Source organism: Rattus rattus, chromosome 4 (genome assembly GCF_011064425.1).
Source record: "Rattus rattus isolate New Zealand chromosome 4, Rrattus_CSIRO_v1, whole genome shotgun sequence".
NCBI classification, from domain to species: domain Eukaryota; kingdom Metazoa; phylum Chordata; class Mammalia; order Rodentia; family Muridae; genus Rattus; species Rattus rattus.
The window spans coordinates 37,373,467-37,445,555 of NC_046157.1; positions in this window are offsets into that span (position 1 = coordinate 37,373,467).

The following is a 72,089-nucleotide window of genomic DNA, read 5'->3' on the forward strand; positions in this document are numbered from 1 at the left end:
CTGGACTAGACTTTTGCAGGACCAGGGAACAAAATGGATAAAGGCCAGCACATGATGTAATAATTGCCAGTTGGAAGAGTTGAACATAGGTTCTAGGCTTCACATAACTGAGTCAACTGTGCCAACCTAAGTTACAATTATTATGTAGACCCCTTCCTCAAATTATTTCAGTATACACCAATTTAACGAAGCCATTAGAATGAAAATATAAAACTCCTCAATGGACCTTAGTCCCATCAGTACCATGTGCGCCTGATATGTTTGATATTAGTTAACCAGCTCACATAAAGACACAGTTTATAATCATCATTATGTAAAGTCACTTTGCTTAATTCAAGTCACCAGGATCCACTTGTCTGATTCCCAGACAGGAGCCTGCCTCTCCATATACCCATGCATAGGTTTCACTATCTACAATGCAATACTTGAAATTTCTGTTTTCAGTCACATAGGACCTTGAAATGAATTCTCATGGTAGAGATAAAATATTATTTGAGACATATTCCTAAGAAGCAACCTCATTCCTTAGAAGTACTTATTCAAAAGTACTGCTCTTGAGATAACTTCAATATCCTCCTTCCATTTTTATATATTGGTATTAACCAAATTTTTTTTATCAGTTCTTCAGATAACTGGGTAAAATATCAATGATGTCACTAAGTTTCACATTAAAGTATCATGCATGCTTTTTAAATCAGATCATGAAAATCGTATTTAGCTCTTTCACATTCTACATTAAAAGAAACTCAATAGAATAATTATTTCAAATAAATTAATTATTTTCCACTTATTTTCTTGAATTTTCATTTTCATAAGAAGCTTAACCTGGCAATTGTAAAGTGAAGTGATCATTTTAGTTTTCTCTTTCTTCTTCGATGTTTTATCTAAATCTTCCATTGGATGTATTTTAGTAATAACTTGGGAGCTTGATGGGCAATATATTAGTTTTTCTAAGTTAGATATATGGGAACATATAGAAAGAAAACACAAAGATTAGAGTTTGAAAAGAGATTAAGAATAAATACTGTTAAGAAGTTCTATTACACTCATACTTTATAAACTGTAACTCTACAATTGTTCACTAAATGTGCTCTGTACTCTAGCCAATACTCCAGCTAATTATTTATTTACTTACATGGGAAACTCTGCCCCTTTTCTACCCCCACCTCAGAGTGTCTCTCAACCCTAACCCCCTTCTTCTCCTTCAGGATTAGGTACATCCTCTCCCACTGAGACCAGGCAAGGCACCAGTCTGTTAGGGAATTATTTCTCCAGTAAGGCTATAGTTTTAGGGACAGCCTCCCATCCCCAGCTCCAGTTTTTAGGGGATCCTCATGAAGATGTAACTGCAGGTCTGCTTCATATGTGCAGTGGGCTTCAGTCCAGCCCAAGTATGTGCTTTGGTTAGTGACTCGGGTTCTAGGAACTCCCAGGAGTGCAGGTTTGTTGACCCTTGTGGTCTTCCTGAGTTCCTATCCTCTTAAGAGCCTTCATTCTATCCCCCAACTCTTCCATAAGAGTCTCATAACTCCATCCAGTTATTTGCCTATGGGTATCTACATCTGCTTCAGTCAGTTGCCGGATAAAGCCTCTCAGAGAACATGTGAGCTAGGTTCCTGTCTGCAAGCATCAATCACAGAAAGACATACATGGTATGCACTCATTGATAAGTGGCTATTAGCCCAAATGCTTGAATTACCCTAGATGCCTAGAACAAATGAAACTCAAGACGGATGATCAAAATGTGAAGGCTTCACTCCTTCTTTCAAAAAGGGGAACAAGAATACCTTGGCAGGGAAGAGAAGACTATTAAAACAGACACTGAAGGAACACCCATTCAGAGCCTGCCCAGAGTTACATATACAGCCACCCAATTAACAAAGATGGATGAAGCAAAAAAGAAATGCAGACCGACAGGACCAGGATGCAGATAGAATCATCCCTGAGAAGACACAGCCAGAATACAGCAAATACAGAGGGAATGCCAGCAGCAAACCACTGAACTGAGAATAGGACCCCGTTGAAGGAATCAGAGAAAAAACTGGAAGAGCTTGAAGGGCTTGAGACCCCATATGTACAACAATGCCAAGCAACCAGAGCTTCCAGGGACTAAGCCACTACCTAAAAGACTATAATGGACTGACCCTGGACTCTGACCTCATAGGTAAATGAATATCCTAGTAAGAGCACCAGTGGAAGGGAAGCCTGGGTTCTGCTAAACAGACTGAACCCCCAGTGAACTAGACTGTTGGGGGAGGAAATCTAGCAATGGGGGAAATCAGGTGGGAAGGGAACACTCATAAGGAAGGGGGGAGGGAAGGGGATGTTTGCCCGGAAACCGGGAAAGGGAATAACACTCGATATGTATATAAGAAATATTCAAGTTAATAATAAAAAAAAAAGTTACGGATTGATGCTTGGCCATGGAATGGGTCTCGAGTTTTAGGTTGGCCTAGACAATGTTCTAATTATTAAGAATATGAGAACAAATAAAGACTATATTTACTAGAAACTGACAATCAAAAACAAAGATTTAGTATAGTGGAGGGGTCCTTGCCTGATATGCATAAGACTCTGAAGTTAATCTAGAAAAAATAAAAATGACCAAAGGATGCTGACATAGGTATATTTCATGCTGTAGAAAAACATCAGTTTAACATTTCATTAAAGCTAATGAGTGATACCTGTACTTTTTGTGAAATTTTCATCTGTTAAAATCTTGTCTAAATGGTACATAGATAAGACTATACTCAACAAAACAGGACAATCTGGATGAAATGGACAATTTTCTAGACAGATACCAGATACCAGATACCAGAGTTAAACCAGGATCAGATAAACCATCTAAACAGTCCCATAACTCCTAAAGAAGTAGAAGCAGTCATTAAAAGTCTCCCAACCCAAACAAAGACCAGGACCAGATGGTTTTTGTATAGAATTCTATCAAACCATCATAAAAGACATAATACAAATACTGTCCAAACTAGTCCACAAAATAGAAACACAGGGAACACTACCCAATTCCTTCTATGAAGCCACAATTACACTTATACCTAAGCCACATAAAGACCCAACCAAGAAAAAGAACTTCAGATCAATTTTCCTTAAAATATCGACACAAAAGTACTCAATAAGATTCTTGCAAACCGAATCCAAGAACACATCAAAACGATCATCCATCATGATTAAGTACACTTCATCCCAGGTATTCAGGGATGATTCAATATAAGGAAATTCATTAGTATAATCCACTATATAAACAAACTCAAAGAAAAAAATCACATGACCATCTCACTAGATGCTGGTAAAGCATTTGACAAAACTCAACACCCCTTCATGTTAAAATCTTGGAAGGCTCAGGAGTTCAAGGCCCATACCTAAACAGAGTAAAGCAGTGTACAGCAAACCCGTTGCTAACATCCAACTAAATGGAAAGAAACTAGAAGCAATCCCCCCAAAATCAGGGACTAGACAAGGCTGCCAACTCTTTCCCTAACTATTAAATATAGTACTTAAAGTCATATCCAGAGCAATCAGATGACGAAAAAAGGTCAAAGGGATACATTTTGGAAAGGAAGAAATCAGAATGTCACTATTTGCACATGGTATGATAGTACATCTAAGTGACTACAAATATTCCACCAGAGAATTCCTAAACCTAATATAAAATTTCAGCAAAGTGGCTGGATATAAAATTAACTCAAACAAATCAGTAGCCTTCCTCTACTCGAGGGATAAACAGGCTGAGAATAAAATTAGGAAATCGACACCCTTCACAATAGTCACTAATAATATAAAATATCTTAGTGGGACTCTAACCAAGCAAGTAAAAGTCTGTATGACAAAAACTTCAAATCTCTGAAAAAAGAAATTGAAGAAGATCTCAGAACATAGAAAGATGTCTCATGCTTAAGCGATGGCAGGATTAATATCGGAAAAATTGCCATCTTATCAAAAGCAATCTACAGATTCAATGCAATCCCCATGAAAATTCCAACTCAATTCTTCATAGAGTTAGAAAGACCAATTTGAAAATTCATTGGAATAACAAAAAACCCATGATAGCATAAACTCTCCTCAACAATAAAAGAACTTCTTGGGGGATCACAATCCCTGTCCTCAAGATGTATTAAAGAGCAATAGTGACACAAACTTTATGGAACTGCTACAAGGATAGGGAAGTAGATCAATGGAATAGGATTGAAGATTAAGAAATGAATCCACACACCTATGGTCACTTCATCTTTTACAAAAAAGCTAAAACCATCTATTGGGAAAAAAAAAGATATCATTTTCAATAAATGGTGCTGGTTCAACTGGAAGTCAGCATGTAGGAGGAATGCAAATCAATACATTCTTATTTCCCTGTACAAAGCTCAAGTTCAAGTGGATGAAGGACTTCCACCTCAAACCAGATACACTCAAACTAATAGAAGAAAAGTGGGGAAGAACCTCAAAAATATTGGCACTCGGTAAAATTTCCTGAACAAAACACCAAAGACTTATGCTCTAAGATCAAGAGTTGACAAATGGGTCTTCATAAAATTTCAAAGCTTCTGTAAGGCAAAGGACACTGTCATTAAGACAAAACAGCAACCAACAGATCTTTACCAATCGTACATCTGATAGAGGGCTAATATCCAATAAAGACAAAGAACTCAAGAAGTTAGACTCCAGAGAATCAAATAATCATATTTTAAACAAAACAGAGCTAAACAAACAATTCTCAGCTGAGAAATATCAAATGCATGAGAAGCAAGTAAAGAAATGTTCAACATCCTTAGTCATCACAGAAATGCATGTCAAACAAACCTGAGATTACACCTCACACCAGTCAGAATGGCTAAGAGAAAATACTCAACTCACAACAGGTGCTGGAAATGATGTGGAGAAAGAGGAATGTTCTTCCTTTGTTGGTGGGATTGCAAGCTGGCACAACCACTCTGGAGATCTAGAGATTCCTCGAAAACAGGATATAATGCTGCCCTAGGATCCATAAGTAACTCTCCTGGGCATATACCCAAAAGATGTCCAACACATAACAAGGACACATACTCCATTATGTTCATAGCAGCCTTATTTATAATAGCCAGAAGCTGGAAAGAACCCAGATGCCCTTCAACAGAGAAATGGACACAGAACATGTGGTACATTTACACATTCAGTTACTATTCCGCTATTAAAAACAATGACTCCATGAATTTCAAAGGCAAATGGGAGGAACTAGAAAATATCAGCCTGAGTGAGATAACTCAAGCACAAAAAAAATCACACATAGTTTGCCCTCACTGATAAGTGGATATTAGCCTAAAAGCTCGGATTACCCAAGATACAATCCACAGACCACATGAAGCTAAAGAAGAAGGATGAACAATGTTTCAGTCCTTCTTAGAATGGGGAACAAAAATATACATAGGAGGAAATACGGAGACGAAATTTGGAGGAGAGACTGAAGAAAAGGCCATCCATAGTGTGCCCCACCTGAGGATCCAGCCTATATGCATACAGTCACCAAACCCAGTCACTATTGCTGATGCCAAGAAGTGCATACTGACAGGTGCCTGATGTAGCTGTTTCCTGAGAGGCTCTGCGCAAGCATGACAAATACAAGGGTGGATGCTAGCAATCCACCATTGAACTGAAAACGGGGTGTTCATTGGAGGAGTTAAAGGACTGAAAGAGCTAAAAGGGTTTGTAAGCCCATAAGAATAATGCCAACCAACCAGAGCTCCCAGGGACTAAACCACTACCCGAAAGAGTACGCATGGACAGACTCACGGCTCTAGCTGCGTATGTAACAGAGGATGGCCTTGTTGGACTCCAGTGGGAAATGAAGCACTTGGTCCTGGCAAGACTGGACACCTCTGCCCCCTAGTGTAGGAAATGTCAGGGCGGGGAGGCACAAAGGGGTCAGTGGATTGGTGAGGGAACACCCTCATACAAGTAGGGGGAGGGGGAGGGGGTAGGGAGTTTATGGACAGGAAATCTGGAAAGGGGATAACATTAAAATGTAAATAAATTGAAAAATCCAACAAAAAAAGAAAGAAAGAACGATTTAGCAAATTACTCTAGAGTGGAGCAAATGTGGCTTTCGATAACTACAGGTCCATAGACAAGACACACTAAGAAAGCACAAGAAGCTATAAACTTCTGGTGTAACAGATAAAGAAGAGAGTATTGTACCATGAAGCTTCAGAGATTGTAAAGGAACAGGCAAGGCTGACCAATGTCTATCATTAGATTTTGCAATGAAAAAATGGAGCAGCAATGTTATCATTTTATATACTAACAGAGTATACTGAATATTTTCATTAATGTAAACAATGGCATCCCAGATTAATTCACTAGGATCTAAGAAAATCAATCATGGCAAATCCTAAGGAATCGAACATAGTGGTGTTGTCTTAGGTTATAATGCATAGTAAGCAGTCTGGTAGACATTTAGTTTAAGAGTTAACATACAAAAAACCAAGAATGTATATCTTTGCGAAATGAAAGGGAGAAGAGAGGAGTGTTAGTTAATTTTGGTAGGAGGATTTCCCTTGAATGCTGGGAATGACAAGTTTATAAATATGTATATAATATTGGCTCTTCCAAGGAAAATTGTGTGCTTTCATTTATTTGAATAAATTCACAGTTATAGGGGTTACTGAAATGCACAGTCGGCAGTACCCTGGGGGAATTTATTTGTTATACATCAAAAAATAATCTGTACCATTTTTTATTGTATAAATGAACAAAACATCCACACATTTGCAATTTTTATAAGCATTTATGATGTGATGCATATTTAAGCTTTCTCTTAATGAAACACTGTTGCTTAGAAGAGTTTATTTCCTAGACCTCTGAAATCATTTCCCACAGAAAATCGGTACCACATAATCACATCCCTCTTTTTGTAATGGAGTTTGCTGTTATAAATAGGCAAGCAGAGACAGAGTTCCAGTCAGTGATAATAAGCTAACCAAATATGTTATACCCTCTTGTTGTTACTAAGCAAAATGAATGAGGGATTGTTTTATTCTTTCTCCAGACTGAAAGCTTTTTAGATTACATCTGTACATAAGAGAACCATTATGCCCTCCAAAATTATTACTTAGTATTTTCAAAAAGAGCCTACTACTGACTACATTTTAATAAAGGCCTGTTTTAAAATACAGATTGTGGAACACTGTTCCATTTTTAATAATGTCCGCTAGTAGTGCTGACTCAATTCTTTTAAAATGTCCAAAATTATTGGTAGTAACCTATCACTTCCTTTGCAGAAAGCAATGTGTAGCTCATAAGTGATTATTTCACATTATGACCAATCACTAAGACCACCTACTTCCATCTAATTTTCCTAATAAATTCATCAGTAAAGGACAACAACCACATTAAATAGGAGTAATTATATCTCCATCAAGTTCTCCCACATACGTAACTAGATAACCTCCTGTACAGCCTTTTGTTTCATGTGGGTTTTTTTGCATATATATATAAATATATATATGTATACATGTATATATTAATATATATATTAAAGCTATATTTAATTAAATCTAACAGATTATATAATGTTATACAATAAAACATCTTTAATTAAATATGATGGAATATATACGTGAATGCTGGCCTACATGCTTGTATGTATACCACATGGTATCCAAAGAGACCAGAAGAGTCCACCACATACCCTGATACTAATGATAACTGAAGTTGTGGGTTGTTGTCTATTAAACATGTGGATGCTCTAAATCAAACCCCTGTCCTTTGCAAGATCAGTAATTGTTCTTTACTGCTGAGTCATATCTGCAACTCCTATTTTAAATTCCATAGAATGTTATCGGCAAATCCACAAACTTTTCTTTCAGGAGCCATCTAGGAGGGCTTAAATTAGCAGGTGACTTTCCTGGAGGTGACGCACCATTTTTTCATGACCTGAAATAGATGAGTTCTGAGAGTTACAGCTCCAAGTGACTTTAGGATTTATTTTTGCAGCTGATATGCCTTCTCCTATCACTATTGCATAGTCTAATGATCCCTGAATATTAGCCCACCCTATTGAGCAGTTCAACATAAAGATGAACTTTCATGAGTTAATGCTGTTTAAATGAATTAATCATTTTACAGAATTCTTCATTTGATTCAAATAGTTTTAGGAAGAAAATTTTAAGAGATAGTTTTAATTTTTTTGTCAGGAAGATATAATAAACTTAGAATAAGAATAAAATTATTTCTCATAGAATAGTAAATAAAGGCTGCATAATAAGGGACACAATGAACTTGCACAATTATACTAAAAGGAGAAAGAGGCTTGGGACAAATTTGTGATCCAAAAAAAAAAAAAAAATTCACTGTAAGTCTTACCTAAGGATGAAGCCACAGGTGTGCACTATGATAAAGTTAAGCCATGTGCTTTGAATTTATAATGATCTTATATTGTTGTGAAATTATATCAAATGTTGTCTTTAGCCTGCACCAGGTCCAGCACTGTAGGGTCTAAAGATATCTGGTAGATATCTTCACCTCAGTCAGCAAAGCATGTCACCCACTTTGGTCTATCTCCTATCACACTGCCGATGGCTTCTCTCTGAGCCTGGCATCAATCTCTCTATCTATCCAGTTCCCAAGGCAGGCTGCCACCATGCCAGAAGCACACATCCCAATTCTGTGGTGGCCTAGTGTCCCCAGCCACCACACACTGTCTTGAACATAAATCGCCACATGAAAGAACACACAACACAATAACCTCTGATCCAATTGATAAGATATAATTGCCCACCTAGACATACAAAGCCCTGTACACATCTGTCTCTTAAAAGTATTTATAACAACCTGTAAATGTGCAGAGAGAAATCTTAACATCAGCTTCCATGTTCTCTCCACTGCTTCTCCCCCTCACTCCAGTCTCCTCCCCCCCTTCTAAAAATTTTCTCCCGCCCATCCTTGCTTCTAGTCCAATGACAGGCCTCGTTCTATCTTGTACCTGTCCACACCTGTATGACATCACCCTACAATCTTATAAATTGTTGGGGCCACCCATTCATCTCCAAATTTTAAACCATAATTGCTCCTGTCTGAAGGAAGAAAAGAGACTGTCCCACGTGGGAATCCCTCCCATATACAGACACCAAACCCAGACAATATTACTGATGTTTAGAAGTGCATGCTGACAGGAGCCTGATATAGCTGTCTCCTGAGAGACTCTGCCAGAGCCTGACAAATACAGAGGCAGATGCTCACAGCCAAGCATTGGACTGAGCATGGGCACCCCAGTGGAGTAACTAGGGAAAGGACTGAAAGAGCAAAGTGGTTTTCATCCCCATAGGAAGAGCAACAATATCAAAAACCAGACCCCCAGGGCTCTCAGGGACTAAACCACCAAACAAAGAGTACACAGAGATGAAACCATGACTACAGCTGCATACATAGCAGAAGATGGCCTTGTAGGACATTAAAGGGAGGAGAAGTCCTTGGTCCTGTGAAAGCTCCATGCCCCAGTGTAGGGAAATGACAGGGTGGTGAAGTAGTAGTGAGTGGGTGAGTGGGGGAGCATCCTCATAGAAGCAGGGGAAAGGAAATAGAATGGGAGGTTACTGAAGAGATACAGGGAAAGGGTATAACATTAGTAATGTAAATAAAGAAAATATCCAATTTAACAAAAAGGAAACACTGCTTTGAACTTAGCTATTAAGATCCTTCTGTATCTGTGTGTATAGGTATACATATATGTACGTAAGTATGCATGAACACTTTTGGAGCTGAAGAGACAGGTAGTCACGCCAGAGCAGAATGTGTGTGTGTGTGTGTGTGTGTGTGTGTGTGTGTGTGTGTGTGTGTGTGTGTATCACCTATGTAAAAGATGTTCTTTTCTTCCTGGTTCATGAAGAGTTACGTAGTTCAAGCCTCTCTCTTGGACAGCAAGAGGTCCTTAAGCAACAGAGATACAGAGCAAGAAATCTGTGCTTATTAAAGCACAAACAACTAGAGATTACAGAGTAAGAAACCAGTGCTCAGTGAAGTACAAATATTACGAGTTACAGAGTAAGAGAACAGCATCAAAATGTTGGGTTTCCTGAAGCCGTCAGCTCCTGGCTCCCAGAAGTGTAAGAGAGAATTAGAAAGATCACCAGACTTTGACCCACTTCCAACTCTGTGTCCCTCTTTAATACTTGTGATTCATGGATGGGCCCTGCTACTTTTGTACTTTAAAACCACGTGTAACAAACTGAAAATATGCCTCTATATTTAAGTTTAATTCATGCAGTAAGAGAATGTGAATTGTTTTATTTTTTTCTTTACTGTCTGATGTATAACACTCTCAGAGAATACTTATTCTTTAACTTCCAGAATTATTGGGCAATAAAATGTATTTAGATTGTAGTAGCTAACATAAGAGATCATGTGCTACTTTAAAAATAAAATTACATCTGTGTGAAATTACTTAATCCAGGTGACTTGTGCCATTATTATTAATGTGACATGCCCATTCACTGACTCACATTTTATTGTGTGAAGATGAAGCTTATATATATATTTGAAGTTGTATAATCATTAATTAGCAAATACTCCTATGAGTGATCTAGTCTTTAAGCTCATGAAATTTCTCTAATGAGAAAGAAAATCCGCTAGGTAAATAGTCTCTTGAAAATTCATTAGTCACATATTCTTGCATTGCCAGCTCTGCCAACGTTCTTCATGCACAATGAACAAATTAGACGTAAAATTACTCTGTCATGACTCCCTGACCAAGATTCCTTTCAACTGTGTTTTGACTGTTCAAATCTTCTGCTGGGCCTTCCTTTCTATTAACATGATCAGGCACGAAAACACTGTGATAGTTTAACATTTTCCTCTGAGGAAGAGCTGCAAAGGAGTTCTACAAGGTGCTCCTTTCTGCTTTCCAGGAGAATGATCTCACCAGCCATACATGTGGCAGGACTGTACCAATTACATTGCAGATTTTTTTAAACACACACACACACACACACACACACACACACACACACAAATGTGTGTGTGTGTATGTCTATATCTTTTCCTTATAGTATTTTGTGGATGTACATATCATTGTCAAAATCCATATTGCTGAATTTAAATAACTGCATAATTTGTAGAAGTACATAGATATATCTGCTTTTTATTTTTTGAGATACAGTCTCACTGTGATGCCCAGACTGGCCTCCAAAACCTGTCCTCAGCTTTCTTGAATGTATAAGTAAAATGTCTTCACTTTGCCCACTTCTATTCTTTTATACAGATTAATAAACATCATATGCATGCATATACACATACATTATACATATACATATGCATTATAAATATACCTAATACATATACATTATACATACACATACACAAAACACTTAACAACACTCCTCACTCTTTCCTTCCTCCAACCACTTCCATGACTCCTCAAATTGATGGTTTCTCTTTCTCTAATTGGTTTTAAATATTAAAGGAATTAGAAGTCATATGTAGGCCATAAGTCCACTAAATTTTAATGTTAGTGAGCTTCATAAAAGTAGTATTTTAGGGACAAATGAGGTAAGCCTGAATCATAGTTATAAATGTGGACAGTGGATTTAACAGGAAACACTTAAGAAGACAATGTTTATATTAAGCATCATGACAATAGACAAACAATAACATGAAAATTAAGCTGAGGTCATAAGGTTAAGTCAGTATTTTGTGATTTTTTTTTACAAGTTTTTCCTCCTTAATTCCTCCTCTGAATGTTAGAAGTTGTTCATCTTTAGGTAAAAGGAATACCTAGTGTTTCATTGACTTGTACTTGTCTTCATTAAGTGTTTATAAAGACAGAAGTCAGTATCCTGTTTAATCTCCCCATTTTAAAACACCTTCCCTCACTGAAACTAGATTTTAGTTTGATTGACTAACAAGCTACAGGGACCCATTTGTCGCTGCCTCCTTAGGACTGGCATTAAAAACACTATGACCAGGCCTTTAATAAGAGTCCTAGGGTCTTTAACACAAATACAATTACCCAGTCAACTCAACCCACTGAGCTATCTCTAAATTGCCTTGTCTGTTGCTCTCCCCATATTTTCTCTGTTGATATCTCATGTCTTCATTTATCTATTCAATAGTAGATTGACACAAGAATTATCTTGTCATTTTCCCTATTATGAACAAAGTTTTGTGTAAGCATACACTTCATCATTTCAGAGTGGAATTGCTGCATAATATAGTAAATCTAGATTGAAACACGAGACAAAACACAAAATTAATTTGCAAAGAACCTGAAACATTTTGATTCTAGCCAGACGCGTATGTCAGATTTGGTTTCCACTTTGCAAATGCTACTTTTGTTTTATAAACTTTGAGTGTGCACATGTGTTACTCAGGGTCAGTTCTAGAGATCTATGCAAGCTAATAATGAAATTAACCAAGTGTGAGACCTGGTCTTGTGTTGTTCTGACTTGCATTTTCTTTTTGACTCATAGGACTCGATTTCTTTTCAAGTGCTCAATGTCTGCTTGGAATCAAAGGAAAAGGTGAAGTTCTTTCCTAAATTCCTAGGATAATAGAATTTACATGCTGTACATACATCTACCAGACATATGCTCTACAAAATATTATCTCATTCTCTGGGTTATTATTTATTGTTAATGGTATTATTTATTTATGCTTTTAGACAATATCTTACAACTAAGTAATTCAGGCTCTCTACTAATTCATTTACTTCTTAAAATTCAGAGTAATGACACATTGGAATAATATAGTCATATACAACAATGCCCAACTTCTACATAGTATTCCTTTGAGGAATTATGAAAAGAAAAAATGTTTATTTAATATTTTTCTATTGTTGAACTTTAATTGTTAAATATAAGAAATATTGTCTAATACAAATGTAAGATTATTTAGGGCTGTATTTATTTTGGACATTTTACAGTTTTGCTACATATCTATATCTATCTCTTGGCATATTTATATATACATAAAGATAGATAGATATTATATTTTTGTCATTAATCTTAATTTTATATAGTATGTGATGTGGGTTTTCAATTCAAATATTTTGTATGAAAAGATCTAATTTTTGAGAACTATTTGCTGAAAGACAATTTCATATTGAGTACATATACCGGTGAATAATTTGTAAGGTTATAAGTATGGTGCTTTATTTCAAGAAGTTAATTGCTTATTATTTATATGTCTTTATTTATGTACCAGTGTACTTTATGATCTGAAGTCTTAAGAAATTTACCACATGTTTATGTGTGTGAATCAACATTTATGTTTTTATTTTAATTTTGTGAATCACAACATTGAATTAAGGTCACTTGTGTGACCATGGGTTCATCAATGGGTATACAGCTAAAGACCATGATGCCCCTAGGTTTAGAACCTTTCAGCAGTGAATAGTTCAACAGGGAGGATTAGATACCAATAGTCCTCTCCCTGAAACTACCCAAAAATTAATATTTACAGAGCCAATTTTCTGCAGGTATCTTTATAATACTGAGTCTTTTACCCATCAATGTTAGATATTTATCATCAGTTGGATCTTGTTGATATCTTTCAGTGGTGTTTACAGAATAAGCCTAGTGTGGTAATACATTCCTGTTATTGGTACTACAGATGGAAAGAAATGCTAGATGATCATGAGTTTTATGCCAGTCTGTGCTACAGAGCAAATACTGTCTTAGAAAAGCAATTTTCAATGAATAAATCTTCAGCACTGAGTTTTGCTAGATGAATTCTGTAATTGCATCATTTTGATATTATGGAATATTAAAGTTTATCTCTTAAATATTTATTTTATTTTTGGACTACCCATTGTTACTTTATGGAAATAAAGAAATATGGAAATATGGTAAATTTTGTGTTTTGATCATGTATATATCCTCAACTTTTCTGAACTAACCTAATAATTCTCAAAAAATCAATGGACTATTAAATGGACCCCTTATGATTTCCAAAGTACTATATAATGTTACACAAATACAGACAGCTTTAGAGTAAAACAAAGTAAAGGATATTTTGTGACAGTCATTAACAATGCCTGATTTAAATAAGAAAAGATGGTCTAGATATTTTTTTTGTTGAGACAATATAACACATTTTATTATTACCTAGCCAATTATATTTTCAATCAAGAGATACATGAAATTTTAGTAGCATAATATTTATGCCTACAGAATTGTACTAATTATAAAGATGCCACTGGAGTTCCAAACATCAGTATAGTGGATCTTATAGAAAATTATCTAAGCCAAAATATACATTGAGATGAAGATTTAACATCATATCTGATTTTCATGATCCTAATGTATACAGAGTTTGTGTTTAAGTCTGTGGCCCATATTGCCATCCAAGGCCATGTGAATATTTCTGACTTGAGCTACTGCTTGAAGTCATCTTGATAATTGGAGGCCTTCCTACCAATGGAGCCATACTGATCTGAATGACCTGTGCTGCTGCCTGAAGAAATGGACATGTCTAGGTACAAGCTGCCACCAAGGGTCAAATCTGTATATGAGGTCCTGTTGCAGCTAGAGTCTTTGTTGATGTCCTTGGCATGTGTTACCCAGAAGGAAATGTGGAGTTCCATGGTCTACAGGCTACTGCCTGAATATCTGTTAATGTCCGTAGGGCATGCTGATGCAGTGATGTGAGTGGCTGTAGTGATGTGAGTGGCTGGCTCTGCCACATCAGGCTATAATATCCATGGTCCTGGCTGTCTGCAAGGGCCTTATATGGGCCCATGGTACTACTGCAGTAGGGAGCTGGGTTTATGGTCTGTGTTGTTACCCGAAACTATGTGGAAGTGCATAAATCATGTTCCTGATGAGTTTACAGAGCAAGGAAGCTATTTTTGTAGTAACATAGATGACTACAGAGACACAGTTTTAAAAGAGGGACATGGGAGACTTCTGTGACAATGCCTAGCCTCACCTCAACCTCCAGCCTCTTAAAAAAGGAACAGCCTAAGCAAAGAGAATTCATGATGATGATGATGATGATGATGATGATGATGATGATGATGATGATGATGATGATGATATAATGGCGGCGGTGGTGGTGGCGGCGGTGGCGGCGGTGGTGATGATGGTGATGATTTAATCCTTTTGTCACAATCCAATCATTATCTCCCTCCCAGTCCACCCTTTGACTCTTCCCCATCCCTTCCCCTTATCTCCAAGAGGATGTACCCAACCCCCACCATGACCCTACAAGAACTCTCCACTCCCTAGGGTCTCAAGTCTCTCAAGGTTAAGTGCATCTTCTCTCACTGAGGCCAGATCAGGCGATCCTGTTGTATATATGTCAGAGGCCTCATATCAGCTGTGTATGCTGCCTGGTTGTTGTTGGCTCACTGTCTGAGAGATCTCAGGGGTCTAGGTCAGTTGAAATTGCTGGTCTTCCTATCACGTTGCCCTCCTCAGCTTCTTTCAGTTTTTCCTAATTCAAACACAGGGCTCCCCAGTTTCTGTTCATTGGTTGGGTATAAGTATCTGCATCTGACTGTTTTAGCTGCTTGTTGGGCCTCTTGCAGTACAGCCATGATAGGCTCCTATCTGTAAGCACACAATATATCTTCAGTAATAATGTCAGGCCTTGGAACCTCCCCTTGAGCTGGATGCCAATTTGGGGAGATCACTTGACCTCCTTTCCTTCAGGCTCTTCTCCATTTTTGTCCCTGTTTGTTTAGACAGAAACAATTCTGGGGCAGAGTTTTTTGACTATGGAATGGCAACCCATCCCTCCACTTGATGCTCTACAGGTTCCCTCTCCCCACTCTAGGGCATATCATCTAAGGTCCCTCCCTCTGAGTACTGGGCATCTCTCACCTCCCAGGTCTCTGGTAAGGATGCAGAAATGTATCTTGCCACAACTAATGGCTTCTTGAAGGAATGTGGAGGGAAATACTCAGGTTTATTTAAAGGGCAGGCCACTGAGAACTTGACCATGCTCCAATGAGTATAGATAACACAATAGATAACACAAGTTTGGACTATTTTAATTTTCACTTTAATTAGTATATATTTTTATCTTTTGGAGCAGGGCATCACAAGGGGATGGGAAGACATAGAATGACTGGGAAGTGAGTATGATCAGGGAATAATATGTTGGAAATTTTTTAAAAAATTATAAAAACACACAAAATGATATCTGGTTTTGATAAAAATATTCTACTTCATATGAATTTAAGAGTTGAATACTCCTATTATAAACTGTATAATTACAATTAATCTTTAAAGAGGGAAATATAAATATCAGAAAAACATGTCTCATTATTGAAAAATAAAACCGCTACTTTGGAAATACATATAGGATACAGGAATGCTTCCAAATTTCTGCATCATTAAAAAGGAAATCAAAATGATAAAAAGCATGAAACATATGTATAAAGAGTTTTGTTCAGAACATCCCAAGGGTGAATTTAAAATTGAAACAAATGTGAGGTTGGAAGAGGCTTGCCTTGGATGAGGGCTTAAGCTGACAGTGTGGCGAAAGATCTCGAGGTCTGCTCACAGGAGATAGCAAAGCCTCGTTATCAGCTGATGCAACCTCCATGAATTATTGGCTTTCCAGTAATGAGGTTCTGAGGGCAATTGGAAAATAAGAGTTTGAATATGCTGGATTCTGTTTTTAAAAGACCTTAAATAAGACCAAGTGACTGAGAGTATCACCATCACAAATTTCTAAACTTCTCTAGAAGGCAACTAATATGAAATTACATTCTACATCAGGCAACACTAACATTAATCAATGTACACCCCAGCTATTTGAAACATACTTCCATAATTAACCTACATTCATTGTTTCAGTCCAGACTGGATTCACAAATTATGGACCCTGGACACTTCCATAGATGATTAGTGCACTGGCAAGGCTAAAACCCAGATGTTCTCTCCCTGCCCTATGATTCCACAGGGCTTGTGCTATGGTCTCTGGCAGCAATCAATTTGGATTTCTGAAAAGCAAATTTTGCTGATGTAACTGCAATGCTGATTAAGATTTGACCGGCTGTTGGTGTTGTTTTGTTTCTATTTAGATTTTGGCTTACTTTTTTGCTTTTGTTTTCTTTTTCTCTTTCTTTTTCTTTATCCTAAATATTGAAAGTTGGAGTAGTGATGGAATTTTCTCTCATATTTTATGAAGTCTGGGTTTTCTAAAGTATTAAGCCATTTTAGAAGCTTATCATCCAAGTTGTACAATGACTAGAGGTTAGTTTTCCTTGTACAGGGGCAAGATCTCTAATCTGAAGAAATTTCACCTACACCAGTCTGCAGAATGATAGTATCGTGCATTAAATTACTTATGAGATTTATTTGAAAAATGAGTTACAAGAATAGAAAAGGAATTCATTGAGCAGAAGAATTCAACAATCAACACGTGGTATTTCCTCCATCTCCTTTTCCAAGTGCTGACATCCTTCATCCATGTTTGCATGCCATAGGATGTCGTTGTTCATGGTTTGTTGAAGTGACCATATTGCTGAGTTTCATGAGCTCAATATTCTGTCATACAATAAATGCACTGTGCTGATCCTCTGGTCCTTGTTTTCTCTCTACCCTGTTTCTTCGTTTTCTCTGAATCTTAGATCAAAAGCTTATGTTATAGATGGTAGAATTAGGGTTGTGAACCCCAGATCCGTTGTTCTTTGCATGTTTAGCATTGTGGCTATTTGTAATGCTCTTCATTTGTTGCAAAAGGTAAAAAAGAGGGGGGACAAAACAGAAATCTGCATCCCTGAGAAGTTAAATTTCACTACTCTGGGGTAGAGATAGGTCATGACCAAAGAAAGGTGAAAGGAAGAGTACATAACAGAAGGTGTTCTTTGTTAGTTTTATTATAAGCATCCAATGAATAATACTAGTTTATATTTACCTAATGTTGTATTCACACACACACACACACACACACACACACACACACACACACACACACACGTGCAAATATACACACACATGGAAGTTATGCCATTAAGGTTTGCCATACTCCCCATAAGTACTGTTCTTTGACAAAAGCCCCTTTCCAGTGATTGGCCATGGCAGACTAAGTGACTCTCAAAACAATGTAGGCCATTGTTGTTCACCTATGTTGCCACTCAGAGGTTGAAGGTAAGCTCCACTTGGTGAAGACACCAGGTATTTAGAATGCAAGGTTCATATAATTCTACTTGGATCTAACCTTCTTTCTTTGGCCTAGCTTCCATAATACCAGACAATATTGTGCAAGATACTAGGGAAGAAAGTTATTAATAGTCCTACTCACTCAAGATACATATGAGCCACCGCAATAATACTGTATTTTAAAGCTTAAACTTAAAATAACTTACTTATTCAAGTAATAAGACCTTGGTATGTTAGGATTATATGTTAATTTCAAGTGACTTTTTTTTAAAGAATCTTGATCCCTCTTCTTTTTTAACGGCTGGCAATCTACTAGAAAATTCAGTGTCTTATTGTGTTAGAGTTTGAGACTGTAATGCTGAAATATCAATTATCTTGACCTACTGAGATACATTATAGCAATTATCAGGGCAATTATGTTTAATAATGATTTATGAAATGGAAGAAAAACAGTAGTACATCTTTAAAATTGAAGCAAATATAACACACGGAAGTGTCATGATTCATTCCTTATTTTATTTTCTGTTATTGTTGAAAGCAAATAAAATTTTTTGATGTTACATACACTAGGAACATTATGATGAAAGCATTGGTGTGCCCTGTAAGAGTCTATCTGTGTTTCTAGATCGTCTCTTCACTCTTCATCCTGGGATGGTAGAGTAGAGTGAGTGGGCTAAGAATCTAAATAATTCTCATTATGAGTTACTATAAGGCATTATTCCAACTACTAAGACACATTTTCCAAAACAATCTGTTGATACTATTACTATAGAGGTTACATTTCACCTTGAATTTTGAAGTTAGGAGCTGTCAAACTATATTTCCCTATTCTTCCTCAGTATGCTTGTCCTGGCTTAGTTCCTTGATTTTAGTTTTCACTGTTCGATAAATTATTATACTGGGATAACACTATTCTCCAAGTTAATGACCCTTACCACAGTGTCTAGGAACAAGATTTAAAGCCAAAGATTTAGTTTTGATATTTATTTTACAATCATATTTTATATAATTTTGCATGTTTGCATGCTGATGTCTCAGTGGCACTTTCAGCATCCTCTTCCTTGGCATTTGTTTTCCATATGTGTAATTATTCTCTCCACACTTGCATTGTATCATAACAGTGAACTGCACTAAAATTCAGCTTACTTTATTTGTCTGCACTGTGTCACTATTCAATCCTGGCTATTGTCACTGCTATACTAAATTGGCGTGACTTTAGAAAGATAATGTAAAATGTCTGGATTACATAAGACATGAAGCATACAGAATAGATCTGACTGGTGCCTGGCATCCCTGAGACTCAGCACTGAGACTTTTAACATTGTGTTTATTTGTCATCAAATAATATATGGATGCTCATCACAATGTTCCCCTTGACATTTAAAATGTTTTATAGAGAAAAAAGGTGCTTTATCAGATTTTTAAATACTTATTTAAAATGTCTAAAAATTGTTACTGCAATGAAACTTCTACCATATACTTGGAATTAAATAAACTGCCACATCTTTATGATTTCAAGTTTTCTCTTGTTAGAAAGAATGTGAAAAATTGTTGCAAAAAGCTTGGGGAGATTTTCTTACTATTCTCCTTTCCCTTCCTCTCATTGCCTAAGGTAAAGAGAACAAGCAGAACCTTCAGATGAGCTTTACATGGGCTGGGATTTAGAGCAGTTTCAATTTGATACCATATAAGAAATACAGAGGAACAAAGATACACAATAAACTCATAAAATGGTCAAATATATTACCGAGAAAAAAATTAAAGCTGGAAACCTAGATCTGGACTCGTTTCCTTATAGTGTTTACCCATATAAATAACACAGATAAAATTAAGCACATATGATATGATGAAAAAGAATGAGTTTTGGACATAGTGTGATTGTGTGACCAAGGACACTAATTCAAAAGTATAAAGGGCATAAGAAATGATGAAGGATGCTATCAATGAAGACTAGATTTAAAAAACCTCTTGTTCATTGGCTTATATATGCCTTTGTCAAAGCATGCAAATAAAGTTGGACCTCACTGAGATAGTTGAATGATAAAATAATATTAAGATACACAAGATGAAGATGTTCCTTAGGAAGTGCTGGTTTATTATAAACATAGCTGGGATTAAAAGTCCAATAAGAATTGGTGAGGGCTTTCTCACTAGAGCAAGGAAAGTTATATTTGGTAAATCAAGAGTAAGAAAGTTGTGGATCCCCAGGGGAGAAGATTCAGTCCCTTCAGTTGGCAGGATTACAAAGATTATTTGATGTAAAAGGACAAGTTGTAAGCTAGCTAAGGAGCATGTGATGACTTCATGGCCCATAAATCCTCAGGAAGCAGAGACTATAGCCGATCACGGTATGAGCACTAGGCCAGTAGTCCGGTGTCACTGGAGAGATAGACACTCTTTTGGAATGTGATAGAGGGGCGATTTCATCCCATTTCTAAGATCCATTGCCTGCTGTGTGGGCAGAAAAAGAAGAAGAGTGCTCACAAGTGAAAAATTGCCTGGGCTCAGCCTCAGAGAAGTTCAGGTACAGTTCAGATATTGGAATACTAGACAGAGGTTTATTATTGAATCTGAACCAGGGGTCACTGAGCTGAAAGGTACCGAAGGTGAGAATGAAGAATTGATACTGTATACCTGAATGGCTAAGGAACCATGGCTTCTCCAGTCCATGAAGAGTCACTGCCTATACTTGGAGGGAAAATGATGTTATGCAACTCGATAATTTTCTCATTACAGTATCTTTTCTCCCTTGGACTTTTGTTTGTTTTTTGATTTCTGCTTGTTTGTTTTGTTTTGTTTTGTTTGGGGAAAAGAAAATAACTCTCTATACTACAAAATCTCAAGAATTTAATTTCCTGTTGTAATATTAAAGAGAAATTAAATATCTTCTACCAAGAAATGTCTTTCTACTAAGTATAGTTTGAACTGTCATTGGTAAGCTGAGGCTAAGAATTATTCCACACACTTCTGCTATCTATCATGTTATGAAAATCTGTTGTTTTCTGTTCAGGACTATCTATGAGAAAAAAGAATGTGTTTTACCTGAGGCAATGCAATCTGAAGGAAAATGTCCTCTTTGCTATTGATCGCATAGTGTGGGAGGACAGATGAATGGCCATGTAGAACAGTTTGCCATGCATGAATGACCAGCTGTGTTCAATCCTGGGACACACAGAAAATTGAAGTGGTGTATCATTATTAGAACAGTAGTGGAAGGTGGAGACAGGAACATCTCATGTGCCACATATACCCTAGAGTATACAGAAGAAAAGAAACAAGATTTACTCTAATTCAGAGACATAAAGGAGAGAATCCGCTTTACAGAATATTATTCCCTGCTACATATGTGGCTAGAGTAATGGCTCCCTCCATGTATTAAGGGGGAGTGTGTAGGTGGGAGTGGGACCACCTTCATAGAAGCCAGGGGAGGGGAGCGGAGAATGGGAGAAGGGCAAAGGGGATAACATTTGAAATGTAAATACATAAAATTCCCAATAAAAAGAAAATGTTCTTCTGATTTTTTAAATTACACCATACATGCACAGCCTACCCCATATTTACCATGTCCTCTACAAACAAAATAAATAAATAACAAATATTTAAGGTGTAATATTACAATGTGTAACAAAAAATAAATGGTTGACAGACTGACATGTATAGAAAACTAGAAGACAAGAATTAACTGTAAGGTTGGGAACTGGAAAGATGACTCAGTGAGTAAGAACACTGGATGTTCTTTCAGAGGATCTGGATTCACACTGTGATTCAAAATTCCTATAAAATTCTATAACTCCAATCCCTGGTACACAGACATATATACATATTGGCAAATCATCCAATCACATGAAAGTACTTGGTGTGAGAAACAAAAACATTGTCAAATATGTTGTATAGAAGGAAAAAAAATTAAGTAAAAAGATTTTTTTAAAGGTAATAATGACTAAAATGAAGGACTTGGTTTTGAGAAACTCATGGGGACTGAAATTGAAGTTTCTCAAAAGGTTTAGTCCTAGAGAAGGTGCTCCATATCCCAGTTTAAAGTAACAAACCACATAGACTTAGTAATGGGTTTTCTTGACGTCAGTATTATTGAAACTTTATGTATCTCAGGAGTAGTCATTGCAAGTCAGCAGTAGATGCTTTCCCTTTTCTTACAGATATGTTTATGAAAGTCAAAATACATGGTGATTAGAATAAACTCTGAGAATAGCAGATTGATCAATGTGTGCAGAGATGCGTTGTTGCCCAAATTAAAAGTTGAAAAAGGGGTACAATTTCTAATGAATATAGGATAAGGTAAACTAACCATCTGTAGTGTTTATTTCTGATTGTCAACTTGACTATATATGGAGTTAACTACAGTCCAGAGTTGGAAGGCTCACCTTGGATCCTGATCTTGTGACTGGGAGATACAAGTCTCTGACTTGGACCTTGGTATGGAGATCTTGAGGCAAAGTGGCTATGAATTCTAGGAGCCTAAGGCAAGGGGATCTCTGAGTTCAAGGTCATCTGGGACAAAGCAAGCCCTAGATCCAGGTCTGGTGATATACATCTTTAATCTGGGACCCATCTTCCACTGGAGACCTAAATATAGACATTGGAAAAAGGAAGAGTTTCTCCTTTTCTCCCGCCTGCCTATGTGACTGAGCCACCACTAGATCCTTAGACTTCCATTCAAAGCTGCTGCTGATCATTGCTGTGGAGTTGGACACAGACTGTAAGTCATTAACAGATTCTCTTACTATATAGAGACTACCCATAGTTCTGTGACTCTAGAAAACCCTGACTAAGACACCATCCTAAACTTCATGAAAGCCATCCACCTTTAATAAAAATATCTGTAATAATTTATAGAGCTAAAGGTATTGATCTTGACTTTAGAAAAATAAAGTTAAAAGCTTTAAGAGCAACATTTTAAATATAAAAAATACTGAAGAATCAAAACTGTATCCTACTATTATAATCAAGCACACACACACAGAGAGAGAGAGAGAGAGAGAGAGAGAGAGAGAGAGAGAGCGAGAGCGAGAGAGAGAGCACTTGAGAGTATAAAGAATAAATGAAGAGATTAAAAACATTAGAAGTAACAAAATATTTTTGAGGTTTCATCTTAATTAAATGGAAAATATTTTTTCAGTTTGATATATACACCAGTTAATATGATGAGATTCCTCAACAATTATCAAGCTTTCAAAGTTAACAAACTTGTACCCCCTTAGCAAACAACTATTGGGTGTATAGAAACCAAAAGTTTGAAAGTGAAATTACATTTAAATTATTAAAACAAAGGAGCCTTAGATATCTTTGTGGCTCTCAGGGCATCATCCTTGATCCACTGTTAATGTTGTGTATGTGCACAATAGAGGATGTTCTTCCTTTATCTGAAAATTCTAGGAAACAATAACTTGTCACATCTTTTATAATTCAAGATATTATGTGAAATCTTCTCCTCCCATGCATGTTACCTTAACATCCTGATTCTCCTCAACACTATTGCCCGGTGCCACAGGTTTCATAATGATGTTTTATAATGACCAGTTTACCAATACTCAAATTTATTATTTATAATTTTAGATACATTTGTTATATTTTACATGTGAAAGTATTTTGATTCCACCCAGGTTTTTGCACTACAAGTATGCCTCATGCCGGCAGAGATCAGAAAAGAGCATCAGATGCCCTGTAACTGGGATAATAAATGATTCTAAGCCATGTGGGTTTTAGCAATCAAATGCTGGTCCCTTGAAGAAAGAATAAGTTCTCTTAACTACTGAAAGCTCTTTCTAGTTCCACATATTTATTACTACAGAAAAGTAGTCATATATATATGCATAACAGTATGGGAGTGGTTTTGTTCATAAACTAGGCGAGTGCCAAAGCAACCTGGAGTGTATTGAGATCACAAGCCATCACCATAGTTTTTCTATCCCTTAGAGATCAAAATCAGCCATTGTTGCCTTTGAGAAAGTTTATTCTTCAGCAGGATCAGTAGCCACGGCAGTTTTAAGAGAGGATCACCATGACTGTTTCTACATTTCAAAACCATCAATAGTTACTTAGTCTTAAATTATGATGTGCAACATAATTAAATTATGAGGGAGCAACAAGTTGATTCTCTTGGGTCTGGTATGAGACAGATATATGGACTCTGTGGAAATCACATGATGTAAATACCTGTTTATCCATTTTGTGTCCTGAAATTTTGCTGACTTTGATGATTGCCAACTTTTTTTGGTAAAGAACCTCTTCAAGAACAACAAGAATTCTTCCTCACTCTGCCATCTGTTCAATTCTGAGACGAGTATTTTCTACACAAATTATCATTTACGTGCAAATAGAAAAGGATCTTAATTCTCTTCTTGATTCAGATCGTTTTATTCCTTATCTTTCCCTAGTGGGTTTGTCTTCAACAGTTTATGATAGTAGGTATCTGAGGTAAAAATATGTAATTATAATTTTGACTCATGATTTCAAAGTTTCTATTTCATGATTAACTGAAAACAGTGCTTTTGAGTGTGTTGTGAAGCAACACACTGCTGCAGGGGTTCATAATGGTAAAAAACTGCTCATCAGAAAAGAGGAAAATAAAAAAGGGGCCAGGGAGACACTGGTAATTCACAATTCCTTCAAGGCCGTCCTTGCAGAGATGAAAAATCTCCTCCCTTGCACACCTCTTATAGTTTCCAATAGTGACACTTTGGAGGGAGTGGATCACGGTATTCAGATGTAGGTCTTTGAGAGGCCATTTAATCACCAGACAACAGGTGATTATTTATAGAAAATAATGAGTTTGTTAGGCAATGGTCACACACTGTCCACCTGAAGTCACGTGATATAAGATGTCCATAAAGATACAGGAGCTGCTGAGAAACTGCTTAGAATGCTGCATGATTTCTCTGGGAGCATCTGTAGCAGGAATGAAATCTCTCTACATCGGTATAATTCCTTTTCTCTTTAGCTTAGTATCTTCTATTCCTTATTCACTTTCTCAATTTCTCCTGTAACTTATTGGCCAACCTACAGCTTATCATACCTACCTTTGCTCTTATCTGGCATGGTAATTGTCAATATTATTTGTGTGGACATTTAACACTGTTTATTATATAAGAGAAGTTGGAATATTGGCTTTTTCTGTTAAAGTATCACACCCTTGGCCCTGAACAAGAAAGTGGATTCTACTTCATCTTGTAGAGAAAGAATTTGTTTGTTGTTCCTAAGATCCGAGGTCAGAACTCCACTTCTATTACAAACTTGCAAATTCAAAGGAATGTAAGAGTTTAACAGAGTTTTATAGAAGAACACAGATGGTTCCTCTCAGAGACTTTGGTTACATTCCTTCCCAGTAAGATTCCTGACCTTGACCAGGAAAAACTACCCCCACTGGGATTGGAACATTCTTTGAAGTTCTGCCATGCAGAAGCTTAATTCTGAACCTGATCACCATCTTTCTCTGCCCTCTAGCTACAGGAGACCAGATCTTTATGAGTTTCAAAGAAGGAAAGCTTTCTAGCTTTCACATCTAGTCTTTAATTATTTGTTAATTACCCTTAACCTTTCATTGTATTTTTCCACAACGTGCCCAGTGCTCATGAAAGTGCTCGAAGGAAAAGCCATCCAATTCAGAAATCATCAATCTATTATTATTATGAAGTTTGTGGAATGAAAATGTCACACTTGCCTCTTTTTATCTTTCTACAGTTTTTGTTTTCCATCCAAGTTCTCCAGGAGTTGGAAAATATAACAATCACAATGTCATACCAGGATATCTGTGTTCAACAGGTAAAAATGCTCTCACCATCTGGACAACTTATGATTTAACTTCAGGATATCAGCATGATCCCTACTTTCCCTGAATTTAACATTATCAACGATTGCACATTGGTTACCTGGAAAACAGACATTTGGATAACACTGTCTTATTGAGTCCTTGCCAGTGAAGGAAAAGAGTTAGGTTTAGTGTTAAGGAAAATATACCTTGGATGCAGTAAACAACAAAGTTTTCTGAAATTGGAATGTCTCCTCTTCTATCACAAAACAGTCTTACACTGCCTGTCCATTGAGCTTAGTGTTACTGTAGAAGGAATATATGATCGTGCAGGCTATATAGGAAAAATTCTACTTGCTAAGGGATCCTAATTGATAATTTTCAGAATATATGATAAAATTTGCATGGTAAACTGCAGTATTCATTTCTACAACATTACCATTATTTTTGTCTCAATTTTGATGAATTCACAGCGACATTTGACACAGTCAATTATAATTTCTAGAAAATGATAAAATCTGGGCTTCATCCTCATTCTAATCACCGTATGATATGATTTTTCTTCTGCATTTTTTTCAAAATGTTCTTTTGAGAGTAGCTCTGCTCTTTTGGCTTTTGTTTGCTTTTTGTCTTATACATCAGCTTTATGTTGAGAATTCCATAAATAATGTTTTCACAGGACATACATTCTCTGGCCTCCTTGGTCACATACTGATTTTATATCAGTCAGTTCCACTTTATCACATAGAAGATAATTCATAATTATAGCTCAAGAATAATGAGAAGAAATTTAGGAACTTATTAGTTATCAGAATCCACACCTCTTTGTCTATTATTTCACTAATATTCAGCAAATATATTAATTACCCAAGCTAGTGACAAACTACTTCCAAACATAATGAAAGACTGTAAGCTGTCGTCAGTGCCCATGACTTATTTTAGCTGTCTCCAACCAACAGTGGAAACCATTATGGGCAATTTCAATTATATTCTTTTTTTAATAAAAAACTGTATGCATTTTTTCATTCAAAAGTAATTATGTTTCACTGTCTCCCTTCCCTTTGCTCCCCCAAGCTCAGCCTGAGTACCCTCCCCTACATCGTCCCTCACACTCTAAAATGAATAGTCCCTTTACCTTTGTTTATTATTACATACATGTGCAAGCATTTAAATATGATCTCCCGAGTCCATTTTTGTTGTTTGGTTTAAGGACTGACTGCTTTTTATTAGATAACCAATGAGGGCTTGTATCCTGGGAGAAGCTAATTCTCCCTCTCCCAGCAATAATTACATGTCTATAATTTGTTGACTACGGGTGGAACATGAGGTTTTTGTTGGATTTTGGTTTTCTTTCATTTTTAGTATTAGCATGTCTATTGAGCTTTCTACTTTAGTGTTTTTTTTTTTTTAATGCAGTCGTGTTTAAAAGGCAGTGTCTTCACTGGAGATGTTTTGGTCTACTGGCTCGTACAGACTTTCTGCCTACTCATCCTTGGTATTCACAGATTCGAGAGCTATGATGTCCATGTATTCAATGAGGTTGAACTTCCCAAGGTCCATTGATTTCTGTAAAGCGTCCAGATGTGTTTTGCTGTGATGGTCCCATTTGCTACAAATAGGAACTTCCTTGATGTTTGGTGGTATCTTTCATTTCCTCTCACGTGAGGATTTACTGTAGACATCAGAACACTGAGCATGACACTGCTGGGAATCAAATCTTAGAAATTCTCTTTTTAGTTCGAAGTGTAAACAATCAATTTTAATGCAGTTATTGATACACTAGGCTTAGAATCCATCATTTGCATGTTTCCTTCTATTTCAAATTTAAGATGAATAAATATATTTTGTCAACTATCTGCATTAGTCATTAGATACACATAGTATTTTATCTAAATTTATTTAGATTGAGGCACATCATCTGTGCCTTATGCAGACCAACTTCAGTGAAATCATGCTACTGACAAGTTATTTATAATGTTTATAACAATATATAATTCTCATATATTGTACTATATTGCTACATATTTTTGTATTCTCTCTAAAATACATATCTTATTATTTATATTTAGCCAATCTATTTCTTTTAAAAAGTTAGAAATAAAAAAGTTAAGTTTATATTCAAATTTAAATTTTCTTGATCTTTATTTGCTCTATAAATGCATATTACATTACTTATTCTATTACTTTTTTATAGTTTTCACATTATTTGGTTTATTGCAAAAATAGAAGTAATTTATAATATTTTCTTTAATTATAATTAGAGAGATATTTATAATATATTTTTGTTTCTGAATTTCTGATCTTTGTGTTTCCTTTGGCAACAGATTTAAACCCTTTGTTAAAAATATCACTCTAGTCTGTGCAATATTTATTTTTCTTTAAATTGATGATTTTTCCTCTTTTGAAAATTATATTTGTTTTCCATATTTACAGAACCAAGGTGCTTTAATTTTTGCAATGTTGTTAATTTGATTTTTTATATCTATTTCTTCCCAACTCAGAAATTTTTAAAAATGAGTTCTTAATTTGCAGTTTTCAATCAAAATTGGGCAACTAAGCACTTAACAAATTCTTAATTTGTACTTCAAAGATACCACTTAGAGGGGTTGGATCCCTCATCAGTAATGAGTACTGCTTACTTTTTCAGGGAATTAGAGTTTAATTCCCTGTATCCACATGGCTGTGCCTTGCTCACAGGAGCCCCAGTCCTAGGGGATCAGACATCTTCTGAACTATACAACAGCAATTATGAAAAAGATAGAATGATATACATACAGGAAAAACACATAAACGTGAAAATATTTTTTAAATCTAAATCAATTTTAAAAGAATAGAAATGATAGGCATATTGGCTGTTATATGGATGGCTCATTCTTTTTATATTTTTCTGTTGCTTTGAGTTATTTCTAAGAGTGGTCTTTACACAAGATAACATTTCACTGAGAATATAAGTTGTAGAAACAATGCTATTGAAATTATATTTCCATTATCAAATTTTTCCCTTACAGAGATATGTCTTATTATCAGTTCATATTGTTAGCTTTCTATTAAATTCTTTACCATATTAACTGTAGATATTTTAAAACCTCTTATAGATAAATTATAATCTGACCCATCTCTAAATTTTACTCAAATTGTTCTTGCCTTTGGCCACAGATAATTTTCCTGTCTTTTCCGGCAATTATTCAGTAAAAAATAACATTAATGAACATTGTTTGGAAGTAGCATAGGTAAACAATATTTATGTTCAGAAATGGAACTTTCTCATTTGGGTTGAGGTCTTTGGGGCAGGGTTAATCTACTCTAGGAGAAGTAATTTTGTTTCTGCTATTGATAGCTTAAATGATGTCTAAGTCTGGAAACGTTTCCAGTATTACATTATTGATAGTTTTTCAAGTTCATAGTTTATATAACCTAAAATGGTGGACAGGTTTTCACACATCTCAAAACTATAGAAGTCATTTTATTAAGCTCTTTCTTAATCTCTAGTGATTATAGGCCTTTCATCTTATTCATAGATTCCAAGTGGTAGTCAGGAAGACATTGTTCAATTCAGTTAAACCCTCAGAATTAGCCAAAACTTGTGCACCTGTGATCAGTGGATGGTGAGCTGGAATGCTTTTGTACACTCTCAGTGTCATGTAAGTCTTCTTGTTATTTAGAGGAGACTAGATTCCAGTCAGTATCTTGGCTGTCCGTACTATCAAGATATTGCCGATGTATATTGCTGTAGAATACTTAGTATTAATGTAGTTTTCCTGTAAGCATAAAGATGCAGATATTTTTTTTCTGTGTCAATGAAAAAGGATGTGGACAATGGTTTAATCATAGATGGTAGTTCATTGGTAATTTGAGCAGAGATGATAGTCAGAGATGAATTTTCCCTCACTCAATAAAGACACATTGATCTTCCTAGGAGAGGTTGAATTCTTTTCTTTCTCTATGTCTCCCATATGACCCTAACAAAGGGCTTGGCTCACTGTTTACTGAACAGAATATAAAATTCTGGCATGGGGAAGGAATGAAGGATTCTTCACAGGAATATGTACTAGAATATTACAAGGAAGGAAGTTATCTTACTGACTCCACCTGACCCACAAGAGCACTCAAGTCTACAAGCAGATGCTACCAACCTGTGTTGTTTCCAACATTTATGGGATATCTACTTTGTTTAAGGTTACCTTCAACTACCTGTATAATCACAGTAAGTGATTGTCAGAGAACACACATACAAACATATATTATTCTGGGTAAGGGGAATGGGTGGGTGCCTACTTTAAGATTAAAGCAAAGCATTTTTCTTAGGTTGTAAAACTTGATTGCATTAGAAATCAAAGGAAGACTAAAGTCAGCTACAATGTTCCCTTTAATGAGATTAAATTTATACATTCTGGGTATGGGTATACAATAAGGCAATTAGCAAATTAATTAATCATAATTAGTCATATACACTTTTAAATGATCTCAAAATAGCTTTTAGCTGAGTTTCAGTGTCTGAGGAAAAGTTCAGTCTATCTATGATCAAGAGTTGTTTTTTTTTTTTTTAATGTATCAACACAAACGTTCACAAGTTTTGTTATTGCTTCTCATGCCATGTCCACCATTCATTATCTTGAACTCAAGCAAGTTCCAGTATACCAACTGCAGGAAGTGATTTTCAGACACTATACTGAACCCCAACCACTGGTATAAGCCTAGTGGCCACTCTCAGTGAACCTACAGGATACAGATGTACTGGGTTTCTAACGTGTATAAATCAGAGGCTATAGAAAAGTGATTCGCTGTAGATCAATGTTTCCATTTTCCTCTGCATCTCCTAAGGTATTTAAATTGTGTTCACCTTTGGGTTTTACATTTTTCTTAACATTCCAGACTAAAAATTAATCTAACTGTCTTATGATTCACATTTTATTTCTACAAGTCCTTAACAAAACTGGAAATTAAAACTGCCACCATCTTTCTGAATGGGTAGTTTTTCCTATCTGGATTTTACTTGGCCAGGACCCATTACCACATTAGATCTCATCTACAAAAATCTGTTTTGGTAGTAGATTTGTTTTTCTGCTGGTTTACAATATGGCTTCCTGTGAAGATTTTTTCATTTTAGGTATAATGGAAAGTTCTTGGTTAGTCTTTCTTTCCATGCTTGTTTTTATTTCGCTGCATGAAAGAATGATGAAATAAACCATACATTATACTGCATTGGAATAATAATCCAGTTAAGAGAATCTAGAAGAATTCTGAATCCTTACTGTTTTAAACGTAACTTTTATTTCCTAAGATGCATGGATGAGATAAGAGACCCGGCTATATAAATACAAGGTTTGAACTGAGGCCAGAGTATTTTTTTTCTTCTTTGTCCTAACTATCCCTAGGCGTAAGTCTGCAAGCTTCAAATCTTCCAATCTGGCTGATTCAAACTAGCTTCTTTGGTTCTTACTAAATTTTTCTGCTTGGGCTCAATCTAACTCAGAAAAAAATTATTCTAATCTTCTTGTTCCTCATATTCTGGCTAGTTGTGTCATTAACTACACCCTGACTTCGCAAACCCATCCCAGTCTCCCTCACTCTCTCCCTTTCCCTCTCCCCCTCTCCCTCTCTCCCTCTCTCTATAACCCTCTCTGCCTCTCCCTATAGCCCTCTCCCTCTCCCTATGACCCTCCTTCCCTCCCTCCCTGCCTCCTCCTCATCATCATCCTCCTCCTTCTTCTCTACCCCCCCTCTCTCTGCTATTGCTTTCTCATATTGTTTCTCTTTCCAGTTCTTTCTGGTGAGAGTTAGGCATATCCTATCTCTGACTTGCCCTGTTAAGTCTTTCTTTGCTTCATCATTTTGTCTGCCCCTTAATTAGAATTCACTTTCAAACATGGTTAATTTCATCTACAAACCAATTTTACCTTCATTATTTGGGATTAAAGGGGTGTACTTAGGATGTGTCTGTATTCCACCCAGATTAAAGGTGTAACATCCCAGCCAAATCACACATTTAAAAAGTATATGGATGTGATCCCTTGCCAGAGCATCCATGTTGTTGCATTAAAATTCCTCTCCACTATCAGGTTAAAGGTTTTTGGTGGTGGTGTTCGTTTTGTTTTTGTAGGTTTTTTAAATCAAGTAACAGTTGTACTGTATGTATTGGTGGGCACCATTAAGACCTATAAATTGTTAAGTTTTAAATGAATTTATCTTATTTAATAGACGGACTAAATCTTTGAAGAAGATACATTACAATCCTTATATTTACAAGGACATCATGAATTGCACAAGCATGCATAAGGATTGTGTGGGAGACAAAGGATTCATGTTATTTCATTCAGGATGAGCAGCATCACTCATCCAATACTAAGCAGCCCTTCTCTACAACTTTTGCTTTTTTTTTTTTTATAACTATGGAGAACCTCATATTCAGGTTTGTGAAATATGCAATTGTACCGATACTTCCAACCAAATTCTTATAAATATGTGAATATAGACTCTAGTTTCAGTTACAATAATAAACTTTTTGCATGTTTTTATATTCATCCTTTCAATGACACTTCTGCCACAAGTTTCAGGTTTGTGCCAGATGGTTGTAAATTGAAACACAAATAACGGAGGTAATGAAATATCTTTATCCTCTGCTCTCTGACCATATGTATCCAATAAAAACAATAGATTAGTTCTGATTGTCAATAAGCTATTCTTCAAGTTTCTTCTTAGCTAAATAAATTTTGACAAAAATAGCTTTTCTTGTCAATAATGAGTGAGTGTGATTTTTAATACCACAAAAGGTGTAATTTTTAAAAACTATTTTGTGTAAAGATTTTAAAGCAGCGAAGCCCTCTGCTTCTGGAGGTTGGCCAGAAATAATGACAGCAAAAGAGGAACCTGATGAACCAAAAAATATGTCAAATAGTTCAACTCTCTTTTTAAACTCCTCTTCAGATTTTTCAGCCTTTTTTCTGGCCATTCCATTTAAGAATTTAACAAGGAAGAAGAGTCAGAAATTCTAGAGGAAAATGGATGTATCTTTATTCCTTTCGCAAATACTCTCCCTTGTGTTGGGAAAGAATGTAGCTGTCTCAGGAAGAGTGAAGAATGTGCTCACAGACTGTATTTCCTTTGATAAGGCTCATCTCTTGGCACCTGTCTGACTTATCATATTCCCTAGCCATTCCATTACCTTGCCTCATCGAGGTTTTTTTTAACCCTTTTTTGATCCTCACCATTCGTCTGGAAGGTACCTATTCTTCATCTCCTTTCACAAAACACACCATATTTTGTATGCACACAGAATATGATTTCCTTTTCCTTCATTCTGACAGTAATTCCTTACTTCTGAATGAGATAATAGGAAATTGAATCACATCCCATTTCTTTCCAGTCTAAGTGAAATTGGTAAAAATCAATAATTGGAGACAGCTGAATCAAAGGCTTGTGGTAAGCCATAGATCAAAGGAATATCTGCTCCGTGTATGCCTGTTCATTTATATGGTGTTATCAATTATTTGTGTTGGTGTGCACATATGCCTGTATGTATATATGTGACATTGCTATACTATATGTTTTTCCATATGTCTCTTCTAGGTGTGGATGTATGATTGAAGATGTATCCGATAATTTAACTATCCATATAGAACTTTACGAAACATGGAAAGTGACCTAGTTCTTACACATATGTAAGTGAGGTTGTGATCAATTTATAAAGACATATTTAGCTTAATTTTTTTGACCTGTATAAAAATAAACCTTCAAAATAGTACATTATAAGACGATAGGAATAAATTTTATGGGTCATTTGTAATATTAAATTAATATTGTGATTTGACTTATAAGGTAAATTCCTATATATTGAAATAGGCATATTTTATTCAAAAAGGTAAATTATTTCATATATATATATATATATATATATATATATATATATAGTACTTTGGAATTAATGTGAAAAAATGAAAAATTCCACGACCAATCAAATTAAGATCTTATATGTACTATTCATTCCATATGCATCCACCAAACCCAGTCACAATTGCTGATGCCAAGAAGTGCTTGCTAACAGAAGCCTGATAGAGCTGTCTCCTGAGAAGCTGGGCCAGAGACTTACTGGATGCTTGCAGTGAACCACTGGACTGAACACCGGGACCTCAATGGAGGAGTTAGGGAAAGGACTGAAGGAGCTGAAGTGGTTTGCAATCCCACAGGAAGAATTACACTATTAACCAACTAGACACGCCAGATCACCCAGGGACTAAATCATCAACCAGAGAACAAATGGAGGGACCCATGGCTATAGCCGCATATGTAGCAGAGGACGGGACTTGTAGGGCATCAATGAGAAGAAAGGCCTTTGGTCCCAAGAAGGCTGGGTGCCCCAGTGTAGGGGAAAGCCAGGGCAGGGAGGCAGGGAGGCAGGAGGCAGTGGGTGGGTGGGTGTGTGAGAACCCTCATAGAAGCAGGGGAAGGGGCGCTAGGATAGGGGGTTTGCAGAGGGGAAACTGGGGAAGGGAATAACATTTGAAATGGAAATAAATAAAATAAGCAATAAAAATTTTATAAACATTAAAATTTCAATAATAATGCAATTTCATTAGTTTAATGACAGTGAAGTTTTTGAGGATAGTCTGATGTTTCTCTGCAGTCATTGTTTCATGTTAATTCTTTAATATGCTTTAGCAATCTCTCATAAAATATATCCATTGTATCCAACATATTAGTTCTATGTTGTAAACTAATGGTGAAAAAAAATCAAATCCTCAAATATGGAAATATCATGCTTAAAGTTAATAACACGTTTGTCAATTGAACCTAATGTTAAAAATATTGTTTCTTTTAATAGAGTATTTATAATTTGTGTTTGACTTTTTTAAAAATATTATATTGGAATTATGCCTTTTAGACAGTTTCGTAAATTGGTATTTCTCAAGAAAAGAAATTGAACAAATTAAAATAAATTTGTGGTGGTGCTCACTGATATTTTTCCTGTTGAAATCATAATGTATAATAAGGTGAGTTTATGCTATTAGTAATATCATAAACATTAATCAATATTTAAATATTAATAATCAATGAGTTAATAAATGAGCTAGTTTCACAAATAAGGTTATACATTTTATATTCATTTATATCTAAGTTAGATATCTTTATATAGCATTAAATATTCTTCTCTATCACTATAAACCTCATGCATTATTCAAACAGTTAGATGAATAATTAGTAATTTAAAGCACTTATGGTTTTAGAAATGTTTGTCCTTACAAATCTGCACTATTTTGAACAAAGTTACTATAAATGTTAGTGATTGTTTAGGATGAATTTCTAGAAATGAAATTGAAGACTGTGTGTTTATATACATTAAGAAATATTTCTAAACTCTGTACTCCTTAAAATAAATTGCCAATAGAATTACAAATTTCTTTTAACATATTATTCCAGAAATTTGGACACGGCTTTTTCATGTACTGCTGATTCTCTGTATTAATAATTATATATATATATTCATATATATACATATATATATACACACATACATATACACACATATTCAATATTGAATGTAACATTAAGCAATAAGCTTATTTTCAATTTTGTACTCGAGTTTTTGTTCCAATATTCCCGTTAATGAGCAGTATTTATAACAGCGTACATTATTGCATACTCTCTCCTTGCCATTTCATTTTCCTTAGTGGCATGCCCTTGTCACATATTTCCTTGGACTGAGAGCACCCACTCTTAGTCCTTTTCTATTGTTTTTGGGAAAATGACATTTTTTTAATCTCAGATAAATACATTGGTGAGTTGCTGATGTCCTTTTATTTTTTTCATTGTTTACCCTCCTATGGGCATTCTTTTTTATACTACCAATTCCTAGATATTTTTACTTCTACATTGAACATTTTTGTAATAGTTAGTTATATAAATAATGTTCAAGTGCCTTTGGGCAATGAAAAGTGAAATTAAACTCTGTAGAGTTGCTTTTTTATAATAATATGAACAGATATTTCTGATTTATTATTTATTTGCATAAATAATTGTTATACAAATATGAATTTTTAAATTTAATTCTTTTCTTTTACTAGGGCAATGCTTACATCTCATTTTTCCATTTTAATTTTTTGTTTATTTAGTTTCTCTTTTTATCCTCCAATCTTTCCTACTGTTTTGATTCATAGATAAAATATCAGAAAATAGGCATATCGTGTAACACTTCAGTTAAACCCAATCATATCCCACCTCCTCTCTATTTCTCTATCTCTATTCTCTTTCTATCACTTTATCTCCCTTATTTAATAGATACAGTATCACTTCTCCTTGTTTTAGTAGTTTTAATTTTAAAAGGATGTAATAGAACCAAAACATTAAATAAATGTTGAATACGTCAATGCTCTATTTAATCAATTTCAGTACAGCAACAAATGAGATATGGGTAACATAAATATTTTTCTCTATAAACCCAACTGAGCATTCTTTTCCCTGTCGAAATTCCTGGTTGACTGTATATAATGCTTTTCCCCCTGATATTTGAAAAGTTTTTCTTGACTAAATGTTTACTTCCTGAAAACAACTTTGTGAAAGAATTTTCTACATAGAGGAAAAAATATGTGAATAAAACAACACAATTTTCTCATTCTCAAGGAAACTGTAGTTTGGTAGAAGGAAAGGGCCATAGACCATTGATGTCTATACTCTGCTGTGTGACGATAAAAATTATGGGAAAACATTAATCAGGGAAGTCGGTTAACATACACAGTTTGGGAACAAGGCCTTTGCAATGCATGAAAAGCTCTGAAGGAGAGATAAAGAAATGAGATGTGAAATAATTCAGCAATGGATGTTTGAACTTCAAAAAAGATACATTGCTGAGTATAGTCTATGGATCCTTTCTTAATCTAACAGCCAGCATGGTATAGGGCAATTTGTTAAGTGTGTGCACAGAAAAATCAGACAGACAGAATGCAAATTACTATAGGTAACTTACTGAAAATTGTTTGACTTTGTCTCTCACCAAAGTGGAAAACTGTGATGAGTTTGAGAATAATAGGATTGAATTCATATTTTTTTAAAAAAATCATCCAGATAGTATTCTACTGAAGAGAGTTTACTAAGGTCAGATTGCAAGGGTCACACATTTTGTTAAATTCCTGCAAAATCTCTATGCTTGGCCACTAAACATCTTATTAATTACTGCCTATATTTCTACTTTCTCTAAGTAATACATCTCTTTGTTAGTGAATTAATGTCTTTGATGCAAATAGTTATTGCTCGAGAACTCTATACATGTATAGTATGTATCAAACCTGTCGCTTGTTGCTTATTTCCTAATTCTGTCCCCCAGATCAATTATTGATTCCCAATATTATGTGAGTATCTTTCTTATACACTCTCAAATCCATGTAGCTCCTCCATTTTGTGTCTGACTAAGACCAACAACTGATGAATGGGATCTCATAAAACTTAAAAGCAGCAAAATATATCATCTATAGAGTTGTAAGACAATCTACAGAATGTGAAATATTTACCAGCCCTATAACTGACAGATTTATTCAGAATTAGTCATCTTGACTTAGTTATTGAATAAACAAACAACTGCAAATACTAAACACCAAGAATACAAACAACTCAATTAAAACTGGGGCATAGAACTAAACTGATGGTTTTAAGTAGGAAATACAAATTATTGAAAAAAAATGTAAAAATGTTCAGTATTATTAGCAACCAAAGAAATGCAAGATAAACCTCCTTCCACAGTTTATCTTAGCTCCAGTCAAATACTCAAGATCAAAACAAAGCAAAGCAAAGCAAAACAAAACAAAACAAAACATAAAAGGAAAAACAAAAGACAAAAAATGCTGACATGGAAATAGGGTGATGGAACACCTCATTCCTTGCTGATGGAAATGCAAGCTGCTTTGGTCTCTCTGGACATCGGTGTGAGGGTTTCTCAATAAGCTAAAAATGGATGCATAATATGTAACTAATGAGAATTTTTTAAAGGACCGTGTATCCTACTATAGAAACAATGCATGTTCAGATATGTCAATTGTTTCTCTTCATGATATGTCAGGGAAAATAGAGTCTAGAAGCCCATCAACTAATATATCAATAATGAAAATATGGTACATAAACCAAATGCAGTATTATTCAGCTGTTAAAAGTGAAATAATGGAATTATTAAAACCATGGTTAACATATGGTGCTAAAATTAATAGTTCTGACTGAGGTAATCCAATCTCAGAAAGATGGGACCTATGTGTCTTCAGTCATATGGAGAGACTGGTTTTGAATTTTTAGATAAATGTTTAAATTCGATATCCACAAAGGCCTAAAAACTAAGAAGGGGCCATGAGGATATTTCAAGGAAGGGAGCACAGAATTCGGATGGCATAAATGAGAGTAATGAATAGAAAAGCAAAGGGATGAATTGGGGTTGGCATGTGGTAGGGGAGAAAATGGAACAGGAAATATGCAGAGGACGACTTATTCTAAGATCTTACAAAACTAAATAGAAAACAATTGCAGAAGTTGGCAAAATTTATAGATATAAATATATACAAGCCATGGGTGGTTGAATAAAAATTCACTGCCAGATATGAATCATCTCTTCCCTGCTCATGAGACAGTGAGGTACCGTAAGTCCCGCAGTGTTACATTGTTTTTCTTATCCTCCAAAATTTCTTATCCTCCAATAGGGTAGCATGACCCTATTGCTGAAGAAAGCACATATTTGAATCATAAAATATCGGGATAGGAAGTTAGTAAAGATCTGGAAGCTTTAAGCTACTGGTCAGCAATTGTAGTTCTGGAAAGTGCTATGGACACTGCCATGGAAGTAACATAGCCAATAGTCTTAGAGAATGGTTAATCCAAGAGTTACAATCATACTTGATTGTACACAATATGTACAAGAGTAGCGTAGATGACATGGAAGAAAGCAAACTCTATCTCACTGGATCTAAAGCCTACTGCGCAAAGCAGAGCTCTGACTCTAGATTGTAGATTCTGTTAGTGAGCTTCGAACCGGTGTCAGGATAGGCCAGAGTTGCTAGAATAGATGCTATTACTAATAATCTGGTTAAATGATTATAATAATATATTGGTGTTTCTCTCAATCATCATCAGAGGGGCTCCTTCTTACAGTAGACTGGGGATCACGACAGAGACCCAGAACTGGTCAACGGGCAATGTATAAAAGCCTGTGGAGTGCTCATTTGTAAACGCTCTCCTCTAGGACTCAAGGACCACCATAGAAAATGTAATGGAACATTGGTATGGGCTAAGGATACGGGGTGAAAATGAAATTGTTTTCAGACCTGAACAGCACAGCTGCACACATGAATTCAGTTGCTATGACTGCATACAAAACTCCTACCTGCATGGAAAACAATTCCACCACAGACGGACAAGGGGATCTTTAAGTTTCTTCCCTAGCCAAGCAGCTGTACGGTAACTGAGAACTGCTGTGGGAGAGATTATTATATTGAGAGATTGGACCCTAAAAAGCAACCCATGATTCAGCACGTATACATTATTGGTTTATAAACACACTTATGTTTTACTTATTTAAGTATGCATAAAAGTCCCATCCACGATGGTGACACACGCTGTTTAGGACTTTTAGCTCATACTATGACTGATAAAAGCTTGGACCCCCAAGGAATATTAAATGACAAAGGTGAATGGCAAAGCAATTATCAGAAAGGCTTCCTTTGTGTTTTATAAACTTTAATTAAGTTCTATAATGTCCTTCTTCAAAAGACAAATACTATTAACCCTATTCAGCGGCGGGTGATAGTAAGATTATCATAAAACTAACCAATCAAGAAGTTTCAACATCAAAACCATTTTTTTCTTTATAAAACTATACTAAAAACAATCCTGTTTTTTTATATGCATCATTTATTTCATACTGTTCTTCTGATGTTCTGTTTTTAGCTTATAGACTTTCTCCTCCAGTGAGAATTAGGACATAGAGTCATATGAGGTGCCGAATGGAGCTCTGAAGTTCATACGTGGTAGGTGAACTGTTGGAGATTAATTGCTTACTGAAACTGTCACTGCTGAGCACGCGGGGTGCTACAGCTTTGCTGGTTTTCATTAGCAAAGGGATTGGGCTACTGGAAAATTATTCATGCAGCAGACAGGAAAAGTAAGCATATAAAGAAAATAAATGTTGCAAATCTCAGTAACAATAAGATGTTTAATTATGAAGGACTATTATATTAAAGCTATATAAAATAATTAAGTTTTTTAAATGTTGGTTATTCTAACATTTATTCCCTACATGAAAAAAAATATCTTGAGTATGTTCTTCATATAGATGTGTTTATTCTGAATCTCAGAAGTGAGGGGCTGTGGCATAAACTCATGGTTAAGAATATATACATATGAACATGTATGTATGTATATGAAATAAAATATAAATATATATTGATATTAATTTTAGGATTTTTCAAAACAAATTAGCTTCAAAGGTTATAGATAATTGCTTCTCTTAAAAATCATAATCAGGAGACCAGTTGTGTGTATGTACTCCTGAAACACAGGCTGGTTTTGCATTGGGACACAAGGTAAAGCATTTAAAATTAACAAACACTTTGAAAATAAACTCTACCTTAAATTTGCTTTTCTTCTATTTTTAATTAGGTTAAATTACCTGTTTATTTGCTTGTTTGATGATTTGTTTACTTCTTTATTTTAGGGAGTGAGAAAAACATGGTACACATGAGAAAGGCAGATGACAACGTATTACAATTGTCTCTTTCTACTAAGTCTCGAGGCTGAAACTCCAAAAGCCTTTACACAGTCAGCCATCTTTCCTTTCTTGGCTGTATGACCTAAGTCATTACAGAAAGTAATTATCTATATTTTATACCAGCCTACTGAGCTAAGTATCCAGGTTATGATGCTCTACCTCCAACCACTCAGACTCAGGACTTAATCAAACCTGTCTTATGGGCATCATCTTGATTCTAGTTTGAAGGTCTATGTACAGTGAATGAGGACAAATAGCATGGCTGAAAATTAGACATAGTGGCCTCATTAGATAGTTCTGTCCCTCATCTCAGTTCCAACTCTTCAGCAAGTCAGAACAATAATTTCCTAAAGACAGATCCATTTTTGCTGCTACTTTTCATAATTTTTAGTTGTTTGACCAACCCTTGTTCGCAGCCCAATACCCCTCCATGTAGCTTAGCATGTGTGGAAAGTGAACGGTACTACAGCAGTCTCTTGTCCCACCTCCCTTGCTGTAATTTCTGGATACATCATCTGTCTTAAGCACTAGTAACTAAAAATCACAAATGCAACTCTATTTCCATTTTATTTGTTAAACATTTCCACAAACTGATCTTATAATCCAACAGACATTAATTCTTCAATCATATATACATATACATATATGTATATATGAAAAATTAAATTAAATAAAATGACCAAATGGATGAAAATAAACAAATAATAAAAGCAAACCAGCTGGGAAATACTGGAAACCTTAATGTGTAGAACGTTTAAAGTTTTAATGCATTCTTTTAGAAAGACACTTGAATCAAGAAAGAATATGTAAGAAATCATGTACTTATGGATACATCATATAATATTTTGGAGTTAGTACTTTTTTCATCTCTAAAATAGACACATTGTTTTAGGTAATTGGAATATAAATATAAATTTCATGACTATCACACTGCTGTTTCATCCCAATTGTTTTATTAAAATTTCTTTTCATATCTGCACAGAGGACGGAAGTAATTGAACTCATTATGTTTTGTGTTAAGTACTTCTACCCTGTAGAGTTTCAAGCCAGAGCTGCCTGTGAATATAGCAGTGATGGGTGTTATCCACCTGAATAGATTCTACCTGTTCTGTGATTCAAGATGAGTGGGTTATTTCCAGTTTCCGTATAATGCTTATATCTGTTCTGGGAAGGAAACCCTAATAAGCAAGCTTATTAGATATGTACACAATTAAAGTTAACTGTCCTTAAGTGGAACATGGAGGGCCCTTTTGAGGGGAAAGGACTGAAGATTTTCACACAGAGACTTTAGTAAATTATTTCCATTGCTTGGATCTGTCTTGCATTTCTTTTCCGCTCAGTGAGAAGAAGATACAGTTATGAGAGATCTAGTGTAAGAACACCTGTCAAAAACCAGACTTTACTAATATCTGCTTTCATATTCCCAATTACTTCCAAGTGTAAATATTAAGATTTTTCATATTAAAATAGATGCATAATTCATTGAAGCGCATCAATTTCAACATTGAATCTGTTCATGAATTTAAACAACAAAATAATAAATTTTAGCAATATCACGAGACTTTCAATTTTTTTACTGAAATTTGTTTTTATTTCATTAAAATTAATTTCTGTTTAATGCGATATAATACTCACATATATTTGTATCTTTACTTCACAGGTCCATTTGTAAAACCTTCCATATTTTCCGTGTCACCTTTCCCCCTCCAAGTCCACCTACATACTCTTCCTTGCTTTCTGTCAGTTCCGTAGCTGCTGCTGCTGCTGCCTCTCCTCCTCTTCCTCCTCTCACAGGCCCTCCCTTTCCTCCCCCAACTCCTCCTCCTCCTTCTTCTTCTTCCATTTTTTTCCTGGTAATTGTTATTGCATGCATATATGTGTGTGCATAAATAAATAAATTTGTAAATAAAATGCTATTTTTTAAAATTTTTATTAGATATATTTCTTTAGTTACATTTCAAACATTCTCCTTCCCGGTTTCCTGTCCATAAGCCCCCATTCCCTCCCCTCCCCCTCCCCCTCTCCCTCCCCCTCCCCGATATGGGTATTCCCCCTATACATCCCCCTAATTGCTCCCCCACCTTTCCCCTGCACTGGGGTTATTTAAATGTGTGTTTTCAGGTCAGAACTCTTGGTATGGGGCAAACAATTGGTCCTCATTTCTCTGGGGAAGGCGACTGAGCTGCTCAGCATTAATCAGTTGCCTGTAGTTTTGTGCTGTTTTAGTTTTTTGTGACTGTTGTGTCTTGTTTTGATTTTGTTTGTTTTGTATTGTTGAGGCCTCGTAGCCATTTCCTGGTCCACTTTGCTCTGTTCATTATTTTCCTTGTTTAATGCAGGTAAGACCCAGTGTATGAGGGAATTTACTGTGAGACTTTGTCTTCTAATGTCAGATGCTATATCCACATGTGTAAATTGTAAGCTAAATGATGTTGCAAAAAATAATAGTGTTGGACATTTCAGTCACTTCTTATACATCTCTCTCCAACAAAACAATACAATCATATATATATATATATATATATATATATATGCATGTGTGTGTGCTAAAGGAAAAGATTAGACGACTTAAGGTAATTAATGCTTTTCAAAGCAGGGCATCAAAAATAACTGTGTCAAAATGATTTTATATGATGACAATAGCTAAAATTAGTGGTCGAAACGAAAAGAATGACACAGATGTTGATATATAATGTCATTTTTACTAACACATTTCACATTCAAATCATCATGTTAAGCAAGCTAGAGAGTATATGTATATATATGCGCTCTATTTACTTGTTAGGATTATAGACATTTTGACCCTTCTTGACTGAAATTCAAATTAATATCTGTTTATACCAGGTTTTGTTTGCCAACATATTTATAATAAATATTAAATATTTATTAAGACCAATGAGGGGAGGGTATATTCTCAATTATTGTACACTTTCTATAAAACACAATATATATGCACATATATATATATAATCAAGAATAGTAAATTCCCCACAGTATTCATTTAATAATTGTCTGTTAATTAAATATGTATGTTATTTTGAAATTATGACAATATGAGAAAGGCAGTAACTATTTACAAAGTAAACAAATGAATACACCCCTGTGTATGTGAGTTAGCCAATACAAAGTATTCTAACTTTTAAAATATTCACAGGAACTATTAAAACAATTTCTTTGCTAAAACCGGAACCATTTATTTAGGTCTTAATTCATAATCATAAGGATTAGCAAACAATGATGGCATTTGCTTTCCTTCAATTAAGATCTCCTCTTATATTTAAATACATTTAAAGGGTTGACATGCCGAAGTATATCATTTACTGTAGATAGCACTTCATGAACATGCTTTTGTTTTGTGAATGGAGTCAAGAATTTAATGTTTTTTACTCTTGCTATTGTCTTCAACTGTTTGGGGCATTAACAATTGCCTTTATGATGCAAGAATAACAAGGTAGATATCCACAGGGAAAGTGAATATGGCAGCCCGTGCAGCTGCCAATGTTTTCCATCTTCTCAATTGGGATGTATTTTTTTTATATACCATTAAATCAGCATCTGTTTAAATCAAACGACATATCTATTGACTCTTCATCCTGAGTGCTTATTTACCTAATGTTATATTTAAGGAGGAATTGACTTAGGCATTGAAGATACCTTCTTAGTCTTTTTCCCTGAATAGAAACTTTATTCTATTTTTATGAATATTTTTATTCTTTTTATGAATTTAGAAATTATATATTTTATTCTATAAAATATGAATGCATTTATGTTGTCTAGTTAAACACCAACTTTCTCATTAGACATTGCATGATATAAAAGTTGAGAAATTAATAAAAAGTAATATTTTAGCATTTATTGTTTTATTATTTTGCCCCAGTGTTCTGTACATTTTGATAACATTTTTTCAAAATTATGAGAGCTCTCAGTACGAAAAGGTTTGCTTTTATTTTCGCATACTGCCTTTAACTAGTTTTGATACAAGAACCTACTAACCTCTTAAAATGAATTGAATAATTATTTTTAATTCTCAGTAACAAAATTTTTAATGTGAAATCAATCTATCCCCTGCTGATTTGACAAAACTTGATTTTAAAATTAAATATTCCTTTTATATTTAAAAATAGTATATGAGTGTTTGAGTAAAACTGATTCAAATTTGAAATATAAATTTAATTTAGTTAAATAAATGTAGCCTGTTAAGATTTATATTATTTCAGAAAATTTAAAAATTTCTAAACATTTCTAAGCTTTTATATTTATTACTACATTTAGTTTAGAAATTTATTTTATTTAAAAGTTGAATACCTACCACCATACACTATTTTTTAAACAATAGTTGCATATAGCCTATTTTGTTTTATATGAATATGAATATTTAGTAATTTTATATTGTAAAAGTTTCCAAACTGGGGGTTGGGGATTTAGCTCAGTGATAGAGCGCTTGCCTAGCAAGCCCAAGGTCCTGGGTTCGTCCCTCAGCTCTGGAAAAAAAAAAAGTTTCCAAACTATAATATATATATATTATACATATATATATATATATATATGTATATGTATGTATGAGGTGTATGTGTGAGTGTGTGTGTCTGTGTGTATGTTTGGTTTTTTGTTTTTTTTTTAATTAGGCTCAATTCTTTTAGGCTAAATATTTTCACAGTGTAAAATGTTCATAATTCTACTTTGTGTTTTAGTGGATCTGTTTCATCCAGGCAAGGCTTTACCATCTGCATTGGTGGAATAGAGCTGACTGTGGTGTGCTACAGAATAACTTAGCACTGCTAGTGTGGTAATAAATTATGTAAAATGTACAGTCATAGTCACTGTTACCTCTATCAGTGCCTCTTTAGAATTTTTCACACTATCAGGTTGGAAAATCATTAGACTCTGACCTGAAATTCTGATCATTTCTGGTCATCAAATACATGTCATCCTTCCTGTATAGCCTCACAAAAAGTGATCCTGGGCAGAGATATAGAAATGTAATGTTGAATGGGTACTTCAAGGACCTACACTTTGTAAGTCCTTACCTACACTCAGCTGGGATTTGTCTCTGATTGAGTGCTTGTGAATCACCCATGCTCCCCTACCTTCCTCTAACCAAATCATTGGTAAGTATCTTCCATAAACTCACAGGTCTATGGATTTTATACCTCAATATGTAATTTGGTCTTTTTAAAAAAGTATTGTATTATTGTTTAAGAATTTTATAGTTTTGTTTTATTATTCATTCTCCCCCAAATCCTCTTAGATTCCCACATCATTTGGTATAGTCTGTTTGCTACATACATATAGCATGTCAGTAGCACCAGGAATCTTGATACAGTGCTGTGCATTTTAGTATAAAAATAATTCTCAAGTTACCTTTGCAGGCTGTGGAGCATCTGTAAGGAAACCAGCTGATTTTATTCTGCCTCTCCCAAGGGATTGCATCCTTCTTTGTGACTGTTTTACTCTGGTGGCTAGTACTGTAAGATTAAGCAGGAAGTTTCCTGGACCTCCCTGCATTTTATTGTTTTTCCTAGAGTCTGAATACATTACAGTTTTGTAACTTTTATTATTTTCTTTGAGCAGTACATTGTTAAGTGAATGAATTGATTTCCAGCATTTCGAGCTATAGTTTTCCCAGTCTTTACTCATCATTGGTTTTAAAGTGTTTGAAGATTAGAGTAGCTATCACAGGACCTATGTGGATCTATACCAAGTCCTCTGTATGCATTTCACAGCTATTAGCTTAGTAGTTTTATAGGTCTCCTGACTCTTATTTGGGTCTCTAATTCCTTTACCTGTTCTTGGTACATTTATTTTTCTCCTGCTGAGATTCCATGACCAACTTCAAAGTGAATGTTTTCTGTCATTTTATTAATTTTATTTTGTCTGGATTAGATGTTATCTCTTAGAAACCTGTTATTTCCTAATAAAGGGAAGAAAGGGAGTGAATTTTGTAGGAATGGGTGGTAGGGAGGAACTGGAAGGAATGGAGGAGAGGAGGAATGATCATCAGGATATATTTATATAGAATGAATCTATTTTTAAAACAAAATAAAGCAAAAATATTTCCATTTTCTTACTGTAGAGCTGATCAAATCATGTTAGTTAGTTTTTTTTTTTTTTCAGGATTCACGATCCTAACCCTAAAGAATGAATCATACAACTCATAGACTAGACCAGAATTCTGAAGATAATACAACTTTAGTCACAGCACCTTGAACTCTCCATGCCGAAATAGTAAAGCTAACACAGACATCATCTGTGCAGTTCAAGGTAATTTCCACATCTTAACTAATCATAATCTAACAGTAGTGTCTTTCTAAAATACAGCTATTACTCTAAAGTGAATAAGAGATTGTTTGTTCTGAACCTACTTAGTGATCATGGCCTGGGAACACAGATTCAGAGAGCAATTTTCACCATGGGATGGTAATACTGTTCATAGTCCCAAAACAGAGAAAAATCCACAAGTCATGTATTTATCAAGTTGATTGGTAGTGACATCCTCAAGGTCCATTCCATCAAAGCATAGAAACGTCACAAGAGATTTCAGCTGCTGTCTTCGTGGCATGGCTGGTTTGTAAATAGAAACCCATGTCTGCTAAATTATCACATTCCAACAATTTTACCTAAACATGAATAAAATGTTAGATCAATTTCATAAGGGTGATAAATAGGTACTAGAAGCAACAAACATAGCCAAAGATAATTTTGGCTCTCAGGGTGTAACTTTCCAATACTCCATGGTCACTGAAGTACTAAACATGCCTAACAGTTTAGAAAATCTTCAACATATGCATGAAATTTTTCAGAAAACATATGGCAAAACCCTTGGCAAAGGCATTATACTAATTTCTGCCATTTGTTCCCATCAACAAATTAATGGTTCAGATTCTGTGGTTAAAAATACTAGTTTTTCTTGCACAGAACCCACGTTTGAATTTCAGAACTCACGTGGTAGCTCACCATTCAGATCTCCAGTGGTAAGGAATTTCATGCCCTCTTCTGACTTTTGGAGGTACTAGCATTTCATATGGTGACCATACATGCATGAAGGCAAAGCACTCATACATATAAAATGAACAAATATTTATTCGTAAAAAAATGTAAAACCAACAGTGTGACAGCGTAGAACTCATTGCTGTCAGCAGAAAATGCAATATGTGTCCTTTATTGCCAGCCTCTAAATTACACTTTGATTCTATCATCGTTTGGAATTATTGAGTGGTAGGTGTTTTTCCAAATAGAAGCATCGCACCACTACAGTTTCCTGGCTCAAGTCTTCACTGCTATTTACCCAACTCTATGATGTTATCCCCAATTCTGTATTTTTCTATTATCTGGGAAAATTAGCAGACTTTCTTTCAATCTACCAATTTCAGAGACCAAGTCCATACTTGAGAGTATGTATATGTATAAACATATTTTCTACACAAATATGGCTTTCTGCTCTTGTTGATAAATATAACATATATACTACGTATAGAATATAAGATGTAGTTATTGAAATAACAGTACTTTCACCTACAATGTCTGGGCATTACTCATTTTGCTGTATTATGCTTTATTTATAACTGCGTTGGTTTTCATTAACACAAGCAAGCCTTACTGACAATTTATTTTCTCTTTGGCTTCACTAAATGTGAAAAATGTTTAGTACTAAAACTACTCTACAGGTTGGGGATTTAGCTCAGTGGTTGAGCGCTTGCCTAGCAAGCGCAAGGCCCTGGGTTCAGTCCCCAGCTCTGAAAAAAAAAAAAAAGATATTTAAAACTACTCTGAGCTTTTGTTTCCTATGTACTTCATAAAGTCTCATACTTACATAAGGTATCAATTAAAATAATAATCACATCTATGCCTTAAAGAAACTTAGGCCTCTTGGGATGGAAACACTCCTTACAAGAACCACATATTAACAAAACCCAAAAACCAGGAATGAGAAACTAAGTCACTCCCCAAACAATAGAATTCATTGATGTAGCCCTTGTTCAATTCTTAGGGATCAAGGAATGGTCCTATTGCTGAAGACCCCACACATTACACACAGTACTATCTGTGTATAATGTACTCTCTTTGTGATTTAAGCTCTATCTACACTACCAAAAAAAAAAAAAAAAAAAAAAAAAAAAAAAAAAAACCAAAAAACAAAAAATCAAAAACAAAAAACAAAAACCATTATATAACATCCTTAAAGAGGGAAGTAATAAGTAGTCTTACTCAGAGGCAAACACATACATGTCAAGACAATGGCCACCATGGTAAGATACCCTAAAGGTTCATTAAATAGCATTCATATGTTGGGAGTAAACAACAGCTGTTTAATCTGACTTAAGGCTCAGTAAACAATATGCATTTTATTTTAGTTTATTTTTGCTTATGCCTGTATTATTGCCATTCACAGGTATCTTGAAGGTATGACAAACTGAAATATTGTTTCTTAAAGGGTAGTTACCCTGTACTCAAATATTGAATCCAGCATTGATCCATGTATTACTGAAATCAGTTTTAAATTTACTAAAGATGTAACAAAAGTGCCTTTCTTAAAAGATGGATTATTTTCACTCAGTGTGATACTACACCTTTTCCTAGCATTATGCCTTTATGTATTTCAAAAGTTTTTGTAAAATTAGGATTAATTATTTCTCACTAATTCATTTGTATGCTCTTAATCTAACTAGTGAACTATTTTATATTTTGATAATTTGTTTGTATGACTCAATCTTCATAAGCTTTTCTTTTAGATTTAATTTTACATGCGTAAACTATGTTATAATTTTATACTTAACATTTGTTAGTTACTTGTATGAATGTTCTGCCTGCATATATGTCTATACAGTACATTTGTGTTGTGCTGTAGGGGCCAGAAGAGGGCTACAGTTTCTCTGGGTGAGTATACAGATGGTTGACAACTTCCATGTAAGTGGAGGCAATCAAACCCATGTTCTTGGAAGAGCAGCAATTGCTCTTAAATATGGAACCACCTCTCCATCCCAACAACATATTTCATCTTCATTTCTCAATTTAATCATGCATATATTAAACTGTATCATTTTATTAACTTTATAGGTATATGGTTTGCTACAAATGTATTTCAGCTTACAAGATCAAATATGATTTGTTTGTCAAGTTTATGTATTTCAGCACCCCTGCCTCAGAATATGTATAACCGGTTTTTGCTTTCAGTTGTAAAGTTTCTGGAACTGATTTTGCACATGGTTTAAATGGTGCTCCAATTTTACAAGCTTTCAAATGGATAGCCTGTATTGCTTTATTTCTAAGTAAGCTATCCTTTACCGCTGAATGGAAACACCAAATTCCTTGTATGATAAAAATCTATGAGATCAGTTTCTGGCTTTTATAGTGAGTTCTACAGCCCACTGGCCTTTGATCTATGTTGTGTTAGCTGGAAAAGGCACGGACCATTCATCATTGCTTGCCTCCCATATGTTTGCTCTTGGCCTGAGCTTTAATCTTTCTTCATGATATTATGGAATACTGCTCAAAATTTGTAATTATATTTATAGTAATTTACATTTATGTATGGTATCCAATTTTGCACTGCTATCTAATAGTATTATTTTCAGATGAAAGAAATGTTAAAATTGATTCTGTAACCCTACTTCATATATGGTTTGATATCCATGATTGTAGAGGGCAACATGGTCCAAAAAAACTAATATTTGCCTTGACTCTTTAACATATCTTTACTATGAACTGTTATTTAATATTTCTGAACTTTTATAATTTTTTGCTGATTGTCTTGCAGTATTGAGGTTAACTGTTCAAGCTAATATTTATCACAGGCACACATGTACTGGATAAAGGATGCATGGGACATGTGAAAATGTATCCTTCCTATAGAGGGGACTACTGTGTGTATTGCCAATTATTGTTACTATTTTTCTGCTAATAAGGAAAAAAATGCCTAGGCAACTATTAAGGTTAGTTATTAAAGTATATAAGAATTTACTTTGCCTGCTCTGAAAGTAATATTTTCATGTTGCAGTGTTCTACTCAGTACAGTTTCACGTATTTCATCTTCTATTTTTTACCTCTTATTCAATCTAGCCAATTTTTTTCTTTATATAGCCTGTGTTTGCTTGTTTGTTCATTTTTGTTTTGTTTTCAGAGTAACATAACTATGCAGTTGAGTAGATGCAATTGATTTTCTGGCAAATGAATCAAGTTTATTATAAAGCTTATTTTTTCTTATGTATGATCCCTCCTTGACATATTCAATTTCTAAAATGACTTGGATCTACCTTATTCCTCTAATTTCCCCCTCCTTAATAAAAGAAAGCTTAACAATTTATTTACTAACTTTTATTCTACAGTAGCCATCAACTGTAACTTCTCTATTATATTGCATTCTCAATAATTTGTTTAAAAATATGACAATGTTTTACTTAGCTTAGCATTAATTGTTATATTGGTGATATTAAAATTCTCATTTATGAACTTGCAAATTACAATATTTATATATTCAATTTTATATTTTACCTTTATAAAGTATAGTATTATATCTTTAAATATTTCATATTCTTGTGTTCTCACCTTGCACAATCCCATTTGTGCATTGATATTAATATATACAAGATATAGTATATAGCATCTTACACATAACTTTACCTTTTGTAAATTACACATGTGGTCTTATAAATAATTTGTAATATACTTGTATGGTTGCATGTAACATACAACTTGTTGATATGATGCATGTTAATACCTCACTCAGTGTGATATTTCCTACTTCTATCCATTTGCCTGCAAAATTCATGACGCACTTGTTTTTAATAGTGGAATAATATTTCATTGGGTAAATGAATCACATTTTCTGTATCTATTCTTAAATTGAGTAACATCTGGGTTATTTCTAACTTCTGACTATTTTAAGGCTATGAACATGGTAGAGCATGTGTTCTTGTGGTACGACAGGACATCTTTTGGATATATATCCAAGAGTTGTATGACTGGATCTTCAGGTAGTTCCTATTTTCTTAGGACCACCAGATTGATTTCCAGAGTGGTTGTACCAGCTTGCAATCCCACCAGCTATGAAGGAATATTTCACTTTCTCCACATCCTTACCAGCATCTGCTGGTACTTGAGTTTTTGATCTTAGCCATTCTGATTGGTATAAGGGGAACTCAGAGTTATTTTGATTTGCATTTCACAGATGACTAAGGATGTTGAACATATTTTTAGGTGCTTCTTGGCCAGTCTAGAATCTCTGTTTAGCTCTTTCATCCATTTTTAAGTGGGTTATTTGGTTTTCTTGGAGGTTAACTTCTTGAGTTCTTTATTTATTTTGGAAATTAGTCCTCTGTTAGATGTAGGATTAGTGAAGATTTTTACTAATCTTTAGATTGCTGATTTGTCCTATTGATGGTATATTTTGCCTTACAGATTTTTTTTAGCTTCATGAGGTCCCATTTGTTGATTGTTGATCTTAGAAAGTGAGTCATTGTTGTTCTGTCCATGATATTTCCCCCTGTGCCAGTAAGTTCAAGCTCTTCCCCACTTTTTCTTCTATTAGATTCAGTATATCTGGTTTTATGCTGAGGTACTTGATCTACTTGTATTGAGCTTTGTGTATGGTGAAAAATATTGATTGATTTTTATTCCTGTTCATACAGGCTGCCAGTTAGACCACTTCCATCTATTAAAGACTCTTTCTTTTTTCTAGTGTATGTCTTTATTTTAGCTTTTTTGACAGATGGTTTTACTGCAGAATTCTACCAGACCTTCAAAGAAGAGCTAATAACAACACTCCTCAAACTAACCCATAAAATAGAAACATAAAGAACAGGACCTAATTCATTCTACGAAGCAACAGTTACTCCAATATTTAAACTACACAAAGACCCCCAACAAAGAGGACTTCAGAACAATCTCGCTTATGAATGTTGATGCAAGAATATTCAATAAAATTATTGCAGACTGAATCCAAGATAACTTCAAAACCACATCATTCTCCGTGATCAAGTAGGCTTCATTCCAGGGATGCAGGGATAGTTCAATATACAGAAATCCACCAATGTAATACATTATATACACAAACTCAAGGGAAAAATAAACACATGATTATCCATTAGATGCTGAAAAAGCCTTTGACAAAATCCAATCCCTTTCATGTTAAAAGACTTGGAGAGATCAGGAATTCATGGCATGTACCTAAACTTAATAAAAGCAGTATATAGCAAACCAACAGCTAACATAATATTAAGAGAAGAGCAACTAGAAGTTTTCCACTAAAATCTGGGACAAGACAAGGTGGCCCACTCTCTCTCTGTCTATTCATTATATTACTAGAAGTTCTAGAAAAAACAACTAGACAACAAAAGGAGATCAAAGGGATACAAATTGAAAAGGAAAAAGTCAAAGTATCATTATTTTCAGACAATATTATAGTATACATAAAAGATCCCTAAAATTCTATCAGAGAATTCCTACAGCTGATAAATAACTTCAGCAAAGTGATTGGATATAAAATTTACTCAAGCAAATCAGTATCCTTCCTATATACAAATGATAAACAGGCTGAGAAAGGAAATAGAAAAACAACACCCTTCCCAATAGCTACAACGAGTGTAAAATATTTGGTGTAACTCTTAGCAAGCAAGTGAAGCATATGTACAACAAGAACTACAAATCTCTGAAAAAAGTAATGGACAAAGACCGAAGAAGATGGAAAGATCTTCCATGCACATGGATTGGTAGGATTAACATAGCAAAAATGGCCATCTCATCAAAAACACTCTACAGATTAGTGTAATCCCCATTACATTTTCAACACAATTCTTCACAGAGATAGACAGAGCAATTCACAATTTCATATGGAAAAATTAAAAAAAATAACAGTATATTCAAAACAATTCTCAAAAATAAGAGAATTTTCAGGGGATTCACCATTCCTGACCTCAAGCTGTACTGCAAAGCAATAGTGATAAAAACCACATCATATTTGTAGAGAGACGGGTTGGTCAATTGAATAGAATCAAAGACCCAGAAGTAATGCCTATAATTAGCATCTTTAAACTCAGAATCTATTCTCTGATAAATCCAGTGATTTTACTTTATTCAGTGTGGTTCCTGCCTACTTCCTGTCTTTTTTCCCTTTCATTAGGTTTTTGTTTGGGGGGGGGGTGTTAAATTGGATGGTTTTTATTTACAATTCAAATGTTATTCCCTTTAGTGGTTTCTAGTCCATAAAACCCCTATCCCATCCCTCCTCCCGCTTCTTCTAAGAGAGTGTTCCCCCACCCAACTACCAACCACTTCCTGCCCCCCTGGGCTTGACATTCCATTACACTGGGGGTGGGGGAAGGGGTCCAGCCTTGGTAGCACTAAGGGCTCCTCAACCCATTGGTGCCCAACAAGGCCATCATCTGCTATATATGCAGCTGTTGCCACAGGTCTTTCCATGTGTACTCTTATGGTACCCTGGGAGCTCTGGTTGGTTACTATTACTGCTCTTATGGGGTTACAAAGGCCTTCAGATCCCTGATCCTTTCTCTAACTCCTCCATTGGGGAGCACATTCTAGGTTCAATGGTTGGCTGAGAGCAATTGCCTCTGTATTTGTCATGCTCTGGCAGAGCCTCTCAAGAGACAGCTATATCAGGCTCCTGTCAGAATGCACTTCTTGGCATCAGCAATATTGTCTGGGTTTGGTGACTGTATGTATAGGGGCTGGAATGCCAGGTGGGGCAAGGTCTGAATGGCCATTCCTTCTGTTTCTGCTCAGGACTTTGTCTGCAAATCTCCTTCTATGAATATTTTTGTTCCCCCTTCTAAGAAGGACTGAAGTATCCGCAGTTTGGTCATCCTTCTTCTTAGACTTGGATGCGGTCTGTGGATTGTATGTTGGGCAATCTGAGCTTTTGGGCTAATATCCACTTACCAGGGGGGTGCATACCATGTGTTCGGGTTTTTGTTTTGTTTTTTGTTTTGTGATTAGGTTACCTCACTAAGGATGATATTTTCCAGCTTTATCAATTTGCATAGGGATTTCATGTAGTCATTGATTTTAATAGTCAAATAGTACTTCATTGTGTAAATGTACAAACTTTTGTCTCTATTCCTCTGTTGAGGGACATCTGGGCTCTTTCCAGCTTCTGGCTATTATAAATAAGGTTGCTATGAACATAGTGGATCATGTGTCCTGGTTATATGTTGGGGCATCTTTTGGGTATATGCCCAGGAGTTGTATAGCCGGGTCCTTAGATAGTACTATGTCCAATTTTCTGAGGAGCCTCCAGACTGATTTCCAGAGTGGTTGTACCAGCTTGCAATCCCAACAATGGAGGATGTTCCTCTTTCTCCACATCCTCATCAGCATCTGTTGTTACCTGAATTTTTTATCTCATTAGTATGAGGTAGAATCTCAGGGTTGTTTTGATTTGCATTTCCCTGATGACTAAGGTACTTCTCGGACATTCGATATTCCTCAGCTGAGAATACTTTGCTTACCTCTGTGCCCCATTTTTTAATAGGGTTATTTGATTCTCTGCAATCTAACTTCTTGAGTTCTTTGTGTATATTGGATAATAGTCCTCTATCAGATATAGGATTGGTAAAGATCTTTTCCCAATATGTTGCTTGCCATTTTGTCCTAATGATAGTGTCCTTTGCCTTACAGAAGCTTTGCAATTTTATTAAGTCCCATTTGTCGATTCTTGATCTTAAAGCATAAGCCATTGGTGTTCTGTCTTAATTCAGTTTATTAATGTATGGGGGTGAATTTGGGTAAAATTTTTAAAAACTATAGTTCTGTTGAATTTGGAGCTATAAATACTGAATGCATTTTTTCTCTGTTTTAGAGTATTCCATAGGAAATATTCATTTGCTTATGCCTCTGGACTCTAATGAGATTGTATGTATTGGGACATGTTGCTTATTTTGATTTGAGACAGAATCTTGTTTTCTGGTCCAGCCAGGCCTGAACACCCTGGGAATACCAGGGTGACTTAAACTCATAGCTATCTTTCAGCCTTGTTCGTGATGTGATCACAGATGTAAGCGTTTATGCCAGCCAAATATGTTTTTGTTGTATTTATTTACCTATTCTTTATTCCAAAGTTACTTGGTATATTGATGCATTAACTATTTATATTTCTGTTTTGAGGCTCCATGTTGCAAACAAACCAATCATTTTCTTTTTCACACTTCATAATTTTACAATCACAATTTTGAATTGGTGTATGTCCTCTGACTATTGATTGGCCCCATAGTAGACTTCCATTCTCAAACTTATAAAGCAGCAGTTCTCAACCCCCAAAATTACTAAAAATTTGATTCATAACAGTAGCAAATCAAGCTTATAATGTAGTATCAAGAATAATTTTATGGTTGGCACTACCAAAGCATAAGGAACTGTGTAAATGGGCCATAAATTTAGAAACATTGATAACAATTGTTATAGTAGATCAGTTTACATAGATGGTTCTTTTCTTGTTTATTACTGGATATATTTTCATTAAACTCTATATTTTCCTAATCATAAGAGGGCATTTTGAGTTGATTAAATATTAAACTGGGGTGACTTTTGCAGACTTACAGTTACTGATATTAAGAGATGTTTTTTCATAGAATTAGGGAACATTTTCCTGTTCTGTTTCATAACCAAATTGTAAAGTGCACATTTTAATTTTTCTTTGCATATATCTAAGCAATACCTTTCTTTGCAAGGTATCTAAGCAATAATATCCTTTCATCTCTTTTACATCATCCTGTACCCACACCCTAAGTCCCCTTCTATCTAGTTACACACATTCGTATTTCCAGCAGTTATCTTTGAATCTCCCCTGCACTGTCCCATGTATGATTTGTAAAAATTTCTGGCAGTGATTTTTGAATTGCTGGGTTTTTTTTTTTTTTGCAAAACCAAATGAAAGTAACTTGTTTGCAAGGAACTTTTTTTTTTCATTACTTAACAGTTGTATGAAAATGACTCTCAGACTAGGAATCTTCTCTTGGAGGCCCTCATGCAGGAGCTATCCCCAGTCATGCAGAATTGTTCTGTGAACACCTTTCTGCCAGTGCACCTGGGGAGCCCTCCTGCAGCTCAGTGCTGCCAATATCACTTCCATTGGCACAGGAAGCAGGTTGTCACTCCAACAATGTCACTGTCCTTGTGAAATTGCTGTGAGAGAAGCGCTGCTTTTCCCACAGCTGAAAAGGATCCTCAGGGGCTTCAGAGTCAGTCTTTGGTCTGAGCTAACTGATTAGAGAACCTGAGATGCACACTCACTCCTAGTAGCAGCAAAGTGCAGAATATTTCATTTTTTAAAACTTGATAATGCAGCCCAGTTGTTGCTTTATTAGTAAAGGATTCATTGTTCAGATAAAAGTTTATTCATTTGTGAAAAGCAAGCAAAGTGGGGAATGCCAGTGTACAACCTGTGTTGATTGGCCTGTTCATTATCTCAGCTATTTAATAAGAAATGAAACCCTGCAATGTCATTATAACAAGACGGTTTTAAAAGATATAAAAATAAACTTATGTGAGCTTTTCTGACTTTGTAAGAGGAAATTAATAGAGAGGTCAATTTAGCGTTCTTAATTTTTATGTTAATATGTTCCTTATCTCAAAGACTTAAATCTCATCTTTTACCTCAAATAAGTGGAAGATTGAATGTGTTTGTTATTTATAAAAGCTCTGTGTCTTCCATATACAGAGCAAATAATTAATAAATGTTTGCTTAACTTGAACTGACTTGCCCTGACATTCAAAAAATTACTTAAAAATAAGAGCTCTAAGTTTGAGACTTTTGGGCATCTTTTGGGCACTGGTATTTGTTTATTTGTTTGATTTTTAAAATACATGTATTTTTATTGTTTAATTCTTTTTACACTCCAGACTTCATCCCCCTCCTGGTCTGCCCACTGATTGCTCCTCATCCCATACCTCCTTTTGTCACTAACGCAAAGAGGATGTTCCCAACTTCCCTACCACTCCCCCAATAGGCCTATGCTCTTCCTCAGGCCTTAACTCTCTTGAGGGTTAGGTGCATCTTCCCTCACTGAGGCCAGACCAGATAGTCCTCTGTTGTGGATGTGTCAGGGCCTCATATCAGCTGGTGTATGCTGCAAGGTCGATGGCTCAGTTTCTGAGCGATCTTGGGGGTCCTAGTCAGTGGAGATTGCTGTCTTCCCATGGGGCTGCCTTCCTCCTTAGCTTCTTCCAGCTTTTCAACTACAGGTGTCCCCACTTTCTGCCCATTGGTTGGTTGTTAGTATTACATCTAGCTCTTTCAGCTGCTCTAGGATACCTAGTATAATTTTGAATCAACATGGATGGGAAAAATCAAAATATTCCAGGACAAAACCAAATTCTCATCTCACAACAAAGCCAGAAGGAGAGAATCTCATGCACACAATGCCACCTACAACAGCAAACATAACAGGAACTAACAAACATCGTCTTTAATTTCGCTCAATATCAACAGACTCATTTCTCCTATAAAAAGACATAAGCTAAAAGAAAGGATATGCAAATAGGATCCAGCATTTTGCTGCCTACAAGAAACACACCCTAATAACGAAGACAGACACTACCTCACAGTAAAAGGCTAGAAAAAGTCTTCCAAGCAAATGGTCCCAGCAAAAAAGTTGGAGTTGCATCCTAATATCCAATAAAATAAACTTTCAACCAAAAGTTATCAAGCAAGATGAGGAAGGACACTTCGTATTCATCAAAGGGAAAATCCGCCCCAAGAAATTCTCAATTCTGAACACCTATGCCACAAGTGCTAGAGCACACATATTCATAAAATAAACAGCTACAAGAAGTTTTAAATAATCCCATGCATCTTATCAGATCATCATGGACAAAGGCTGGTCTTCGATAACAACAAAAAACAATAGAAAAACCCCATACCCTTAGAAACTGACACTTTCTTCTCAATGATAACTTGGTCAGGGAAGAAATAAAAGAAAGAAATTACAGACTTCATGAACTGTACAGAAAATATAATACCTTTTAAAAATTGTACATAATGAGACAACGACTCTCATTTAGGTTTTTGTGTCAGGCTATGGACTGTTCTTTAAGAGGAGTAAGAAAATACATTTTTATTTGTTAATAATTTTACAGTATTTAACAACAGGTGGGAATAATATCACTATGATTTTAGACTTGATATTAATTTAGTTTTTTGAGTGGAGTGACTAAGTAAAATTACATGAATGAAAGTAATTGTTGTAGATGTATATTCTTAACTTGAACCCACTAGGACATGTTATACAAATTCTGTCTTAGATGTGGGTGCTGATAAGTACACCAATGCATGAGCATTTTGTAATGAATACTTTTTTAATGAATATTTGTAACACAAATGTATTGTAAACTGCCCTTTGCTGAAAGAAATTTATATATGTATTTATAGCACAGTGAAAATATTGGTTGAAAATCAAGAGTCTTGGGAAATGCATTTGCATAATACATCATATTTTATAAGCTTTCATTATAGGAATGTACTTGGTAATCCATCCCTAACACTGTGTTTAATAATAACTATGTAATTTAGATGTTGTTCTTGTTCCACATGAAGTTAAATGAAAAGCTTGTGTCATACAAGGTCATTTATTATTTACTTCTTTAGGTAGAGTGTCTTGTGTTAACATTATTCTAACAGATCTCAAAATTCAGTGATAGCAATCAATATTTTTGCAGCAAACTAAAGACTAATACAGTAACACAATCTCTTCCTGCTTCTAACTCTGTTAGATTTCCTGGTGAAATTCTACACCTTCTGTGGCATGATGGAATAAAACTTCTGAACTAGGTGGCAAAACCAAGTGTTTCTCTTCTGATAATTAAGCACAATATTAATACCAAAAATGGGAAATAATTTCTTTCCTTCTTTCTTCTTTGGAAAATACTTTCAGTCATGTTTTAAAGAATTTTATGTCCTTGTCACTTCTTGCCTCACCTTGATGGTGCCCATCAGTCAAATTATTATGAGAATTTGTCCTATGCATCTTTCTTGAAGATTAGAGGGACAAGTTTTTTATTAATGTTCAATGTCAAGTGGCAGGAAACAAGTTGACTGAACCAGAAATAAAAGCAGTTCGGTCTCCAGTCCAGTCATTTTTGGGACAATAGTGGGGGAAACAACACTGACAAGAAGAACAGGGCTCTAATTCTGTGGAAATGTACTGTGTTGCCCCAAGTGACTACCAGGGAGAGTGTAATAGCAAGTTTTATATTCTTGGCCCACATTGAAGGTGTTTTTTTTTCTAGTAGTGCTAACAAATTGTATATTGATTAGGAATGCATAAAGTGCTTCCCATGCATTTTTATCAGGAAATAAATCCAGAGCATAAAACTTAGTTAATTTGGTGAATGTATTGAAAGCAGAAAACAATGAGAAAAAGTGTGTCTATATTCTTGTGTACTCTCCAGAGCCATGCTGCTATTAATCACCGAACAGCTCTTAAATGTGCATCCCTAATGGATAGGAAGAACATCAGTTTTCCAGAAGCTGGAAAACAAATGAGCCATTGGGGGCATACCTTGTATTATTTGCCATATAGGATGAGAAATTTCCGAAAGAGAATGATGAGGGCTTAACAATATGTAGAGCCCAGGGCTATTCTACCTTCTCAACTATGCGAAACAGCCAACTAGTTTGCCCAGTTCTGTCAGATTCTCAAACCTAAACAAAGGCTGGGCAACTCAGCTTCTGTTCAGAATTATCATCTCCTTATGCACTAAGCTGAGTAATGAACATTGGTTAGGAGAGTAGAAGACAAGATAATGCATGATCGATATCAAGAAGAACTTCGAAGTCTCACATGTATAGGAACATAGAAGAAGAACCATTTCAGGATTACCTTATTTCTCTGTATGGAGACCTTTGTTTGAAACATTATGCTAGAGCAATGGTTCTCAGTTTATAAGTTGTGACACTTGGGGTCGAAACGACCCTTTCACAGGGCTCAGTCACCAAACCCAGACACTATTGCAGATGCCAAGAAGTGCATGCTGACAGAAGCCTGGTATAGTTGTTTCCTGAGTGACTCTGCCAGTGCCTGACAAATAGAGGCAGATGCTCACAGCCAACCATTGGACTGAGAACAGGGTCTCCAGTGGAGAAGCTAGAGAAAGGATTGAAGGAGTTGCAGGGGTTTGCAACCCCATAGGAAGAACAACAATGTCAATCAACCAGACCCCCAGAGTTCCCAGGGACAAAACCATCAAACAAAGAGTGCACATGGAGCATCCTCTGGCACCAGTCGCATATGTAGCAGAGGATGGCATTGTGGGATATCAGTGAGAGGAGAGGCCCTTGTTCCTGTCAAGGCTTGATGCCTCTGTGTAGGGGAATGCCAGGGAGGGGAGGAGGGAAGTGTGGATTAGTGGATTGGGGAGCACTCTCAGAGAAACAGGGGGAGGGACAATGGGATGGGGGTGTCTGGAGGGGAAACCTGGAAAGAGCATAACATTTGAAAAGTAAATAAAGAATCCAATAAAGAAAGAGAGAAATTTTACTCCAAATTGCAAAAAGAAAAAAGAAAAGCACAGATATTTAGACAGATTTATAACAGTAGCAAATTCCAGTCATGAAGTAACATCAAAAATAACTTTACGGTGGTTGTCACCACAGTATGAGAAACTCTCCTAAAGTGTCATAGCACTGGTGATGTTTAGAACCAATGATCTGATGATTCTACCCATGATGCTATTTACTTCCTATAAATACTAGTTATGTCTTACAAGCAGTCCACAGGAATTTCTCTCGCTCAGCTTATCTTTGTCTCTGACTCTCTCTGTCTCTGTCTCTATCTTCCTCCGTCTCTCCTCCTCCCTCTCTCTCTCTCTCTCTCTCTCTCTCTCTCTCTCTCTCTCTCTCTCTCTCTCTCTTTCTCTCTCTCTCCCTCCTCTCTCTCTGAGTATGCGTATATCTTTAGTAAACTAGTAAAACCTAGTTTACTAAAGAAAATACTAAATACTAAAAACCCCTAATTTTTAACAATTGCCTAATAACAATGAAAACATAGAATGAAAGTTTAAGTTACTCAAAAGGCTATCCTTGCATATTAGTTTTCTATGAAGCAAAGCATTATTTCCCTATAACTGTTTCTGAAGCACATAATATCGTAATTTTTCTTTATGCATCTGCCGCCATGATAATGAAGAGTGCGGTGATACATTTGGCTTGTAATTATTCATTTCAATACCTGAAAATTATCTCTCAAAATCTCAATTAGATCTAAAGCTCTCCCTTAATTCTGTTTGAACACAGCTCACTTTAACAGATTCTATTAAGTTTCCGGTGATAATTATGGTACCTAAAATATTACTTCATGAAATAAAATCCTGCTACAAGTGGTGTTCTGACTCTAAGCCTGACCCCCAGGAAGTAAAGTTTCAAAGAGATTTCAGCGTTATTCTACATAATAAGCCCCACTAGCCGGCAGAACCCCTGGAAGCTATGCAGAGAGCGCCACATCTGTTCCCTGAGAGGCAAATGCTGTTTTCAGCTGAGATATTTATTCTCTGTACCAGCAACAACAAAGTCTAGAGGTGACTAAGAATCATCTTCCTTTAAAGCTGTGTATCTCTTATGGAAAGAGAAAATATCAACAATAGGTAAATATGTGAACCCTGCACCGTGGGGTCTGATGTTTCAGGACTTGTTTTGTTTTGTTTTGTTTTGTTTTACATAATCACAAAATCAGAGTGCATTCCATAGTCCTACCCTTGCTTATGTGTCAACTTGGAAGCTGAAGAAGTGCCAAAGTCACCAAATGGGGCGGGTAACTCTAAGGTTCACTCGTGAGTCTAATTAATGCACTGCTTCCAGGATTCATTATTCACTTAAACAAAGGAATAAGCCTTCAGTTAGGAACTTGTGAGTAAATAAAATGGTTTTGAAATTAATGTGGATATTTGTAGTTTATATCTTGTTTTTAACAAAAACAATCAAGTGCAGGCAAGGCATTATACACCTTTTGAGATGTGGCATATTCTAAAAAAATAATAATCAATTTTACCATGAAAAATAAAAATAATAAAGCTCTTCTAAAAATGCCAACTATTGTGTCTGCGACAGACATCTCTGCTGTACTGTAAGCATGCAAATTCTCATTTTCAACTTTAGCGTATTCTTGAGCTTCAATGGGTGTTCATAAAATACACTGAATATTGGGTTACTTTCTGGCTTTTCAAAAATCAGGTTGTTCAAATTACCAGTTCTTTCCATCTCAGCCCTCAATAACTCTTTCTTCACTCACACCTACATTGTGCCCATGTTCTTTTGATGATGTTTTTTTATTAGTATTCTTCTACAGTTTAATGATTCAAACCCAGGTTATCATTAACAGTAAGCATGATGTTAATCACAGAACAGAGACCCCGCTGTCTCAGTTCTGAGAGAGTGAATATTATTTTAACCCGGCGACTACTTTCCATGAAGAATAAAAAGCATCACTAACTCCTACCTAGTCAACTCTAGTAATCTCCATTCTTATCTCTCCTCTACTTAAACCTTTAAATTTTATATATTTTAACATACATTGTGAACATTTTAATATTGCTTTTCTCAATTACTTTCTCTTGTCACAATTATTTTCTGAACAATTAGGTTCTTAGCTCTATGCACCTAGCTTTTACTACTTAAAAAATGCAAAGTACAGTCTTTAACTTGGCATCCAGTTTAAACTCTCACAAAGAAACAAGGAATCAGCACAGATTGTTGGACAAGTTTGAGCATAAAGAAATGCTTTCCACAGCCTAGGACACGTTAGAGACAATGACACATACAGGAGCATGAGCAGGTGGAAGAATCACTTGTTCTAGAACTCAGACAGATGGACTCTGAACCTTTTCTCTTCTAGTTCCTGTAACCTCCACTTTGGTTATAAACAAGGGACCCAGTCTTTCTGTCTCAATTGTCTTATCAACAGGATGATGATGAAGTTCTGGGGTTCACTTTTCCCACAGGGTGAATGGGAGAGTAAAGTGAGGCATTATGTATCTACACAGCACACATATAGAACATAACAGTATGCGTTATAGTGTTGGTCTTGAGTATTTATATGAAATTATTGAAAGGAATTCAATTTCTTCTTGGTTGGTCTAATTGGCTACATACCAGAAATATTTGTATGATTTTCCTACTTCATGGTTCTCTCAGAACAGTCAGACACACTTCCCTGGGCAAAACTAGAGCTCTCTCTTTAAATGTTTGGATAACCCTATTGGGACCCCTATGCAAATTGTCTTTACTTGAACACTATACCTAAATGTCTCAAGGCACAGTTTCTATGATTACACTAAGTTATTTCGAATTTCTAAATCTCAGTTCAGTGATGCTTCACCTTAGCATTAATGATTTTATTATAGCAACTATTACTTATGTTTTGTTTGCCGTGCTCATCTCTATCATTTATGAAATTTTCATCATGATCTAGGCTTTATGGTTAATGTTGACAGAAGTGTTATATTTTTATTTTATTTTGTATTAAAAAACGGACTTTTGAGGACTTTTGGAGTAGGTGTCAGAATCTTAGTAATGAGTATAGTAACACTTCAGCTGCCAAATTCAGTCTCTGGACTCTAAAGTCCCCATTCTTATCTTCTCTTCTGTGTTAAGATCTCACAACAGGCCTATATTTTCCTGTGTCTCTTAGTCAATTTATTATAACCTATCTATATGGTTATAGATATATAGTTACAGACACACATATACAGCTATTGTGATGTGCTTCTCTCTAATACTTGGCTCTTTATATCAAAGGCTTAAACATAAAACGTTTTGTCGAATACTGAATAAATGTCTAAATGAAGAAATGAAGTTAAACACGTAAAACAGAAAAAAGAAGTAGAGAAATGTCAAGGAAAGGAAATCCATCAAGCATCACCTCACCTAAACTGAAGAGGCAAAAGTGAAATGGAGGAATAAGAAAACTGAGACCGTGGTGGTGATGATTGAAGAGGGTTCAGAGCAGCTGTCAAAGCAAATATCAAGCAACATTAATAACTTTATAGCTCACTGTGAGACCATATCAAATGTTTCCAAGAAAACGGAATTTTTGTTGTTGTACAGAATGAGACTAATAATAGAATACAGATTTATTTTTGTTGTGGTTTTTGTATACCTTGAGCTAAAGAAGTAAATAATAATAATGATGATGATATAAAGAATAGGACTCTATTAGGAAAATGCATGACTTGGAGGAAAATATTATTGCATTCTTGATATTATGATTTGGGGCAGAATTGATAAGAAACAAGGTCTCTCATGCCCACCACCTGTCGTCTAGCTTGTTTGAACAGACAGACAATATCCTCAAACACTTGACACCTGTCCAAAGATAACTGTTCTGTAAGGCTAAATGGGAAAGTGCTTCAGCTCTCTCAGGACCCATTTCACAAGCATTTTAAGCTGTCCGAGATTTGAAAGAACATGTGCATGGGCAAAAGAGAAACTGTGAGCTCTGAGGCTAATTTCTGTTCTAAATGTACCATTTTTTTTTCATTTAAAAGTTTGTATTTTTAAGTAACAATCTTTCTGTATGTAAAGTGTTTGTAATGAATTACCTAGATGCATGTTTTCCTGACTGAACTCTCTATTGAATCTGTTTTGTTGCTGTTGATTTACACATTTGTTCACTGGAGTTAAGTGTTTTAGATTTAAAACTGAAAGGACTCCTCCTTTCAGTTACTATGATAACACACACACACACACACACACACAACACACAAATATAGATTTTGTCTCTACTCTCATCAAGCTGATCTCTGTATTTGTGAGCAACAGGCTTCAAAGTACAGTTTTAACTGTGTACTGTTAGATACATGAAGCAGCACATGCAATCATTTTCATCATCCAATATCATTTTATTTTATATGGGAAAGTAGATACTAGTCCATCTAAAAACACATTCCATGGGAGAGAGCCAACCTCTGACATTATTAATGATACTCCGCTAGGCTTGTAGACAAGAGTCTAGCATACCTGTCTCCTGAGAGGCTTCACCCAGCAGCGGATGGAAACAGATGCAGAGACCCACAGCTAAACATCAGGTGGTGCTCTGGAAGTCTTGTCAAAGAGGGGGGATAGAATTGAGCAAGCTGGAGAGGCCAAGGACACCACAAGATGCCCTACAGAGTCAAATACTCTGGACCCAAGGGGACTCTCCCAGACTGAACCACCAACCTAAGATAATGAAGGGGTTGGCCCTAAGCTTGGTCTTCATGTGAGTCGCCTAAGAATTGGAGCAGGGACTACCTCTCACTCAGTTGACTACCATTGGATCCCTTTCCACTAACTGGAGTACCAGGTTGGGCATCAGTGGGAGTGTACATGTTTGGCCAATGAAGGGAACTGTTTGTCCAAGGATGGATGGTACCCAAGGGGAGCTTCGGTTTTTCTGGGGAGAAAGGAAGATATAATGGGGGAAATTATGCATTTGTAAAGATGGGACTGGAGGAGAGAAGGGAATGTGATATATGTGAATAAATAAATATATATATATATATATAAAGACAAAATTATGGAGAAAAGAGAGGTAAATAATGTGAAAAAAACAAGGATGGGAGAGTTTAAACTGTAACTGTGATGGGACTGGACTTTGGCTTCCTGAAATCTAAAACTATCAATGTAAAATTAAACCATGGTGTGTGAACTATCTAACATTGCCCAAAGTAATTCTATGCATTTTTTCCACTTCATTTTTGAAATTAATAGAGTCCTATTAAGGATCCCAACTAATTTTACTTTTAGCAGGCCATGTATTTAAAATTTCTCCTCAATATTTATGTTTATAACCATAAATCAGTGGTGTCTACAACCTTGGTCAGAGAAAATACTTAGTGCAGAGAATAATGGTTAATATAAGGGTTCATAATTTTTTAAAGTGCTAAGAACATGTCAGTGCTCCTGCTCCACTGTAAATAAACTATCTTCATTAATCTCTCACACCCAAGGCGCAGAGAGCATCATGGAAGGCGGAGGGGAAAAATTTAAGAGCACGGGGTCAGAAGGAATGCTGGAAAATGCTGTCCTGTTGTCACGATGTGATTGTGTCACACATAAATTCACTTACTCCATGCACAAGAGTAAGCCAAGAAAAAATTTCCTTCATGTCAAGGGGAGAGGATACCTAAATCAAGCACCCAAATGAAAAGCTAATGCCAATTAATGGCCAATTAATGCCAATTAATTTGGAGAAGGGATACATTACTAAATTACCTATGCCCTGTGAATAGGTCCACTCACACATACATAAAGGTGACAGGAATTGGACTAAAAGGGATGTTATTATATAAAATGTCACGAAGTTCGGAGGAACACGGGAGATTGGAAATATGTTAGGTCCATTAGCTGTAATGAAGAAGTAGGGGTTGGATATGACCAAAATACTGTATAAGAGAGTACTCCTTTTAAAAATTTTTGTGTGATTTGGTAAACTGAACTGACTAAATATGCAAATAGCATTATTCTTCCTGACAGGGATGCTTTTCACTGTTAATACCTTTGTTTTTATAAAGAATGTAGCAGAAATGAGTAATCATTCATTAAATATACTTAGATGTGTATTATCATGTAAAAATATTAGCCATCAGACTTTCAGCATTCTAGAATGAATTTTATACTACATTATCTTGTGCACATTGACTTTTATTGTTTTGTTTTCAAAGTCCTGACAGGAAACAATTAATATTCCTATCTATACCCTCTAAAGCAAGAATGAAGAAAAATGCCCATTTCAAGAAACAAAACAGATAACAAAATTACATGTTACTTACCAAAAGCTAATAAGGAAAGAAATGTGCTCATTCTTCTTCATAATTTGAGCGGGGTGGTATTGCATTTTTTATCAGATAGCTTTTGAATAATTTAAAACATACACAGAAAGAAAATAGTTTATCCATGTGGAATGTATTAATGAATGCCAGGCTAATCTAGCTGATATGGTTATGAGCATAAAATCAGAATGTAGAAGAGATTAAGTTCAAAAGTAAATAAAATTGAAAAGTTATCAACAAATTCACTTCTAAAAGTGTTTTGTCTCTATGGTATAATTAGTTTTATCTTCTGTGGAGAATACAATTTCAATGCAAAGAGGACTGGGTAACAATTATTAACCAAAGAATAAAGTAAGAAGCTGGGAATTTCTAACCTCATATTAAAACAAAAGAATATATATATATATATATATATATATTTCCTTTTCTATTTATGAGTGCTTTTATAAGAAAAGACATAGCAGTGACCTTTTTTAAAATTGTATTTAATTTTCTTCTTTCCAGACATGAAAATTTTGTGGATTTTTAAAATCAATTAGAGATACATGCAAGTCTATTCCTTCTGTCCATGTGGTAAAGGACACCAAGAGCTACAGGAGTTGAGGAGTATTAAATATGCTTTTCTAGTGGGAAATGGTAAGGCAAAATGGCCTGCCTGAAGTTACAGTTTATAGATTGGAAAAAGGAAGAAACAATTAAAAGATGGAGCTACTTAGGGCAAATTACTTGCAATCAAGCTGCAGCTAAATGAGCTGCTTGATGAGGAAGCCAAATTTATGTTGTTTCAAAGCAGAGAGAAACATTGAAGAAGTTGAAAGGTGAGCAAACTTGTTAGTCAAATTGGGTCCAGACAAGTCAATAAGAAAAGCTGTAAAAGCAATTAGAATGATGTCTATGAAATAGACATGCAGAAGTATCCACACACATTCCTTCAGTCATGGACAAAACACCCCTAAATAGAAAAAAAATCACACACACCTCTCACTCTTGCCTTCATATACATTTCCTGAGGAAACCCCATCGCATCACAAAAGCACTGTGTCTGTAGACACCCAGTCAAAAAATATAATCATTTCCCTCTTCCATCTGTAATTTTCAACTGGCATTTTATTTGAAAATGAAGTATTGTTTTAACTCCAAACAAGTGTGTTTTCTTTTTTCTCCCCTCCCTAAATTATCCCTTGGCAACTCTTTGAGTTGATTTTGAAAGGCTCTATTTGGTAATGAATTCAGAACTTCCACAAAGCATAAAGCTACACGAATGCTTCAAACGTGAAATATCACAGTTCTTTTGTAGTTCCGTGTCCATCTTCGCAATGCAGGGTTGTATGCATCAGTGTCCCTGAAAGCTGGGTATTGTCTACATACAGCTCTCTGAAAGGAATGAGCCTCAGGACTGTAAGCTGTAAATGGCCTCAGGGTAGGCGATGCCTCATCCCATTTCTGTTGCACTGGAATGCTAGTCATAACAAGTCAGACGAAAGCAAGGTATGATGCAGAACCACATTGGCAGTCGGTGAGTACAAGTAAATGTAGAAAGAGATCATTTTCTGCTGACATTTTCCCGTATCATGATTCCCTTATCCTCTCACACTAGGTTTTGCATGAACAGCATCTCAAAAAGAGGATTAATAGGCTTGGGAGTAGTAGAGAGAGGGGGAAGAAAAAGCTTTTCTCTTTCCAATGATCCCATCCTGGAAGAAAAACTCTAAAATTCAACCATTGAAAAAGTACAACAAATACCCATCTTAAATTAAAAATGAGTTTGCGGATCTTAGGTCAGCATGCTTTTATTTTTAAACCCGTCATGTGACCAGGTCTGTCATTAAAACAAAGGCTAGTAACATGGCACGATATCCACAGTGAACGTTCAGGACTCTTTTCTTCAGCCTGGCTCTAAGCTTCTCATTTAACAGAAACTGAAGGGAAAATGCTTCCTAGAATGCTGTATGAAAACCTAATAGTTGAAAATATGCATATTCTCTTTCTTTCTGTGAATTGTAGTTTTGTCTGTCATATTTAAAGAATTTTGTGAAGTGCCTTGTTAGAATGGTCTATGGCAAAGCAGTACTAAGTGGTTGATATTAAGGACTGAAATTTGTAAGATTTTTAAATTCACGCTACTTAAATTATTTCAATGAGACACAGAGAAAAGAAGAGGCAGCACTCAAAAAATAAAGTCCATTGTTAGCTGTCCTATTAACCACCAGCCTCAGGAAGAGAGTTGGGTGTCAGGGTGACTTTAGTCTTAAGGACAGCTTCAGACAAAAGCTTAATGAGGCAAGGCAGCTCCAGAGACTGCTAAGAGGCCCCTGATGAGGTGTCCTCAAGTCTTGGACCTCCTGCTAATCATCAGAGCAACTGCTGCTAAAGTACAGTGCTAGACTTCGAGTGCCCTACATTCTATCCTGAACGGCATCACTGTCTGCTATGGAGACCCTTCTGAAAACGTGTCCTCATGTACAACTGGGAAGGTTTGTACTAAGTAATCACTCACTTATGGAGAAATACGTGATTAAAATATTTGAACAATAATATCGGAAAGGGTTCCTGTCTAGATCATAGCATTCGTAGCCAAAACAAAATAAAACAAATCAGAATGTATGATCTGTGAAACATTTTAATCATTTTTCAGAACTTTACGCTATATCTACTATATTATCCTAACATCTCCTTAGCTGGCTCTTGAGAGCAAAAGTTAAGGGCTTAGAGTTTCAGAACTTACTCTTGTTTTTGTTTGTTTGTTTTGTTTTTTGTTTTTATTTTTGCTTTTGTTTTACATTTAAAACCCTTAAAAGCTATGGTAAAGAACTTACTTCACCCAGGTAAATTATTAAATTATGTCAAAAGTTATCTTTCCCCCACAGCGTGAGTTAATAGCGCTTTTCTGAAGGGGAAATAACCAAGCCATTGAGATTAAACTAAGAAAAAAAGACTCTCATTACAATTATTCAGTTATTTTGGAATAAATACTCGATGATATTATTCTATGTCCTTATTCTCAGATATATAGGTTTTTTGATTTCCCTTTCTCAACTGCTTTTGTCTCACCTCCAGATCTAGCCATTAATTCTACTTTGAATTGCATACCAGAAGATAGATCCTACGTGCATAAGCAATCTTCATATTTATAAACACTACTCTTCACTGCTGAGCTTCACAACATCTTAGGTCATCATGAACAAGACTTTTTAATAAATAATCTTAATTTAAAATTTCTAACATTATGCTGTTAAACACTGTAGGGTATCCTCCGGTCTCTGATTCAGTGGGTTCAAGCAAACAAAGCCGCAATGAGCAATGTAGCATGGCTCTTACTCTCTGGGTTGGCGAAGTACTTCATCAGTTATCCTCTCTTGGATACAACCCTGCCCCTCAAACACACACACACACACACACACACACACACACACACACACACACACACACACACACACACTTTGCTACTCAGCACTTCACACTACTCTGTAGGTGAGGATAATCCCCAAAGAAAACAAACATACATGCGACAGTGCCCTGTTATGCCATATTGAGTGTGGGTGAGGATATCCCCTTATCATACTTCTAAGACTATGAAGTTTTCTTCTGAACCACATTCTGGTGAATGTCAGCATATTTTATATTAGTCAAAACAGCTTACAAGGTAATCACAGAGTCAAATTATTAAGACAGACTTTGCATTAAATGGAAAGGGGAAACAGTATATTGCCTTGGTACATGGTCATATAAAAACATTATGGACATTTTAAGATGTTTACAACATTATGTGACTCAATCACCATTAGAATATAATTGTTAAGTGACAGGGCTACTTCAATTTCCATTTAAAAAGTTAAAAAACATTTCACTAAAGATTTTTATTTTACATGTATCAGTGCTTGCCTGTGTATGTGCACCATATGTTTGTTTCTTGCTTATGGAAGGTAGAAGACAGTGTCTGTCCTGGAAACAAACATATAGATGCATATATGCCACCATGTCATTTCTGGAAACTGAATGCAGATCTTCTGAAAGACAAAGCCAGTAAACTGAATTGGTTTTTCCTTCTCCTAGCCCGATGATGCATTTCTTTTTTCCTATCTTGTTTTTTCCCCTACAGAATATCCTTTTTATAGTTTATCCTCCCCAGACTCTTCCTATTTCTTCCCCATCTCCCTTCTACTTCATATCCACTCCATTTCTGTCTCTCTGTAGGGGAGAAATGCTTCTTCTAAGAGATAACAATAAAATATGACAAAATAAAACATAATAAGTTGAAGTAAAAACTCTCATACCAAATTTGGACATACCAACCAAATAGAATGTGGACTCTCAAAAACATTACATGGACACTCTACAAGCATTTACGGTTTTAACATATTTTTGGTATCAATAAATATTTGTTAGATGAAAAATCACTGTGTTTTGTTTCTTTTATTGTTTATTTTTATCAATTTTGAACCAGATTAGCATAATGAGATTTTGTCAAGTCTTACCTATCAAGATGTTTTATCAAGAATAGAAGGATCCATAAAACCAACGTAATACATAAAATTGTTTAAACGTTACTGAGTAGTTAAACTGGGAATAGAGTTTGGGTAATCAGTTTTCATCGTTGATGTAACAGGTCCACAGGAAAGAAAATTAACGCAGTATATACATGTAGGCTTACTGTTTCACCTATTCTATTTCCATTATGGCTTAGTTTTACCAATCCAGAAATGACTGATCATTTGAAAAGTATTATGTTTGAAGAATCCAGTAATTAATAGAC